Source organism: Pleurodeles waltl, chromosome 1_1 (assembly GCF_031143425.1).
Source record: "Pleurodeles waltl isolate 20211129_DDA chromosome 1_1, aPleWal1.hap1.20221129, whole genome shotgun sequence".
Lineage (NCBI taxonomy): Eukaryota > Metazoa > Chordata > Amphibia > Caudata > Salamandridae > Pleurodeles > Pleurodeles waltl.
In genome coordinates, this window is record NC_090436.1 from 499,273,286 (window position 1) to 499,345,374 (window position 72,089).

The following is a 72,089-nucleotide window of genomic DNA, read 5'->3' on the forward strand; positions in this document are numbered from 1 at the left end:
CATGAGAGGACCTACACTGCAAGTGCTGCTGTCACCTCAGTCTGGAAGAGACAATGGCTCGTGCGTCTGGGGAAAGGGCCCCTGCCTTCACCACCGAGGAGTTGGAGAAACTCGTGGATGGGGTCCTTCCCCAGTACACGCTACTCTACGGTCCTCCAGACAAAAAGGTAAGTACACTGGGAGCATGCTGTATGGGCTATGCCTGTGTGGAGTGTGGTGGATGAAAGAAAGGGGGGAATGAGGCGTGCATGAAACAACGGTGAGTGCATGTGTCACATGTCAAGGGTAGGGATGCAGGCCATGACTGTGACGGTGCAGTTGGTAATAACTTCTCTTTTTCCCCTGTACAATTCCTGTAGGTCAGCGCCAACCAGAAGGATATTTGGCGTGCCATCGCCAAGGATGTCCGGACCCTGGGGGTCTATCACAAACGGAGCACCCACTGCCGTAAAATATGGGAGGACATTCGCCGCTGGAGCAAGAAGACGGTGGAGGCCCAGCTGGGGATGGCCTCCAAACGTGGGAGGTGTGCCTGTCGCACCATGTCCCCCCCTGATGTTCAGGATCCTGACGGTGGCATACCCGGAGTTGGATGGGCGCTTGAGGGCATCACAGCAGCAACAAGGGGGTGAGTACACTCTCATTCTGCTGATTCAGCATGCAGTGGAGACGTCTGGGTGGGGGAGGTGGGCTGTGGGTTTCCCTAAGCCAGGGCGAGTGTGCTAGTTAAGTCCCCTTTTTCAGGCAAACCCTGTGGCACCTTCCCAACCTGGGTACAGTGCCAACTATACCTAGTCCGGCTCCTGTGACATCCATGTGTGCAGATATCGGCCATAGCCTTGTAGGCCATTTACCAGGCATTGAATAGTTGACCCCAAGTGCGCAGCGTAAGGCAGGGGGCTTCTGTGTCTGTCCGCCAACGGTAGAGGTAATGCATGCACTCAACTTGTCTTTCTTCTGTTCCCCCCCTTTTTGTGGTCTCCCTGTACATGTGTGCATTAGCATCATCAGGCGGAGGAGCAGTGGCACCGGAGCAGGAGGGAGCTGCATCCCACATGGCCCTGGAGGGCGACACTACGGACTCTGATTTCACCAGTGGGACGGAGGGTGAGGGGAAATTCACGCCGGTCACCGGATCAGCAACCAGCGACACAGACTCGTCCTCCGATGGGAGCTCCCTTGTGGTGATGGCAAAATCTGTGCCCCCCGCATCTACAGGTACAGCCGCCACCCCCCCTCCAGCACCGCCCTCCCAGTAGCCCCTCAGCCTCTGCCCCGCTCACCGAAGAGGGTGGGCATCTGATTCGCCCCAGGCACCTCAGGCCCTGCCCCAGTCACCCCTGCTGCCCTCAGTGCGGAGGCCATTGACCTCCTCAGGTCCCTCACTGTTGGGCAGTCTACCATTTTGAGTGCCATCCAGGGTGTAGAGAGACAGTTGCAACAAACCAATGCATTCCTGGAGGGCATTCATTCTGGTCAGGCAGCCCTTCAGCGAGATTTTCAGACTCTGGCCTCAGGACTGATGGCAGCCATTGTCCCTGTCTCCAGCCTCCCCCTCCAACTTCCTCCACCCAGACCCAATCCCCTGTACCTCAGCCTACCCCAAGCACACCATCAGACCAGCATGCACACACCTCAACACACAAGGGAAGCTCTGGCAAACATAAGCACCACACATCCCACAGGCACTCACGCAAGCATCACACACCTGCAGACATACCAACATCCACTGCCTCTACTGTGTCCCCCTCCTCCTCGTCTCCCTCCTCCCTCCCAGTCTCGTCTCCACTCACACATGCATGCACTACATCTACAGTCACTACGTCCATCACCAGCACACCCACCACCACACCCCGCTCACGTGCAGTCACCACCCCCTCCACCTTTCACACATCCCCAGTGTCCTCTCCCAGTGTGTCTGTGACGCCACCTCCCAAGGTACACAAACGCAGCCACACACCCACCCAACAGCCATCCACCACACGACAGCCTCCAGCGCATGCACCTTCCCCCAAAGTCACCAAACATACACCTCCTACAACCACAATCTCTTCCTCCACTCCCAAACCCCCTCCAGCTACCCATCCCAGTGTTCCTAAGAAACTTTTCCTGGCCACCCTTGACTTCTTTCCCTCAACTCCCTCACCCCGTCAGTCTCCTAGGGCCTGACTCTCCAGGTCCCAAACTAGCACCTCAGCCACAACATCTCCGGGACCAGTGGTGCCAGTAGTCACCGGATTCTGGAGTGCACCAGGCAGCAGGGCAGTCCCCCACCTGTCAAGCATCAGTGCCCGGCGGGAGAGGGGGAAGACAACAGCCAGCAAAGCCGCTCCCAGGGGCACAGGTGGGAGTGTGGAGTCATCAGTGACACCTTCCAAGGTGGGGAAGGGGCACAAGAAACCCGGCAAGTCTGGGAGGATCACCACGGCGGAGAAGACCGCCAGCAGCCCCACTGGTCCAGAGAGGACCGTCAGCAGCAGCCCACTGGTCCAGACAGAACCGCCAGCAGCCTCGCTGGCCCAGAGAGGACCGCCAGCAGCAGCCCTGCTGGCCCAAAGAGGACCGCCAGCAACAGCCCCGCAGGTCCAGACAGAACCGCCAGCAGCCCCGCTGGCCCAGAGAGGACCGCCAGCAGCAGCCCCGCTGGCCCAGACAGAACCGCCAGCAGCTCAGCTGGCCCAGAGAGGACCGCCAGCAGCAGCCCCGCTGGCCCAGACAGAACCGCCAGCAGCCCCGCTGGCCCAGAGAGGACCACCAGCAGCAGCCCCGCTGGCCCAGAGAGGACCACCAGCAGCAGCCCCGCTGGCCCAGAGAGGACCGCCAGCAGCAGCCCTGCTGGTCCAGACAGAACTGCCAGCAGCCCCACTGGCCCAGAGAGGACCGCCAGCAGCAGACCCGCTGGCCCAGAGAGGACCACCAGCAGCAGCACCGCTGGTCCAGACAGAACCTCCAGCAGCCCCGCTGGCCCAGAGAGGACCGCCAGCAGCTGAACCGCTGGTCCAGACAGAACCGCCACAAGCACAGCTGCCCAAGACAGGACCGCCACAAGCACCGCTGCCCAAGACAGGATCACCACAAGCACCGCTGCCCAAGACAGGACCGCCACAAGCACCGCTGCCAAAGACAGGACTGCCACAAGCACCGCTGCCCAAGACAGGACCGCCACAAGCACCGCTGCCCTAGACAGGAACGCCACAAGCACCGCTCCCCAAAACAGGACCGGCACAAGCACCGCTGCAGAAGACAGGACCGCTACAAGCACCGCAGGCCCATGAGCGCCAAATGCACTGATGCTACTGAGGCCGCCACAGGCAGTATTGAGCACTCTGGGCACCAAGCCCCCTCCAGAACCAGTGGAGTATCACATCCACTACCTCAGTACTTGGCAGGATGAAGCACTCTGGGCACCAAGCCCCTCCAGAACCAGTGGAGAGTCACATGCACTACCTCAGTCCTTGGCAGGATGAAGCACCCTGGGCACCAAGCCCCCTCCAGAAACAGTGGAGAGTCACACCCACAACCTCAGTCCTTGGCAGGATGAAGCACTCTGGGCACTAAGCCCCCTCCAAAACCAGTGGAGAGTCGCCTCCACTACCTCAGTCCTTGGCAGGATGAAGCACTCTGGGCACCAAGCCCCCTCCAGAACCAGCGGAGACTGTTATCCACTTGAGAGACTGTGGCTTTGCACTCCCCAGGATTGAACAGTGGGCAACCCACCCACTGTAGAGACTTGAGAGACTGTGGCTTTGCACTCCCCAGGATTGAACAGTGGGCAAACCATCCACTGTAGAGACTTGAGAGACTGTGGCTTTGTACTCCCCAGGATATAGCAGTGGGTAATCCACCAACTGTAGACTTGAGAGACTGTGGCTTTGCACTTCTGTTCAGGATTGAACAGTGGGCAAACCACCCACTGTAGAGACTTGAGAGACTGTGCCTTTGCACTCCCCAGGATATAGCAGTGGGTAATCCACCCACTGTAGAGACTTGAGAGACTGTGGCCTTGCACTCCCCAGGATTGAACAGTGGGCAAACCACCCACTGTAGAGACTTGAGAGACTGTGGCTTTACACTCCCCAGGATATAGCAGTGGGCAATCCACCCACTGTAGAGACTTGCGAGACTGTGGCTTTGCACTCCCCAGGATTGAACAATGGGCAAACCACCCACTGTAGAGACTTGAGAGACTGTGGCTTTGCACTCCACAGGATATAGCAGTGGGCAATCCACCCACTGTAGAGACTTGAGAGACTGTGGCTTTGCACTCCCCAGGGTTGAACATTGGGCAAACCACCCAAAGTAGAGACTTAAGAGACTGTGGCTTTGCACTCCCCAGGACTGAACAGTGGGCATGGGGCCCCCTTGTGGATTTGGCGTTGTGCACTCAACCGGCTGAGGTGCCCCCCCTTTCCCTTCCCCCTGAGGTGCCTGTTTTATTTCTATCTGATGCCTCTGCAGTGTTCTCTCTGTCACGTTCGGATATCTTGTGTGGGCCATGCCCATGCAGTGTGGGCCCAGTGGGCCACGGACTTTAAGGGTGGAATACCCTGGACTAATATTCTTGGTGTATATATTTGTAAATAGTGTATGGATATTATTTGACTACTGAATTTTAATATATTGCAATCGTTCAGCTCATTTCCTTTTGTCTTTGCATTCTTCCGGGGGGGGGGGTGGTTTAGGGGGTGTAACTGTAATGTATCATGCTGTATTGGTGTGTGTGTTGTCGTGGGTGAGGGTCGGGGTGGGGGTGTTGCGTGTTGCATGTGTGTGTCACTGTTTTTTCCCTCCCCTGTGTCGTAGGTGCAGTACTCACTGTGGTCTTTGCCGCCGGCGTTCGTGCTCCTGGTAGAGGAGCAAGAAGATGAAGGCTGGTAAAATGTGGAGCTCTGGTTCCATGGCGTCCTGGTTCCTCGTGGGGTATGCAGAAGTGAGCGTTTTCCCTTCTCAGTCCTGTTTCCGCCGTGCTTTTGTTCGCGGTTAATCTGCCCCAGAAAAGGTAGCGGATTGGTAGGTTGTGATATTGTGGGCGGTACATTGTCTCCCGCCTGTCTGTTGGCGGTGACCGCCATGCTGTTTGTTTGTACCGCTGTGGCGGTCAGAGTGTTAAAGTGGCTGTCTTTGTTGGCAGTTTCCGCCAAGGTCGTAATTCAATTTTTTTTTCCACCGGCCTGTTGGCTGTCTTACCGCCGCTTTAACACCGACCGCCAGGGTTGTAATGACCACCTATGTTCCCAGGATGTGCCATGTTGCTGTCAACAGAATAATAGCCTGGAGAAAGTGACGTAGAAATATTAATGTCACACTGGAAACAGATCCGCAATGCACACTTCACCAAATTAAATTTTTCCCAATGGAGTCATGGAGGTAGTGCTAATATTCCTCAGTTATGTCACACATTTGGCTTGGCAATGTACACTGTAGACAAAATATGGAAAACGTCAGGGAGATATGTCTCTAAACTCCACAATACAATGAATCTGCAGGTCCTAAGGAAATCACCACTAATGTCTGGCTCCCCTTGCAATGAAATACTCTGAACGCATCAGTAGACACCATTAGCCTTTTGGATTTTGGGACTTGTGGAAGGCCTTCAACATGCTGTCCAATTGAAAGCTACATAATTGTCTCAATTTTGGTCATGCAAACCCAGATGTCTGTGGATGAGTGTTTGTACCCAAACATGTGACTCCAACATAAAATTGCTACGTGATTCTACATCAATGTCATGGAAAAGCACATTGTGGGTAAGAACTCTAAGCCTACCTGTCATGTCCTTCATTGCTACTACAATCGTACATGACAAATGACATGCTGTGATGGGTAAGGGTATGTGTCAGCCAATAATCAATGGTGGCACACTCATGTCTGTGGAACACCATGAAATGTATCCACATTGTTAATGTCTTATTCCACATACATGTTGGCATGCACATATATGTAGGGAATACAGAAATTATCCCCTCAGCAGATGTAACCATGCACGAAACAGCAACTTACAAATGTTTTCACAAAGAGAAAGAGAAACATGCTGACATGCAGGCACAAGCAATGTTGGCAACAGGGATGGCACATAAATCATGTCAATGGACATTCCCCACTTACCAAGGGAAAGTATTGATCTATAGCCGCACCCCCAAAAAAATGCATGCACTGTCTCATGTATGATGGCCAGCTTCACGTTACAGACAGAAAGAAAACAAGTAGCCTGTGGGTGGCAGAGACCAACATACTCCTTTCACCAGACACATGGTTGATGACAGTGATCCAACACTATCTTTTCTTTGGCCTGTAACAATGAGGAGTAGTGGTCCATTTCATGGACATTACACCTACTACAACAACAAACAGGACTTGATTGATTCCCGTACACAACCCTATATTGTCCATGGTGAGCTAATTCATTGTGAATTGTACACAATTGTGTCCTAGGACCCTGAGCCAATAGGCAAGGCACCTCAATGTGCAACACTTGACATGTCCATAGAAACAATCACTCATCTGCTGTGTTACAAATGGCTTATCCATAATCATCAGGGGAAGCTGTCAGAAACTGACATATTCACTTGGCAATGTGATAGGCAGGAATATGCCATGTACTCGCACCCTTGTGGCTGCTGTGCTCCCCTCAAATGCCCATCATGGCCTGGGTACCCCCCCCACAGAATGCAAGTCATTTAGGTGTCATGGTCAAACGAGCACCCAGCTCACATTGGGAGGTCATCCCCAGCTGGACCTTAGCCATCTTCTAGGGACAGCTTCTCAGGTCCTCCCACCTCTTCTGACAGTGGGCTCTCTGCTGGCTGTGGCCCCAGGGTCTGCACCTTCTGGGCGATGGCTCTCCATAGCTCCTTCCTATGATGAGCATTGACCTGCATGGATGCAAAAGACAAACCAACACATTACAATCACACGTTTTGGCACAAATGTTTGAGTCACATAGATGTCAGAAATACCACGCTAGAACTTTTCAATTAGTTAACACTCCACAAGTGTGAAACTCACAAGCCCAGAAGTACAGGAGCATGGCTATAGACATATGTACTACCCTGCTCATGGACTACAATTACTAAGCAAGCTTGCTGACATCAGGTAAGCCCTGTTCCTGCAACCTCTACTGTGATGTGAGCCACAATGAAATACAACACACCTATGTGGCTTCAGAAGGGTAGACTCATTAGACCTGAATTGACCAACACATTTACATTCGTGAGATTGATTCACTGCATATGGTCCCTACTGCCATAGTAGAAACTTCACCATTACACTTGAGTAACAATCAAGGGGCTGGCATGATGGGTACAAAAAATGTCTTCCTTGTCCATGTGTGGACATGTGGTCTAAAAAATGCAGACTCATGCCACTACAGGGGTGGGTTCTGTGGTATGTACCTGTATCACTAAACAGTCCCTTTGGACATATGTGTCTATCCTACAGAGAGGGCATCCAACATACAAAGGCATGAATTATACAGTTTCTGCTATGTGACCAAGCTACTATGTGACCAAGCTACAGAGTCACATATCATGGCCACCCAGGAATAAGCACACTGTCTGCTCTGTGGGACTGCCATTAGTGCAATAAGCCTGTGCAGGACAAATATGATCTTTGTGAAGGTAATAACAGAGCTGTGGGACAAAGGGACCTGTTATGAGTCAAAGATACACATTGACAATCATGAAAAATACACATATGGACTAGTTTAATGATCTACCTCTGCACCCATTCCTAATCCAGTCAAAGGACTGAGGCATTCAGGGCAGGTTTTCCCACTAGAGTATCATATTGGCCACATACCAGAATCTACTGGGGTACAGGGAGTGACCACAAATGCATAACCATAGTGACCTTCCCACAGCCTGGACTAGTTCCCATACTGGAAGATACATCTGACAGGCCTGGTCTCTACAGGCTGAGCAAACAGAACCTACATGACACTCCATTCCCATCACTTCCATGCATGACAGTACATCATGAGGCTATCAGCAATTTGCATGTGGTGTATGTGACAATCTGAAGGGCAGAGGGAGTCATGATCTGTATCCCACACAACAGTTTTGCAAGGCCAGATGTGGTTTGAAAGATCTGTGACACTATAGACATTGCTCATATGAATTTCAAATGACTTATACAAGATGCATACACAGATCATGCTGTCATGCACATACATGTTGTCCAACATTTACAACAATCATGGAAAAAGAGATGTCACTGGATCGCATAAAGTTTCCTTACCTAGTTATGTGCATCCAACATAAGGATGATCTAGTACCTCAAAAACATCACAAAAACACAATGTGACTAAACTTAACATATAGTAAAGGCCACCAATACCTGCACATTTCACATCCCATTGATTCCACACAGCCTATAAAAACAGGCACACAAGAAGTCTAACTGGTACCCAGGGGTACACTGTAGCCTGTGAGGAGGAACAGGATGGTGAAGTACATATAAAATGGTGCACATGAGGTACTACCCTGCTCCTCTGGTGTGCCATACAGCTGTTCATACAGGGGTAGGACCTCAGTAACAAGCCTCTCCAGATCCTTTGGAGAGAAGGCAGGGGCCCTATCAACTGCTGGACACGACACAATTTCTCCCAGAGGCAGTACACAGCAGCTCAGGTCATGGAGGTTATGTTGGCAGCAGTTTCAGGAGTCAAGTGAGTGAATATGGAGAAGATGGCGGTCACATCTGCCATGTATGCAGTCGTCACCTCTGATGGACACAGCCATTGGTCCGCATCTGCCACTGGCAATAACGTTAGCCTATGTCTGTGTTCGCCCGGTTGCACCCCTCTACCACCCTGATGACTCCATTTTGGTGGCCTGAAATGCTCTATTGGGCTTTAAAAAACTGTATCACACCTACAAAACATGTTTTTTACCTTACAAACATCTTTATCCCGTCTTGTCACATAGGTTCTTCTACTCAACCACCATCGTAGTATGTAGCAAGGCATAGATGGCATTTAACAGTGAGGCACAGTCCACTATCACCAATGGTCATTTTGGCAGTCAGAATATACAGCCACATTTCGAGGGGCAGTTGTGTTGCACTTCTTTGAGGTGGGCTAAATCCATGTTGTGGACACATGTGTTGAAAACCATGGGGGTCACATGCAAGGCTTGTGTAGTTGCCAGCTGTGATGCACTGGGTTCCATCAGTCTGAATGATTTGTCACATGATGTCATTGACATACATGCTGTGTGTTGCTGTGGACACACTGACTAATGTTAGAAATTGTGTCTTGTCACACAGAGGTACGCTGGGAGAGGGGGGATGTGACAACCTCCTGTCTACCATTCACTGCCAGACCTACAGACCATGGAGTAATAGCACATTATCAAGTACTACCGCCTGGATAGGCAAACAATAGTGGACTTATGTTGTCAGTTGGAGCCAGATCTGATGCCTGCTTTTAGTTATGAAACCAGCATGCCGCCCATTGTACAAGTCCTGTCAGAATTGCACTTACCAGCCACAGGTTCCTTCCAACATACAGTGGCCCTATCTGCTGGTATGTCCCAACCAATGTTCAGTCTGGCATTGAAGGATGTTCTAACAGCAATGTTGAAATACCTTGACATCTGCATCCGGTTTTCCTGATGTGAGGATTTAGCCCATGTGAAGGCTGACTTTTATGGTTTTGCCCATCTCCCACATCTGGTGGGGGCCATTGATGGCATACATGTTGGCTTAGTCCCACCATAGGCCAATGAACAAATGTATTGTTTCAGAAAAAACTTCCATTCCATCAATGTGCAAATTGTCTGTTTGACGGATCTCTACATTTCACATGTCTATGCCCATTACCAGGGTTCAGCCAATGATTCCTTCATAATGCAGAACAGCACCATACTCCAGCTGATGTCACAACTGTACTCGGAGAGGGCCTGGCTGTTGGTAATTCACATTTGTCCTGATTGTGTGTGTGTGTGTGTGCAATGTCAGGTACTACAATCTTGAACTGAGTGACTCATTGTTGCATATATGTCCCATTCCTTAACAGGATATTCTGCATATCCAAACAGCCCTTGGTTGTTGACGCCACTGTACAATCCACCTATGCCAGGGGAAATCTGCTTCAATTAGGCACATGGAAGAGCACGGCAAGTAGTGGAATGGGCTTTGGGGCTCCTGAAGGCCAGATTTTTGTGTCTGGACAGGACTAGTGCAGTCCTCCTCTAGCCAACCACAAAAGTGTGTTAAATCCAAGTGGCATGCCGCCTGCTCCACAACATCGCCCTGCGGAGGAATATCCCATACATCCCAGAAGAGGAGGACCCTACAGCTTCACTCGGTTAGACTCCTGAAATGCTAAGTATTATGACAGTAGTGAAGAGGAAGCAGATGACTTGCTGGAACATCTCATCAACAGCTGCTTTTCATGAGCGTATGTCATGTGACGTAATGACTGTGACTTACAATGAACTGTAGCTGTGAGAATGTGTGTTTTAGAAACATCTAGGGAGCTGATACTCTGCAATATTCATGCAGATATACTTGATGAGATAGCTTTTGACATAACTCCACCTTGATGATTTTGCTTTGTTTGTGTCATTTTCCTTGCTATCTAATTTCATTTCTGGAGGCTTGCTATTTGATTTGTGTTTAGGAATGTTTTCAAGCCTATACTCCTTGTGTTCTCTTTGTACAGGAATCTTCACAATCACATCCTCTTGTGGGCATGTCAGACTTGTCACATTGGCAGGTATCTGATGCTGTTGTAACATACTCAGTGGACATGGATTGGGCCAGGTAATGTGGGTCACTGATTTTTGGTGCATGAAACCTGTGCCAAGACAGCTTGCACACTATTTTGGTGGAAGGCCAGAAATGCACAATGGACTTGTTTTGTGTGCTGTGGTGGGCCGAGTGCATCGTGTGTGTCATCATGTGGGCATGAAACATATAGTCATAGATTGGCCTTAACACTGGCTAAACACCCTTCCTGTAGCTGTAGATGTGTTTCATCTTTGTAGGCCATGGTGCCTGTGCCACAACACTGACATACCACCAGATTCATTGGAAATTGGAATTTAATGGGCCTGTGATCATGGATTGTTGTACTAGCATCTGTCTGTATATTGAATAATGTGATGTTGAATTACTTTGTTGCGGTATGTGATAAAGCTCAAACTGATGACGTCGTCTTGCCTATTCTACATGACAATTTCTGACAAATCCCTTCCTTCTGTGGTCTGGGGAACTGTACCTTGGACTGTGCACTTTCACTGAGTATTAATCACACATAGAGCTCTTTGAACCAACATTTTGTTAAGTCCCTGATTCTCACAGTGTTAGAAGGAGCACACTTTGCACGCCCAGGGCTCCAAACCTCCTAAACAGCACTTGGGGTTCAATACTCACTCCAGCAGAAGCCACTTGCTGGGTCCAGGGCCAGTCCAGTTGGCAAAGGTCAGGTGGGCAGTTGAAGAAAAAGCCTCTTGTTGCTTGGTATGTTCCTGTAGCTTGAAAAGGAGGTCTGCCTTATGCCATTTGTAGTCCATGACTTTGCTCTGTGTACATAAGGGAGAGCAGGTTTAGTCCTTTGGGGATCTTCTCAGGATTCAAAAAGCAGGTTAAATCTTCCTCAGGTATGGTAGTGTTCTGAGGAGGGTACTGGGGATGTCATATTTATGCCTGGCACCAGACTGTGGGTAGGGGTGACTCATGGCTCTTCCCTAACCAATGGGGTAAAAGTTCCCAAGAGTTACTCTCTCACTTTTGCAGCATTTTCTGAGTGCCCTACTGCAAACAATCCTACTGTGCTCCTCTTTGTCTAAATCCAAATTTAGGAAACCCTAATGTAAATTAACGTCCAGTGCCTTTAAGCAGGGAAAGGGTAGCTTTCTTAAAGTACCTTTTCCTCAATATTTATTAAAATCTGGATTCATAAATTGCATGGGCTTTAAATAATTATTACATTTCAGAGTCTAGGAATTACATTTGAAGGTGTTTCCTAGCTGGAGACAACATTATTAATTTCAAAACCATTGCTCTATCTCTCAGCCTCCTAGTTTGGAGATCATTGAGGGCCTTTCCTTCACAATTTCCCTCAAATCTCCTTTTTCAGCATCAGGGCGTCTAGTCTACAGACCCCCTAATAGTATGTCTGGTGTTCTCCATCAGTTGGTGGATCTTATTGGTCAGCTATCTATTCTACACTCAAATTTCCTGTTATTGTGAGATTTCAATCTCTATATTGAGGATCCTAGCTGTGGTATGGCAAAAACATTCCTGGCTACTCTTGAAGGTTTTAATCTTGTCCAACATGTGCTGGGTCTGACACATTCTGCTGGCCACACTCTGGACGTGTTCTTTTCTCACTAATTGAATATCAAGCTGATGCCTACCATTGAAGTTATGTGGTGAGACACCTTTCTAGTTCCTTTCAGGCTTGCTGGGGCATGTTGCAAGAATTTGAAACCCCCAATGCAGAAAAGTGTTAGAACTTGGAAGCCTCTGTCAGATTCTCAGTTACTAGAGTTACTGTGCAAAGCATGTCATTGGAGCTCATGGGGGCTGTATGCACTGACTTGCCTAGGGACTGTATTGCCCCTATGAGAGTAGTGTCCCACCAGAGAGCCACGCCTTCTGCCCCTTGGTACTCCACTGAATTGAAAAAGGACAGAGCTAACTGTAAAAACCTTGAATGCAGATGGAGGAATTCCTATGATGCGGAGGCACAAGCCGTGTACAAAAGCGGTCTTAATAACCTGTTCAGCGCATTGAATAATGCACAGAAAGAGTTTATAGCAGCTTCTATCACCACAGCTTCCAATAAACCTTGTGAACTTTTCAGGGTGGTAAATTCATTTGTGGCACCTAGAGCCCTACAAAATGTTATGACTCCCTCTGTGTGACAAACATTTGGCGTTCTTCTTTAACAAAAGTCATTTAATTTTTGATAAATTTCCTGCCCATGAGGTGTCCGCTCAGATGACTGACAGAGTTCTGGACGCATATTGTATAGATTTGCTCCTCCTATGCTCTCTGATGTGTCCACTCCTTTGGCTAGATGGAAAGTAATATTCTACTCCATGATGGCCAGTCAGACTTCTGGGCAGGCATTAGCATGGAATCTATTCTTTTGGAGGTAGCTAACACCATTTGGGTCAACCTGGACCAAGGGCCAGTGGGCCATGGTTGTCCTTCTTGATCTGTTAGCAGCCTTTGATACGGTCTCCCACTCCATCCTCCTACAGTGAATCAAGGAAGTGGGTATTTAAGGTTTTGCTTGGGCATGGCTCATGTCCTTTTTGGAGGACCGCTGTCGAAGGGTCTTTCTTCCTCCCTGTACTTCCTCAGCCAAACCTCTCAGTTGTGGGGTTCCTACCTTTTCAATATATATCTTGTTCCCTTGGCCTAATTAGCGGAGGCATGGGGCTTAAGCATTATCTCCTATGCTGATGATACACAGCTGATGTTTGCTTTACAGGAAAAGGAGTTTGGCACTTGACTGTGTTTAAACATTGCCTGAGGACAGTCAGTGATTGGATGAGTGTGAACTACCTCAGATTGAATTCAGATAACACTGAGGGGATTTTCTTTGGGACCACAGATTATCCAGATGCTGGTAACTGGTGGCCATTCAAATTGGGGACTCCTCCTTCCCCATCTTTGGTGGTAAGAACCCTATGGGTTAAATTTGATTCTTTCTTTCATTTGTGCCCCAGATTAAGGCAGTGTCTGTCAGCTGCGTCCTTATGCTGAAAACGATTAGGAAAGTGATGCAGCTGATCCCCGTGGACTGCCAAAAATCTGTAATTCAAACATTGGTGATATCAAAATTAGATTATGCTGACAACCTCTATTTGGATTTACTGCAATATCTCCTCCTTTGATTACAGATTATGCAGAATGCACCGGCCCAGTTAATCCTGAAACTTCCCGCCCGTGTTGCAGCAGTGCCCTCTTCATAGAGCCTTCCCTGGCTATCAATTAGCAGCCATGTTAAATTTAAAGTCCTCATGCCCTGGCTATTTAAGGAAACAGTTGCAACCATATTGTCAGGCTAGATCACTCCAGTCCAACAGACAAAAACTTCTCTTGGTGCCCAGGATCTGTAGGGCTAGATGAGGCAGTCGGTCCTTCTCCTATTAGTCTGCTAAACGTTGAAACTCCTTGCCTTCCTATCTCCATTTTGCTCCTTGTGAACAGGCCTTCCATAGACTCTTGAAGACGACCTATCTATTTGACAACTAGCAGTCTGGGTGGCGCCTTAGCCTGATTACACCAGGCCCTTCCTACGAGGCAGCTGTGTGCATTATACATTTATTGTATTGTATCATATATATAGCCAGACATAAATGTAGAACTGTAAGGTATCCACTTCACAATACTTTTTTGGATCAGAAGCAGACTACACTTTCTGGATCTGCTGTCTGTAACATGATACTTGCTCTGAAGGAGTGGACCTGCTCGTTCTTGTACCAGAGCAAAGATGTGAACTCCTAGGATCAGTTGGCACCACAAAGCTGCAAGAGGTCTTTGTTTGGATCTGGATGGGATCCAGGTGTTGGCTTCTGAATGACACCCTGTGAGTCTGTACGTCCCTCCCCTGAGGTCCTGGGTCACTTTAGAAGTGTCCTCCTGTGGTGGATTGGGTCTTACAGGATTGAGCAAGAAGGTGAAATCTTTGACAAGGACAAACCTGATTGGTGTATTTGACCTGTGCTCCATCGCAGTCAGCCTCAAATTGTGGCTAGGTAGCAGCCTACTTCGACCATAGACTATGATTAGCGCTTCGGTTCTTTTGGCATGATGTTCCCTCCAATCTTTAAAAACGTATATCTCTTGTTCACCTTATTGAATTTTTGACATTTCTATGTCATTTTGTGTACTAAATGTTATTCTATTATTCTAAATCAGTTTGGAAATTCATGTTGTTTTGTATTTTGAGTTTATTACTGGTTTGCTCCTGCAAACATATTTTATAAATCCGCTAACTTAAGGGTGTCTGTTCTTTGTCATAGCTACCAGGGAGTTGAGCTCAGATTAATTTAATGACTTTTAGGGTTCGCCCTGACAAGGGCTGTGATTAATGTTCAAAGTGAGCAGTCTACTACTTCAAATACTAGTCCAATTTTGTACAACATGCCAATACTCAAAAGCTTTTCACAAACAAATTAACCCATACCTTACTTGCTTAATTCAGCCATAAATGCTCAAGTTGAGCTATTTAATTAGATGAATTGTTTCCACCTATTTATAATGCAAATTGATCAACACAAAAAGAGAATCAAAATAACAACGTGATGTGTGTTTTTAGGGTCGAGTGCGTGCAAGCACTCTGGCCCCTGTTGTTATCTCTCTGTGGGCTTTAAACCATGCCCATCAGTTAGGTTGGTTTGTGGGCCTGCCTTTTAAAATTCACTTGATTTCATTAGTGAAAGGCATGCATACGTCTTGCATTTTCTGGTGTTTATCCCTCCTCCACAGCACCAGTAAACTACTAAAAACATGCTAAGCTCTGTGTTTTCCGAATGTCTTCTGCACTATTTCTTTTTACTTCCTAGGCAGAGCTATCTTGCTGGGCAGTAGTCGAGCTCTTTGCATTGCATCGTCCCTGTTACATGGATAATTCTACTTTTGGCTGATTACATGGATAATTCTACTTTTGAGGTTACATGGATAATTGCACTTTTGCCAATATGTTTCACTGCAAGCGAACTTCTGTTTGCTTTTCTGTGTCTCCTTCACGCTCATGGTGACCGTCGGCTCGCATATGTGAAACTGTTTTACTTTTCATTAGCAGGTTATGTGGCAAGAAAAGTCCGGTTAGGAGTTTACAATGCTAATAGCTCTAACTCGACCCATTGCATTGCAAATGCTTGTTTAGATTAATGCTGTATGCAATCAACACTCCTTGGGAAATGCTAATGCATAGCTGTGTACATAGCCCCAAGATAAGAGAGGTGCTTGCCAGGGTGAGTTGTGAAATGAAATATGAAGATAAGACTTTCAAAATCCTGTTTTATGATGCATAATCTAATGAAGTATTGTATTTTTGAGGGAAACGTAATGCACGTTACGGAGGTTCAAACAGTAGTGCGCAAATACGATAAAAACATTCTATATTATGAGGTGAACACAAAAAAGTGTGAAACCATGCACCTCCAATGCTATATATGTATTGTGTACATTTGTAGACATTATCTGTTTTTTACATAAACATATTTTGCACCAGCAATTAAGGCATGCAGAAAAAATACATTGGTCACAAAGTTAAAATGGAACGTCTAGCTTTGTTTTTCTAGATGTTCACGACAACATTTATATCTAAAGATATACAATGCACAAACGATAACAACATCAGATGGGTTGTGTGACTAACGGTTTTAAAGGTGGCAGGAAACTGCTAGCAGATGTCAGAAACATCTTACGAGATGTCAGGAAAAGAAAATCAAGCAACTGATAATGTTTACAGGATAAAGGTGTTAAATAAACGTGTGATGAAGAGACTTCAGGATCTGGAAACTGCTGGCTAAGCTGGATGTCAGGAGTTGTGTTACTCAATGGCACGTGCATCAAATAACTGAGTCGTCAGGAAGACAACAAGGCCAAGAGGTAACCAAACAAGCCTTTTGAAGGGCTTCTGGAAGATTTCCAACATGCTACTTGTCGTAATTTATTTTTCACGTATACTTTTTCAGCAATGCGCAAACGGGCTCACATCCAGAAATGTAGACTATCATAATCTGTACCTCTTAAGAATTTGGGGGGAGGAGGGCGAGGGGAATTAAATTTTACCATTTGAATTACAGTATATATTGCATTTACACCCCTGCCTTATTAAAATTATTAACCTAACTAGAGATAGCATATTCTGTTTTTAAGAAGAGAGGGAATAGGGTATATCCCGTTGGGACCCCACAACGCAGTTTGCATGGGTATGAGATACAAGCTCCCAGTTTAAGCTGTTGAAACCTGCCTTCTAAAGACCAGACTTCGACTGTTCCAGCAGCCCCAGTCTAGTCTCAGGTCGATCCACAAGTAGATAATGATCTGCCATGGATGTTTGGTTGTGTAAGACTTTCTCCGTGAAGAACCCTTGGCATCTGGTTCAATTTTAGCTGTCCCCAAATATCAGCAAGAACAAACCTATTATCCTTTGTGTGACACAAAATATTGACTTAATTGCCTGATGAGAGGTGTGCAAGATCAATATGGTTCAAATTACAGGATGGCACAAGCACTCCATTGTCCTGGCAAGTGTTGGGAGATTTAAATTGGCCTCAAATAAGGTTGAAGCATACAAGGAAAAAATGATGAATGGAAGGCTTGAATTAATCTCAGGAACTGGTAATTACTCTGGGTGCATCCCTGTCCTTCGTTATTTTGGCACCATGGTGCCTCAGTTTGAACCCTGCTATACACAAATGCCTCTTGACTTTGCTCCAATCGAAAAAGTATAGCCAACATGACAGGCCTGATAATGTAAGTATTTCAAATATTATCCTGTAATGTACCGTATTTCATACACCTACGTTTAGACTTGTCAGCCTTAGGGTGGTCTTCCCTCAAACCTTTTGTCTTCTTAGTTAAAGGTTTTGCTAAAATCCATTTGGTTGGCTTTAGAGCTCTGTGAACTTCACCATTACTAACCAGTTCTAAAGTGCTTGTGCTCAGTTCCCGAAACATGGTTTGATTGGCATATACTTGATTGGCATATATGTCACTTGCACAGTGGTATACCATATACCCAGGGCCTGTAAATTAAAGTCTACCAGTGGCCTGTAGCACTTATTGTGTAACTCACTTAAATAGCACCTTAAAACATACCCCAGGCCTGCCATTGCAGTCTGAATGCAGTTCTAAACTGCCATGCCATCTTGGCAATAAAACCCCCTTTGCCAAGCCTGAAACTCCCCTTTTATTACATATACATTACCACTAAGGTAGGCCCTAGGTAGCCCATAGGGCAGTGGGCTGTGTAAATAAAATATTGGACATGCACATTTAACTATTACATGTCCTGATAGTGAAAAACTCCCAAATTCATTTTCACTACTGTGAGGCCTCCTCCTCCCATAGGATAACTCTGGGGATTCCGTATTAAAGTTAACAAGCTGTAATTTCCAGTTGGAGGAGCACATAAATAGTTGTAATGATAAACCCTCTTAAATGATAAAGTCATATTTTTCATTAACATTTTATTTAGAACTTTGGCATTTTCTTGCCCTTGGTCCTTTGTGCCTGCAGCCTGTCTTGAGTCACACGACTGGGTGTAGTTGAAAGTTAGACTTTGTGAATTCCTCACAGTCACCAAATAAAGAGATTGGATGTGCCTCTGCTGGTAGAATGGGGAAGCGAAGTTATGCACAGCCCCACTTATACTAGAATAGCCTGTTCCCTGCCTTCCCACAAATTGCCTACCAACCCTGCATTTTCACTACAGACAGCTTGGAGTGAGGGCAGGGGAGTCAGAACATTCCACGCACTTCAAAGAACCTTTTCAGAAACGTCACCCACCTTCCAGAAGAAGAGCAGCAGGATATAAAAATATGACCTTCAGAACCACTCTTCAGTTTACTACTGGACCAGTGGAAGGACTTTGTGAAGACTGCCTGCAACTGTGTACTGCTGCGCACTGTGCCAGACTGCTGCTTTACCTGGAAGGACTGATTTGTTGCTGCATGGAGTCTGCCTTGAACCCTCAGAGGTCAGTCCTGCTGATGATCCCTACATCTAAATTTGTACTCAGGGCTACCAGAAGTAACTCTAAGGGCTAGTTTGCTGGCCTCCTGTTTAGAGACACAGGGACATAAAATGCTCCCATCATCTTGAATCCACCCTGGACCCAGCCTGAGTAAGTCTTGAACCCCCAAGACGTGTCTCATCTGTCCTAGACCCTTGTTTGCAGTGCTTCAGGTGCCCAGATGGCACCCCAAAACTGAGGACTTTGAAAAATGTTGGCTGAAAACTGCGCTGACAACCAAGAGTAGACTGGGACCAATTTGCTTGCCTATCCACTTGAGGTGCATTGCCAGTTGGATTTACTTTTTGGTTTCCCCTGCTACGTTCTTCTCCACAGCATCAAATCCATTGCAGTGATCCTTCACCAAAGGGGTATCTGACCTTATGGAACTGTCTTTGGGGGTCATTACGACCCTGGCAGTCAGAGACCGCCAGGGCTAAAGTGGCGTCTGTACCGCCAACAGGCTGGCGGTACGGAGACCCATATTATGACTGCGGCGGTAGCACGCGGTCGCACCGCTGGGGCCGGCGGTTTCCCGCCATTTTAGCCCGGCGGTGATAATCCGCCAGGGCAGCGCTGCAAGCAGCGCTGCCCTGGGGATTATGACTCCCCTACCGCCAGCCTGTTTCTGGCGGTTTGCACCGCCAAGAAGAGGCTGGCGGTAAGGGGAGTCCTGGGGCCCCTGGGGGCCCCTGCACTGCCCATGCCACTGGCATGGGCAGTGCAGGGGCCCCCTAACAGGGCCCCCTGCAGCTTTTCACTGTCTGCATAGCAGACAGTGAAAAGCGCTATGGGTGCTACTGCACCCGTCGCACGTCCGCAACACCGCCGGCTCCATTAGGAGCCGGCTCCTATGTTGCGTCCGCATCCCCGCTGGGCCGGCGGGCGTAAACTAGGTTTGCGCCAGCCGGCCCAGCAGGGATGTTGTAATGGGGACCTCGGGAGTCGCCCGCCAAGCAAGTAATGACCCCCTTTGTCTCCAGCCCTCTGCCTAGTCACGCTGGAGTGTTCGACGTACATTTTGACGACTAAGTAATACATGGAAATCTTCAATTCGGCTTTGACCCAAGGCCATTTGACTGCGAGGCACCCTCCTTGGAGACCTCTTGCAGCACTGCCTGCTGAGCTTTGCCTTCTCACATACTGTTTCACAGAATTTCTCCTAATTCCAAAGTTAGCACTGACTGGGACCAATTCAATTATTTACTCCAGTTATACTGATTGGATGTTTGTTGTTTTGGTGTCAAATAATTTATTAAACTATACTACTATGTTTCTAAAATGGTTTGAGTTTTTTTTGTGTGTTGTGCTTTTACTTTAATACAGTTTGTTTGCTGCATGAATACTTCACGCATTTCCTCTAATTTATACCTGATCACTTTTTGTGCCTAGCTAACCTGGGTTAAACGAAGGTTAATTTGGTGACTTTTGTGGTTTGCCTCGCAGAGATTATGGTTGTTGCTCTCACTCCATCCAACCAACAACCCAATCTCTCATAATTACATTTTCAAAAGTAAAACCTGGAACATCACGTTGTCAGTAATTCTTGTCTGAAAATAATTCTAAAGTACACTATGTTCTGGTGTGAGTGGGCCCATTGACAGCAGTGGCATGGGTTTCAGGGAAAGCAGTAAGATGAGGGATCAGAGCTGTTAAAGGCTATGGGAGACATTTTCAAAGGCATTTATGGCTATAAATTTACTTCTGCAGTCAAAAATGCCTGCATTTATGCCTGTCAGGAATACACAAAAGTAATATTGCCATGCATTAAATGGCTTCATACAGTAAATTTACCCATCAGGACTGTGGAGCAATAAGCAGTAGTTCTTCCCATGGAATGGGTGGGAGGAATAAGGCATTGTTTGCTGTGTATGTCTGTGAACTCCTGTAAACGTGTATGCTTGTGGACATTCACAAACTCTGTTCCAACCCTTACCCACCCTGCAGTTTTCAATGCTACAAAAAGCTATGCAGGAAGAACCTGTTTTTCTTTGCTGCCTAGGGTAGCGATCTCCCTAAGAAAACATTAAGGAGGTTGGCAAACTCCTTATTAGCTTCTTTAACTTTCTTATAATGCCATAGTACATGGTGCAGAAATACCCTTCTGGCATGGAAATGAAATGTCGCCTGTGGATTGCAACACTAACTGTGCCATCCACTAGGGTGACAAAGCAAAAATGACTTCAGGCCTACCACTGTATCCTGACGGCTGCATTTTACACCTTCAGCACACAGTGTCAAAATAACCATTTGACAGGTAAAACATTTTTTTTCAATGTTAATAATTCATCTGTATGCACATCTATTTGCCCATTAGCCAACAAGATAGCATGCATGGTATTTAAAAGTGTGATGTGTATAAATTTAAAGTTAGCATATCTAATGGGCCCATAGACAAACTCTAATGGGCCCATAGACAAACACTGGGAAGTGATTTTAAAGTTTAATTCTGCTATCTTGGGTTTGGGAGAAGCTAGAGAAATAGTTGAACCATTATTTTTAAAATTTATTAAAAGCCAAATTGCGAAGATGGATTTTTAATAACTATTTAGGAAAGGTAACTTTCCCCATGTGGAAGCTAATTTGAATTAGCTAACAGTGTCTCACCAGGACTTGACGTTAATGAGGATTTTTACTGAATTCTAAATTTCAATTTTTATTTAGATTTTCACGTTTACAAGAAATATCTGGCATTCTAGTCACACACAATAGTGTAACACATCACTAGAGTGGGAAATATACAAATATAAGGATAGTTTGTTATGCAGAATGACTATAGCCCAACTCATTCGCTGACATTGTTTTGCCGGTGGTAATTGTGACCCCAGTTTATAGCGCTCAATGGAGACTGGTTGTGCTTCAACCTAATTCCTCTTAATATTGCACCAGAGGAGTACCTAATTTAAAGAGGGTAATGGACCCACTATATGTCCCAGTTAGGCATTCCAGGAGGTGTTTTCGTTCTTGCATCAGGACCAGTTAATTGGGACCCAGTAACTACACTAACCTGTAAAAGGGCGTGTCCTTTCACAAGTAAATGTAAGATGAGACTGGAGAAGTAAAATCTTTTTTCTCATTAGCCAGGCTCACTCCAAATTCAGAGGCAGGGAGCGACCCCCAAAACAAGTTTTGAGTGACCACAAAGGAGGGGAGTGCTCATTTTTCCTGCCACACCTCTGGGTGGGCACACAGGCTCTGCATAAAGGAGAAAACATTCTCCAATTTGGGGTTTTGGTATTAAGGTACACTATGGGATTACGTACAGTAGGACAAGCAATAACTGCTGCAAAGGGGATAGGATTGTCCCTGCAAATGTTTATTCCAGAGGTTAGGGAGGACCCAGGAGTCACCATTTTCCACTAGCTACTGCCAACCATAAATGTGGCCCCCGAAGCACCTACCTCAGAATACTTTCTGGAACTGTGGGAAGACCAAAGATGGACTGCATCTGAAGGTTGAGACCTGTGAGGAGATTTGAAGGGCTGGACCTGCTCCCACTCATAACTAGACAAAGAACTGGACTCCAAGGGTCGGTTGACCGATTTCCTGTGTGGAAAACGGAACACATCAAGCTGCAAGAGGCCTTTTTATGATGTGCGCAGTAGCAACTGGACCTGGAAGGGACTCTGCAGGTGGCCTGGGCTGGAGTTAGTTTTGACTCCTAGGTGCTGTTCTCTAAATTCTTGAGATCCTCGGCTCTGTTTCACTTGATTTCTTCTGCAATCTCTGAAAAGCTGCCGGACTTAGAAAAAGTCTGACTTACAGCCCCTAGAGGACTGGGACCACATTTCTGAGCTGCTCCAGCAAAATTGATATAATGAGCTCCTAAAGAAACAGGGTTTTCTACTCAGCAGCAGCAAATCTGTTTTAGCAGGCACTCAGCAAGAAGGTATCTTGCCTCATAGAAGTCATTGTCAGATAAAGCCTGCAACCTTTTCCAGCTGGATGCTTCTGTGCTCTGAAAAAGGAACGGAGTCCCAACGTAGAAATCTTGATCATGCCATGGTGCAAAAAGTATCCACTCAAAAAGAAGCGAGAGAGGGCCCCTCACACTACTTATCTGCCAAGGGGCCAGGGCACCAAATCACAATGACAAGAAGAAAACCCCCCTTGGAGGGAAATATTACACTCTCACTCCACACAGTCTACTTACAAACTACCAATCCTGTGGGCCGTCACAATAAAGGAAGATGTAAAAGAAAAAAATTAATGATCAATAATAACCCCATACAAATACTCTATTCACAACAATTTACAGTACATAATTGTATTCAGAAATAAAACACCCCCATATAAATAACTGCCCACCATAAAAAGAGCTCAATAGACAATTATTAAAAAACAAAAATCTAAAACAGTTAAAGTATCATGCTAACAACATATACCATAACCACATCACTGTGTACTCAGTACATATAACAATAAAAAATAGGGAGACAACACCCAAGACACTCTCCTTTGTCTATCACAAATAGCTGTCCCACTCAGGTATCCAACAGCCAATAGCTTGAGTCTTTGTCATCTGATTCTGGCTGAATCCAGTCAGTCTAGCTAATCCGCTAGCACTGATGCGTTGCGGTGGTCTTAGCAATAATGTGGTGGTGGAGGAAAATTATTGCTAAGACCACTGAAACACATTTTATTTCAGAATAAAATTATGTACTCAAAATAGTTATGAATAGAGTATTTGTATGGGGTTGTTATTGATCATTACTTTTCTCTTTTACATATTCCTTTACTGTGACGGCTCACTGGATTTGGCAGTTTGTTTGTAAGTAGACTGTGTGGAGTGAGAGTATAATATTTCCCCCCAAGGGGGTTTTCTTCTTGTCACTGTGAAAAGTATCCAGTCAATGAGAGGACATCCCTTGGCACAAAATTGGAACTTTATCCTCTGTGAGCTTTTCCCACCAAAACCAGTGGCTTCATTGGGACCTTGTCCGATGGTTACCCACTTCCAAGAGGACTTCCTCGGATACCCTCTGCAACGTTGTTGAAGGACTTTGACTTTCATCTCAGAGACTAAGGGCCTGATTTAGAGTTTAGACAGATCTTTGACTGGGGCAAATCTGCTTGACGTGAATCTATGCTCCATCTCAATAGGCCTGAAATTGCACTTACATTCTGGTCACCAGGGAACAGGTATTACTGATTGGCACTTTTCTTTTCCTTGGTGTTTTTTTCCTTAAACATTAAAATAATTATATCACTGGTTTTCCTTGCTGAACTTTTGTCATTTTGGTGTTATTTTCTTTATTAAATGTTATACTTCTTATAAATTGGAGTGTGGTTTTAATTTTGTTATGTTTTTGATTCTTTATATGTTTTTGTTCAGATAAAGCCTGTCTGCTTTGTACCATAGTTACCAGGTGGTGAGCCCAGGTTAAAATTACTGAAACATTTGCCTGAACCTAATTCTTTAGTGACTATTTGCTTCAATTAATAATGCACTTTCTTACAGTGATGCACTCATTTACCTAAAGATATGCGCTGCACAGAATTCTTGGATATGTACTGAAAAATGGACTAAACATGTTGTGGTGTAAATTTTGGATTGGACCTGAATCACATAATGTACTTTAATGAACTTATTTAAAAAATATTGTTCAGGTACGTTTTAGGAAAACCATTGAAATGGTTAGTTATGTTACCGTATCTGGAGGAGCTAAATGGGGGCAGGGGGCTCTATCCTCAGACGTATTTAATTGATATGCTTATGAACAGAATAAAAGGTTGATATCCCCATTGTATCAACCATAGTTCTTCCAACATTTGCCTGTGACGATGATACAACTTTGCTAAACAAGACAGAGAATGCCCTATGAGTAGAGTTGTGACCTTCAATGTGTGTGGTATTAAAACACATTGGACATTATATGGTTGCAAGGGACCCTTTACCTTAGAAAACATTGAGACAAGGACTGTTGATAAAGACATATTTAAAAAGTAGCCAAGTTGTTTAAACGTGGCAACCGGGTATCCATGTTAATCAAACCTTCGGGAATGAGCACTGGTTTTGGTGCTTTCACATCATTAAAACTTAGAACTTCCAAGATAAATACAGATTTTTTCTGTACTTACTGGCTGCACTTTTCCATTTATTGTTAGATAAAGATTGTACCTGTCTTATACCTTGAAATGTAATCAGTTGGTACAAGCTTTATCTAAGCATTGAATATAAGCCATTTTTGTTGTTTATTACCTGTTGTTTCTAAGGGCATGGCTCCTTTTTGAATTGATGGGTTCATGATATAGCCTTATTCTGCAAAATATTAAGGGCATGATTTACAAACGTAACTTTCACTTTTGAATAATTAACTACTTTTTGTCTATTCACAAACTCCGAGTGCAATTTACACATCTCCATCAAATTGAAGCCCCTGGGCAAGTAAGGTCACACACTTTTGGAGTAAAGTTACACTTGGATTTGTGAATTACTAAAAAGTACCAAACATTTTCAAAAGTGTATAGCCCAAATTTAATTTAATATGTGTATTAAGAAGTAAACCTACTTAAAATTAGAAATCACTCATAAGTGCACAGCCGGGATTTAATGTAATATAAGCAGAATATTTACATTTTAAATTTACATTAAGTAAATATTGCTGTAACATTTTCATTTTAAAACAGATATAAAACATGTATACTAATATTCAACATAAAAATATATTTACTAATATTTATCAAGTTCAATAAACTATGTTACTTTTTCCTCTACTTTACCATAGGAAGATCTCCGCAACTGAGGCGATTACGATTGTGTCTATGTGGTGTCCTTGGGTGTATGGTTGAATTTATATTTATTCAAAAATTCAAACCTTCCAGTATTATATTTATGTATCCCTCCCCAAACACCAAAACCACCATAATCCAATAATCAATCATTTAAGTGAAGAAATAATGCATGTTCTCCAGGAATTTTTTTGCTTGGTTTGTAGAATTACGAGTTAACACCATCACTACTGAGGTGTTGAAACCTAACATCACCGGACTTTCAATGGTCCTGGTTACTCCCAATCATTTCTCGTGTCATGGTGAAAAGGAAAAGTATTAGAAATGCCCTGGGATTACTACAGGTGGGTTCATCGGTGAGTCAGAGACACAGCTCAAAGAACCTTTTTTTTAGTTGAAGCCAGCCGATGCATTTCTTTTTCCTGAGCTATGTTGGTGATATGTGGGATTCTATTTGTTGCCAATAAATGATAATGAGGCTGCTCTTCAAAGCAATTTGTCCTTCTAAGATTGTGCCTGTTCACATCTCGATCCATAGTCTGGGTCTAAATATTTCTTATAGAGTATGCTGATGACAGTCAACCTTGTGGCATACAATGGTCTCTCTGAATGCTTTGGGGGAGGAGGGGTCCTGCATTTAATGGTATTGTTCTAGTTCTATCTGGGCTAATCCCAGTGCTTACTGTTGTAGTCCCCTCCAATCACCAACACTTTGGGCCTCAAAAGACCGCGGCGGCCATTCATACATTTCCGCTGGGCCGGCGGGCGCTCTCCAAAAGAGCGCCCGCCGGCCCAGCGGAAATGCCCCTGCAACGAGGATGCCGGCTCCGAATGGAGCCGGCGGAGTTGCAGGGGTGCGACGGGTGCAGTGGCACCCGTCGCGTATTTCAGTGTCTGCATAGCAGACACTGAAATACTTTGTGGGGCCCTCTTACGGGGGCCCCTGCAGTGCCCATGCCATTGGCATGGGCACTGCAGGGGCCCCCAGGGGCCCCGCGGCACCCCCTACCGCCATCCTGTTCCTGGCGGGAGACCCAGTTGTGTGTGTCTGAGTGTGTGAGGGCATGTGTGAGTGCTTGTGTGAATGCGTCTGTGTGTGTTGTGTTGTATGCGTGTTGTATGCGTGTGGGTGAATGCGTGTCATAATGGTGAAGTGTCTGCATGTCAGTGTGTCTGTGTGTAAGAATGTGTGTGAGTATATCTGGACAAATGTGTATGTAAATGCGTGTATACCAGTGAATGAGAGAATGCGTGTATGCATGGTGCGTGTGGGTGTGTACATTTATTGAGGAAGGGGGTGTATGCATGTATAGGAGGGGAGGTGTTTGAAAGGGGAGTTTAAATAGAGAGGGGTGGGGGTGTCAGGTGAGTGTTGGGGGGTGGGGAAGCTGCCTACCGGTTACAGGGAAGGAATTCCCTGTCACCGGTACGACCTACTGCCAAGGTTTTCATGACATTGCTAACACCATGGAAACCATGACGGTAGGCCGACTCATAATGTCGCCGGTGGTACTCTGTGGGCCGCTGGGTCAGAGATTGACATCTCTGGCGTGGCGGCTCATACCGATATGGCAGTATGAGTGGAGAAGTGGTGGGTTGGCTGCAGCCATAATGTGGCGGTATGTACCGCCAGCCTGTTGGCGTTCACACGCCACATTAACCTTGGCAGTCAGAAGACTCCAAGGGTCATAATGATGACCATAATGATTTAACAGCATGCAGGTGGTAATATATAATCCTAATCTACCAGATTTGTGCTGCCTCTGGATTAAAATATAGCTTATTTCCTACCTTACGAAAGAACATGTGAAATGTGCAGTAGCAATTGCACACTGTATGAGATTTCAGTACTTAAGAGCAACATTGAATGAAAGTTTCAAGAAGGAAACACATAGAACCTTATTATGACATTGGCAATTAGTTGACGCCACTCTGGTGATGGCGGTAGTACCTTCGGCAGATTGGCGGCGAAGACCACCAAATTATGACCATGGCGGTGATCCCTCCCATAGAAAGCGAAGTACCACTTGACCCTCCAGCGCGGTTCAGCCACAGACCATAGTGGTTGTCATCTACAGGCTGGCGGAATACCACTCTCCACCCACCATATTATGACATAGCAGACCGCCAGGGTTTCCAGGGCCGGACCACCACCACAAATATCCTGGTGTAAACGAATCATATAAAGGAGACAGTCAGCTCCAGGGACACACAGGAGCCCGCGGACACCATGGAACCCGATCTTGAAGTCCTGTCGATGCAGTACCACACAATGGCAGTCTAGGAGCAGTCACGACGATGGTGAGTAAAGCCACCTAGCACACAAGGGAGGGAGGGGAGAGTGACACACCCACATGCACAACACACCATAGACACATACCACACACTGAGAACAATCTGCAGAGAAATTAATCAACAACATAAGCCATAGGTAAAGAAAGCCAGGACACATACCTTTGGTCCAACAACTCTATTCTGGTGGGAAGAGCGAGCACATTAAAATAATTATATACACAAAGGGCCATCGGCCAGTCCAATGTTCTGTTCAAACCAAAGGTCAATGTACAAAGGCCCAACTTGACTCTTGATAGCCCAAGTCACTCCACTGGGCAGGGACATCATGATGAAAGACAGGTATCTCATGGGGTGAGTGGGTGGGTGGGGTCCTTGGACTTGGGTTTGGGAGGGGCGGGTCCTTGCTCTTTTGTTTAGGAGCCAGAGGAGTGGTGTTGGAGTGGGGGCTTGGAGTGACAGTCTGGTGCCCCTTAGTGGTAGGTTTTGTTGAAGGTGGAGGGATATGAGAAGACTGGAAGCTGGAGGTACTGGGCTGGAGAAGGAGAACCTTCCTTTTCCAGCAGGACAGGGGGAGGAGGAGATGAGAGTTCAAGGCAGGCAAGAAAAAGTTTCTTTGGCCCATTGGGGCAGGTTGTGGGAGCAGGTTTGGGAGTGGAGTTAGAGAGAGTGGTTGAAGGAGGAGTAGCTGTGGTGGAATGGGTTGCAGGTGCATGTACAGTGTGTGTGTGAGAGAGGTAAATGGCTCTTGAGTGTCTGAGTGGGAGAGTTACTGTTTTTTTGGAAGGGGTGGGAAGGCAGGGTCGGACAAACAGGTCATATGAATGTATGGGGGGTGATAAGTGCAAGTGAGGTGGGCAAGGCTGCACAGGTGGCAGGATCTGGGACTGAAGATGCAGTGCTTGCAGGTGTGAGTGTTGATGTGACTGTGAGGGAGGAGGAGGAGGGGGAGACAGTGGAGGCAGTGGCTGTTGTGTGTGCTTCTGTGCATTGACTGTGTGAATGCATGTGGTGTGATCTGTGGTGCCTGTGCCTGTCTGTTTGAGTCCTGTCTGTTCTCTTGGGTGCATGCTGGTCTGATTGTGTGCTTGGGATGGGTAGGGTGAGAGGGCTTTGGGATTGGGAACAGGTAGTTGGGGGGGTGGAAGAATCAGTGACACTGGCTGCCGTCAAAGAGGAGGCCAGAGCCTGAAACAATTGCTGTAGGGTAGTCAAGCCACCGTGAATTCCCTCCAGGGAGGCATTGCATTGCTGCATCTGGCATGCTAGCCCCTGGATGGCATTCACTATGGTTGACTGCCCTACAGAGATGGATCTCAGGAGGTCAATAGCCTCCTCAGTGAGGGCAGCAGGGCTGACTGGGGCAGGGCCTGAGGTGCCTGGGGCAAAGGAGACACCCATCCTCCTGGGCGAGCGGGCACGGGCAACTGGGTGGAGGGCTACTGGGAGGGCAGTGGGGGTACGTAGGTGGTGGAATATGATGTAGCTGGGGTGGTCCCAGAGGGGTCCGCCACAACCAAGGAGCTTCAATTGGAGGAGAAATAAGAGTCTGTTGTCATTGTTCCTGTCTCCCTTGTGGTGCTCCCCTCCCCCTCTAACCCACTGGTCCCATCGACATCAGTGGACTCTGCCTCCTGGGTCCAGTGGGCTGCAGATCCCCCACTCGCCAGTGCCCCTGCTCCCTCACCAGATGATGCTGATACACACAAGGACAGGATGAGAAAAGGAGAGAAGGTGGGGAGAAAGAAAGGGAGCACAGGGTCAATTACAGCAACAGCAACACATATGAAATACACATCACAATGACTCACTGGGACTAACACTGTGCAGTATGAACCACAATACAAAGCGTTGCCTGGGAACAACAGCAGAAATGAACTGAAACACTATCATCTGCATACCTACTGAGACTCACTAAGCGATGTCTGCCATGGTATTCCAGCTACTTGCCAATACCAAATGTACATACCACTCTTCATTGCTAAGCAGGACTCTACAGGATTAGCAAAATGGGTATATTGGGCCATCCACTGACTAGAGGCTTGTACCCATACACCATTACAGGCATCAAGAAATAATTCCACAGTGTGTACTCACCCCCTTGTGGCTGCTGTGCTGCCCTCAATCACCCATTCAACTCCGGATTGCCCACCGCCCGTATGCGGGCCATTAGTGGGGTCAGGGTCTGATGGGCACCCCTCCCTCGTTGGGAGGACATCCCCAGCTGGCCCTCTGCAGTCTTCCAGGCCCTGCATCACAGGTCCTCCCACCTCATTTTGCAGTGGGTGCTCAGCCGGATATGTACCCTTAGGGTCCGCACATCCTTGGCGATGGAACGCCACAACCCTTTCTCCTGATGGGCGCTGACCTGCATAGAGAACACAGATGATTGAACACTATGAACTCAACACTCCAATCTGGTACAGCAATAGCTTACATACTGCATAGATCCCACATTAACCCCACACATGACTCGTACCTCTGCGTACACATTGCATGCAGCAAAGATACACTCCGCAAATGACACACTGCCAGCACACACATACACCCCAGACAGCTATGTCACATCCAAAGTACCCAAAAGGGGCTCTGGAGGCCCATACAACTGTCCATACAAGGGTAGAACCCCATCCACAAGCTTTTCCAATGTCTCCGATGTGAAGGCTGGGCCATGTCCCCTGTAGCACAGGCCATCGCGAGTTCCAGACACAGGACTCAGCAGCACACGCAGTGGAGGTGTTGCTGTGTTGAGAGGCTAGAATCAAGTGAAGTGGAATAGATAAAATTGCGGTCACGTGCACGGCGGTGTACACCATCACTGCCGGCTCTGATCATCAATGGTGCCTGTGCCCCTTAGACTTCCATGTTAACCAATGAGGAGTTGCACAGCGGTGCAGATCGCCTTCTGCCATGACGCAAAACATCAGCAGAGTGAGGTCACTTCCACCTGCTCCCTGCATACAGGACAGACGGTTGCCAATTCCTGTTGCTGGTACTCATGGCGGTCAATCTAACGTGCGTCATAGGTACCGATGGTAGGTACCAAGGCAGTTCCAGTCCGCTGCATACTATGGTTTGCTTGTAGACTCTGGCACTCAAATTAGATCTCATACCAGTGCACTGCTTGTAAATTAGAAGTTGACAGGACATTTGAAATCAGATTCTACTAATCACGACACATGACTCCTACTAAATCTGTGAGATACAATGGCTAATTAAAAGTATTGGTATTTTTGAGGAAGTCTGTTTGCATGTAGAGGACACCAGTGCAATTTACAATCTTTATTGGACTAAATCAGGTATGACTGCTCTGTGTACTGATATTGTGAGTCCAAACTTCCTGTAGTCACACACTTCTCATGTTTGGTTTACTTAGATACCAACCATTGCAGAGGAGGAGGAGGAGAAGGACGAGGAGGTAAAAGCACCTGTGTACAGACCCCTAATCGACTTGGCCACATTGGAGGAATGCCACATCATAATGACCTATTGTCTGGACAGGGCCACAATTACTGAACTGTTTCTACAATGGGAGCCAGATCTGGTTCATGGTATCCATAGCACTACAGCAATACCCCCTGCAGCACAGGTACTGTCAGTGCTCCACTTCCTGGCAAGTGTTTTTTTCCAGGTGACTGTGGGTTTGGCTGCAGGAATGTCACAGCCATTGTTTTCGAATGTGCTGAAAAGAGTTTTGGCTGCCTTGCTGAAACGCATGGGCAGCTATATCTCATTCCCCAGAGGGAAGATTTGCCCACTGTGAAGGCTGCATTCTACACCATGGGATACATACCACATGTGATTGTGGCCATTGACGGGACCCATATTGCCTTTGTCCCTCCCAGGACAAATAATCAGGTCTGCTGGAATAGGAAGAGTTACCACTCAATAAATGTCTAGATAGTGGGCCTTGCAGCTCAATACATTTCCTACGTTACTGCCAAGTTTCCTGGATCTGTGTATGATGCGTATGTGTTGATGAAAAACAGCGTCCCACAGGTGATGGCACAACTATAGTGGCAGAGAGTGTGGCTCATAGGTGAGCTTGAGTTTTCACCCAATCTATGTCCCTGTATGCCACCTGAAGTTTACTCTGTGCCATTGTACATGAGTAATGTGTGTCTCTCACTACTTCCAGGTAACTCTGGCTACCCAAACCTATCCTGGCTGTTGACACCAGTGAGGAATTCGAGGACAGGGGCAGAAAATCAGTACAATGAAGCGCATGGGTGTACCAGGAGGATAATTTAACATACTTTTGGGCTATTGAAAGTCAGGTTCCGGTTCTACTATGTAACTGGTAGATCCTTACTCTACGCCCCTGGGAGGGTCTGCCAGATAGTGGTGGCTTTCTGTATTCTGCACAATTGTGCCCCCAGGTGCCATGTGCCATTTCTGTAGGAGGAGGGGGGGAGACAATGTACCTGTGGCAACAGAGGACACTGAAGACAGTGATGAGGAAGAGGAGGATGTGGACAACAGGACACATCTGATACAGCAGTACTTCCAAAAGACACTCTGGTAGGATTGAACTTCTGTTCATACCTCCATTACAGTTAAGTGCTGTGTGGCTGCTGTGTTGTGCCAAGCACAAATGTGTGCATTAGGTGACCTGTAACTGTTCCATCTGTAGTCAGTTCTGCCAGTGTTATGGTGATAGTGAACAAGCTTATTCTGCTGAAGCAATGTGTCAGTAGTTTAGCTTTCTCAGATACATGCCAACTGCAAACTGTGTCCTCATCCCATACAGTACTTAGCATACATTACTAGGAATGTCATGTGACTTACAATGTGCTTACACAACCGCTCTGTGCCTTCAATTTCCCTGACAGTACAGCCCAGACTAGGTGGTCCAAAGGAGGGATTGGCATGCTGACAACATGGCATAACTAATAGTGTGGTACCTTGTGTGAGGGCCTGAAATGGGTTGGTTCTCATCACTTACGATGCTTGGAGTCAATTGCCTTGCGAATTACTGAGTAGAAGTGTCCAGCTGAATGTAGGCTGTTATGTTACAGGTGCTCATGTTGCTCTACTACCTTTACTTTTCAATTGACTGGCACTAATGCTTTCCCACTTTGCAAATGTTGGTGTGCTGACAACTGTGAACTAATGTGATGACTACAGACTGCTTTCACACATTTGGTGGCTGGATTCACACTTTACAGGACATTTGCACAGGATAATGCAGGTCAAGATATTGCATAGTTTTGTAAATAAAGCACAAAAAGTTCAGTTGTGTTCAAGGGTGTTTATTGAAGTGACAAAAAGGAAGGGATAGTGCAATCGAGTGGGGTGATGGTGGATGAAATCTTCGGTGTAGTGCCCCAGTTGGTTTGTAGCACAGGTCCAGTATCCATGGGGTCGTAGGAAAAAGAGCAGTGGCAGTCCAAAGAGAGCAAGGTGTCTCAGTGGCACACAAGGGAGACATTCAGGAGGGGCTCATTTCCTGGCAATGGACTGGGTCTTGGCTACAGTCTGTGATGTCTGTCTGGGTCGCAGGGAACACTTGCGGGGTGGTTCTCCTGCTGCAGAGAGAGGGGTTCTGGTCTCCTGTGAGTCTTGTGGCAGATCCTCCTCTCAACTAGCTGCAGCAGATGTTGAAGGCTGGTGAGTACATTTGCTAGTGGAAGGGGCCCACTGGTGTGTTGTGTACTCACGCATTATGTTGGTCATGTCACCCAGCACCCCTGCAATGGAGGCCATGTTGGCACTGAAGGCCTGCAACTGCTGCATGACCTTCTGGTGGTGTTCCCCCTGTAGCCACTGGTTCTCATGCAAGGTGGTAATCACCTGGCCCATCCTGTCCTGGGATTTTGGGTAGGCTCCCAGGACATGTGTGAGTACCTCCTGGGCAGTCTGATCCCTGGGTTGGGGCTCCTCTTGGTGCACAGCTAACCTCCCCTTTGCCCCCTGTGCCTGTGTCCCCTGAACTGTGGGCCCACTCCCACTAAGACCAGGACCTTCATCCTCCTGCCAGTGTGGTGCTGACTTGGGTACCTCTGCAGGTGGGCACACTGTTGATCGACGTTTCCTGGGGACAGAGGTTTGGTGATGCTGGGTAACTGATGTGGTTTTGGAGTCGGATGGGGTGCACAGTGGTGGACTGGGTGTTGGCTGTGGTACCCAATTGACCAGTGGTCCCAGATGGGCCAGGGAGATCATCCTGATCAAGACTTCCAGAATTGGTGTCATCACTGAGGGCTTCTTCTGGTGGAAGACTGGGTTGCCATGGCACATGGTCTATGCTGACATTGGCCGGGGTACCGGTAGACATATAACCAATTTGTTGCAGTCATTGTCAGTTACATATTCAGCATTTCTGTCTTTCCCTAAGGGATGGGAGTTGTCCTTCCACCTTTGGTTAGTGTATGGTGATGGATTGTGGGATTGGTAGTGATACATGCTGCCAATGCATTACTGTTGTGTGTGCATGCAGAGCTGGGAGGGGTGTGCTTGCAGTGGGTAGGGCATGAAGGGGTATACAGTTGAGGATGGTAGTGGGGGGGTTCTCTTTATGGGATGGAGTGGGGTGAAAGGAGTCAGGGTGAGGGGTGGCATGCCACGCAGGTATCGGTGGTGGTGGGGTAGTAATAGTTACTTACCAGTATCCATCCCTTCATTGATTCCAGTGAGACTCTCTGGATGCAGGATTGCCAAGACATTCTCCTCCCATGCTGTCAACTGTGGGGTAGGAGGTGGGGGTCCACCGCCAGTCTTCATGATGGCAATGTGGTGCCTGGAGATCACTGCACGCACCTTCCCCCATTGGTCGTTCCACTCATTGTGAATGTCCTCCCTTGTGTGTGGATAGGTTCCTACAGAGTTCACCTTGTTCACGATCCTCCACCATAGCTCCATATTCCTGGCAATGGATATCTGCTGGACCTGTGCACTAAACAGCTGTGTCTCCACCCTGATGATTTTTTCCACCATCACCCACAACTCCTCATCAGTTAAACAGGGATTCTTTTTGTGGGGACATGCCTATTGTGTAGTGTGTGTAGTGTGCAGAGGGTGTTTGGATTTGCAGTATGGTGTGTGGTGAGTGACGGGTGTATAGGTGGCTGTGATTTGTGTGTGCAGTTGTAGAGATGTTTGGGCTGGCATGGTGTAGCTAGATTTCGAGTTTGCAAGGAATTGTGGGTTGTGTGGGTGGATGTTTTACAGTGCTATTGGTGGGTGTGTACGGTGTATGTATATGTGTCAGGTGTGAGTTTTTCAATATGGCCAATACTGGCTTCTTTTGGTGTGGAGTGGCCAATTCTACTGTGGCGGTCTGCGCCGCCAGCGGCTGACCGCCATTGAGTATCCACTGTGGTGATTTGTGGTCCATAAATTGGAGGGCGGTGTGTTGCAGGTGTAGCAGGGAGGGTGGTGGGTCCGAGAGTTCTTCTCCTCCATTGGGTCTGGAGGAACTGTTGTTGTGGCTGGTTTCTGTCAGTTTTGTGTTTGTGTGTCATAATCTGGCGGGTGGATTGCCGCCTCCGTGGAGGTCTGTTGGGGGACGTCACCACAGCGGTCTTCGTAAAAGACTGCAAATCTCATAATGAGTGGCATAGTTCCTAAGTAACTAATCATGAATGAGGATGTTTTAAAATAGGAAGAGAGAAAGGAATTTAAACATATACTACATGCTAGCCCAAAGTTAGCAAGGCTGCAAATTTGTCAGAAAGCACTAATCTTGTACTTGAACTCCAGCAGGGCTGATGCAGCTTTCTGTCTCCAACTACCTCTGCCATTGACTATGCTCACAAGAATATGAGGGCCAGCAGTAAAAATGGGAAAGGGAAAATAGGAGGAAAAAAACACATATGATTCCATCACTCTGAATCATCACGTCTGCTTGGCACTGAGGTCTATAGGGCATAGTGTGTTGTCTAAGGGCAAAGAGAGCTATGTTTAGTAACGGACCATAACTGTCCTGTATTTAACTGCAAGAGAAAACAGACATAACTCAGTGATATCAATATGTCACCAACTCTCTGTAATTTAATCTGGAAATTAATACAGAAACTAAACATAAAAGAGAGGGGTATATTATATATATGTACGGTAACCCTTCCTTCTATGAGTTAGATAATTACCTCAATCTTCATCACTATACACTATCCAGATGGGGATGAGTTATAGTTTCTACTTGATCTGCGTGCCACGGCAAGGTAATTACCATATGATTCTTAACTGAGTGATACATATTAGTAAAATACAGATTACCTTATGTGTTTACATAAATACTAGGTCTGGGTGGATTTTTTAATTCCGCCAGGGGAACTAGAGAAATTTGGTTATTCTGTGTTACTCTTGTAACAAAGAATTACTGACAAATCCTGCTGCTGCACCATCAGAAATAATCGGCAGTGGTTGGCTTCTAAATAGGGCTGGAAGACGGAGGAGTCCTTAATGTTTAAAACCACAGTAGATTTAAGTTTATTCTGCAAAGATTTTAAGCATAGAGGGACTACTCCCTCTTCCCACCCTGCTTAGAAACCACTGCCCACACAGTACTGCATACCACACGGCCTCCTTATATACTATGCAGTAATACTCTAGACTATGTAAGGGCACTTAGGTGTATGGGCTGCAGTGCATTTGATATTTGGCTGTACTATTCCTTAGCATAAAATGCATACTCAGATTCATTTTTGAATGTTAGGGAGCATTTTGCACTAAGTAAATAGCACCAAATGCCCACTCCATCCAGCTGCGGAATTCTGCTGAATCTGATGGAATTTTAAAGTAATTCCACAGATAATCCCTGCCCCCTGATATACCTCCTTAAAAAAATTGCTGTCAAAAGATTTTCAGTTTTGATTTCTATTTTTGGATCATTAAAGAAGTAATTTAGCTTGGGTATACATTGCTGACCCTACCCAAATTTTTCTGGACAACATTTTAAAAAATGGCAGATGTGTTGTAGTGATGATGTAATATTTCAGGAACCATGAGACCTATATACTTCATTTTGGTGTGAAAACATAGGCTTTGGGGTTCAAGTAGTCTTATCAAGACAGAAAATAACTATTCGGAGCAACCTTTTCCCTATTTTCCAAAATGGCAGCTAGAATAGAGAAAGAAGAGACATATATCGAAATGAAACAAATAATAATAGTTTTTAATCCTTTTATACATACACCAAACAATGTTTATGATCTGAATATGAAAAAATAATGTTTATCACAACCGTTTTTGACACATTTTCATAGTTCACATATTTATTTGTTTCAGCAAGAGGTTATGGTACGTTTGCAGAATTTTGAACATTTGAGAAGAACATATCGACAGGGACATCTTTTTGTTGCACAAGTTTTGCAAGTACATGTACGTGTAAGTTCTGTGGGTAGAGGCTTTACAAATTTTGTAGGTTTTTGCATCCCATCAATATATCAATAGCTTCCCAACCAAATTCACATGGATCTTTCCCTACATGTGCATGATCCAACATATTTACACATCTTCTGATCAAGTAGAACACCCTTTTAATGTGCCCACTCACAGAATATTACATTGGATGGAAGGTCACTTAGTGGGACTGATCTCCTGAACTCACTGTACTGAAGATCATCAAATGTGTGACAGTCAGAACTTGTTTTCCACACACGCACAAGATATTTTTCTATGTCTCTAAAGTCACATTTTTCTTCTGCCTCAGCAAATCCTTTCAGAAACTTTACAGGTTCTGCAGTTAAAGCTCCAAGCTTTGTTCCAATTTTGCTCATTGTGTTATCACCTGTAAGAATACGTGCCTCGATAAAAACACTGGGCATCTCGGGGTCATGTTTCTTGTACAGAATATGAAGCAGGATTAAGTTTATTTTCTCACCTGTTCCATAATGTATCCATGACTCTGACTCTTTACTTAAGACATTGCAACGAATCTAAGTAGCACAATAATAACATCTGTGTCACTTCACAGTAAAATGACTTGATTGGGGCCATTTTGAACACCCCACTCGACACGTGGCACACCACAAAGGTCAGCTTCCTCTAATTTGCCGTTAAGTTCGAGAACAATAACCCTTTGAATATATATCTGCAGGCACCAACTCCTGATTTATCATTCCACTTGCAATACTTGTAAATACAGTGTTCACTGAAGTATCAGCAATGTTTTGGCGAGTTAACATCTCCAAATTCATCTTGTTTGATGATCAGAATTTATGAAGTTGCACAGGTATAGGTGTGAAATGACTGGTGCAGGCATTGTCACTTGTAGACATATGGCTGATTCTCCCACTTTCTTTGACAGATAGTTCAAGATAACTGTCAAAGACAGTGTGCAGCTCTTGCAATGTGCACAATGGCTTTGATTTATTTAGAACAGCCTGAATGACTTCCCTGACGTTTTGCATGGATTAAATCTTGACCATTCACAATTGTGACATATCGCCCACAACAACAGCAGTTTTCAATGAGGACACATTTTCAAATTGAAATTCTTCAGGTGAAAGCTTTGTTTCGAGCTATTGTACGAGTTTGTGCTTCACTGGTTTGGTTGCATCATCTCCATCAAATAATGTGTTTGTTGGAAGAAGATAATGCAACAGAATGTCCTTGATAAATTGACTCATTTCTTGTGCTACATCCACCTCTCTATGTGTTTGCAAAGGTTGTTTTTTATAACCTGTTTCGTAGTGGCTGGTAGGACCAAACTGAACTATGGCAATTAATGTGTGGAAGTTTAGTTTTAGTGATTATGTAAACAGGTTTTACTTTTTAAATAAAAAAACTCTTCTGCTTCAGTTCTGTGTATACTTTTGATCCATGTTCCAGGACATCTAGTAGATATGTCTTTATATCGTTATCCATATATTGTCTGGTCACAAAATTGTATGGTTGCACAGGCTCAGTGATTTCAAGTGGGGTTTCCTTGCTGCTGCATGAAATGAAGAAGGCTACCAACATGTTTATTAAAATGTTTCCTTCTCTTTCCCACAAGTTCATGGTGAGGAACAATTTCACATTGGTCCATTAATTTTGAATTTGTCATCTCTCTGAAAACATTGCAAATAGAAAGGATTTCATGGTAAACTAGCTGCCATTAGGCAACATATTCACTTTTACGGGTCTAACCAGCAATTCCATTGGAGCTTTTCTGTAATCTCTGGATAATCTGTTCTAATTTCATATATGAAGCCACAGCATTGAACATTCCCTCTCTAACATTCAACACAAAATGTCTTTGGATTAATTTTCTCTAGAGATGTGATTTTTCCACCTCTAGCTTCGTCACTCTTTCTAAATACCAGGACCCCTATCTCAGCTAGTTTATGTAATTAAATTCATGAAACACAGTAATAGGTGACTCCACATTCTTTACGTGCTGCTCCCAATCACCTTCCCGATAAGCATGTACCAAGTTTTTAACTAGAGCTATCATGTGTAAAACATTTCCCCAGTACTTGGACAGTTCTGGTTTTTATTCACATTCTTTGACAAACTCTACAAACTTGGTTTTCAGGTTTTCTGATTTTGAACTGAGTTTATTGAACATTGCATGGCTTTGCAATATGTCTTTTGAATGAAGTGCACCCTGTGCCTAGTTCACTTCTAGGTAAAATATGAAAACCCTAATTTGTCATTCTTGTTCCAGAAAGCATTCCAGCGCAATGTTTCTATAGCCTCAGATATAATGAGCCTACCTTATAAAAGATTAACATAATGAGTTCCGCTCATCAATGACTGGATAATTTTGCTTCCAATGATTTCAGCCTCAATAAGCGCATTGTCTACGCAACATCCACTGAGATAACTTCCTGCACACAGCAATGCAACTTTTGCCATGTGGAAAATGGCCATAATTGGATAAAGTTAATCAAATTCTTCTGGATTGCTCATACAAATGTCAGCTACAATACGGAAAACACCTCATCTCAGAATATTTGCAGGATGGGCGGGTCTTCAAGCTGAGTACACACAAATTGGAAAGTTTTCAGAGCTGTGTATATTGTTGCATAATTTGTGATTGGAGATGCTATTACTGTTAAAAACCCAACCTTCTTCAGTGGGACAGTATTCTCGGAAATCAGAGCATGAATTCCAACCCATGGAGGAACTGGATTTTCTTCATCCTTCAATCCACACCGAATAAGAAATATGTAAAAATTCAGTTAAATAAGCTTTTTGGACCACAGCATCAGGTAGAAGAAGATCCATGCCCTCAGCCACTTTGAAACTTCCCTGTAGACTGGGATATGTTAATGGCTTGTAGCGATTTTGCACACATTTTTAAGGCAGTTTGGTTATAAGTTTACCGCTTCACTTGTTTATGTCTAGAGCTGACACTGCTTGTTTTTCAGCATCTACTTCATTAGTACAGTCTTGTAAAAGCACCAAGGCAGTATCATGGGTGCTGGATGTTCCAGACAAAGAAAACCTGTCTCCAAAATCAAAATGATCAAGTTCTGCAATTGTAAATCCTTTCCAGGTAAAGTGATTTGGAAGTGGTGTGGTGTCGGACTGGCATAATTTTACAGCATGAGTTGCTAACAAGTTCCTGTTCCATACCATGTCATTATAACTTGTTGATACACCCATCCTATTAATTGAAGTGATTAGCTCTCTACTTTTGCACTTGCCTTAAATTGCATGGGTAGTAATCATCTAAGGGGGAGTTTCATTTTGCTGTGATGTAATTCATAAAACATGATTTTGGAAAAAACAGTACATTTGCACAGCATAAGACTGTTGGTTCTTGGAATTGTCTTCCACTTCTTCACTTATATCTTCAAAGCCATTATCAATGTTGTCGGCTTCTGCTCCGAACTCAAGAACTTTAGTTATTTTGCTTACATTGAACAATGATGTAAAAAATGACCACACCAGCTTTTTTGTTGACTCCCATGATTTGCGGAGCTCTGGGCATCACAAAATTTGTCATTAAGTCTGAAATCTAAATCTTTCAGGACATTTCTTAAAATGGTTCCTGCTGATTTTACTGCATCCTGTGATCTTATTTTGGAAGCAAGAACATCAGGAGTCGGATCAGCTGAGAATACCATAAGTGGTTCATTCTTTTTGTTAGACAGACAAAAACAAGTTCTGTCTTTGCACATTCTCACCAGAAAAATCTTGTTTCATTTTTATGGATAAATACACTTTCATCAGTGTTGACCATTATTTATCTGATCTCACTGACTGTGAACCCGTACCCAGCACTCAAGAGTGGCTCTAAAACTTCATTCACTTTTTCAAAGAGTGCACACTTAACTGAAGGCAGGCGGTTACGCTACTGTTGAGAGCTCATTGCACATTTAAGTTAGACTTTTTATCCTTGGCGTGGTCTCCTTAACTTGTTGCCTCTGATTCCCAGGTTGTTGATGTGTGCTGGACTCTGATTTTGCTGTTTTTGTTACTCTGGGCACTTTACCACTGCTAACCAGTGCTAAAGTGCAAGTGCTCCTTTACAAAATGTGTATGTAATTCGCTTATCCATGATTGGCATATTTGATTTATTAGTAAGTTCCTAGTACAGTGCACTAGAGGGGCCCAGGGCTTGTAAATCAAATCCTACTAGTGGGCCTGCAGCACTGGTTGTGCCACTCACATACGTAGCTCTGTAATCATGTCTCAGACCTGCCATTGAGATATCTGTGTGTGCAGTTTTTACTGTAAATTCGACTTGGCAAGTGTACCCACTTTCCAGGCCTAAACCTTCCCTTTTCTTACATGTCAGACACCCCTAAGGTAGGTCATAGGTAGCCCCAAGGGCAGGGTGCAGTGTATGGTTAAGGTAGGACATATAGTAATGTTTTTATATGTCCTGACAGTGAAATATTGCTAAATTTGTTTTTCACTGTTGCAAGGCCTGTCCTCCTCATAAGTTGACATGGGGGATACCTTTAAATCTGAATAAAAGGTAGATTCAATTTGGGAGGAGATGGACATGTGGAATTTGGGGTCTCTGAGCTCACAATTTAAAAATACATCTTTTAGTAAAATTGATTTTAAAATTGTGTGTTTGAAAATGCCACTTTAAGAAAGTGAGCATTTTCTTGCTTATACCATTTTTGTGACTCTGCCCGTTTGAGGATTCCCTGTCTGGGTCAGTTTGACAGTTGGGCTGGGTGCACCTCACACTAGACAGTCACACATTTGGAGCTGGGGTGTAATCTGCATATCCTGATGAGCCATCTGTGCTAGGAGGGAGGGGAGGAGTGGTCACTCACACCTGAAAGGGCTGTGCCTGCCCTCACACAATGCAGTCTCCAACCCCCTGGTGAGTGTTTGGGGCCTGGCCTGGGCAAGGCAGGATTTCACATTCAAGAGAGGCCTACTTCAAAGGAGAAATTGGTTATAGGAAGGACACCCAAAACCACAGACTTTAGAACACTTCTGGAAACCAAGAGGAACCTCTGCCTGGAGAAGAGATGAAGAGCTGAGGAAGAAGAGCTGCCCTGCCTGTGACTGTGCTTTGTGGAGCAGTGCTGAAGTTGCTGCTTGTGCCAGAATAAGAGGGCAAAGACTGGACTTTGTGTGCCTTTCGTCTTGTGAAGATCTCCAAGGGCTTAATTTAGAGCTTGCCTCCTGTTGTTTGAAGTCTTAGGGACAGCAAAGTCTCCTCTCTGCTCGCACCTTGGGTCTCTGAAGAGACTCCTGCTCTGCCCTGTGGTGCCCATCCAATTCCTGGGATCCTGAAAGGAAAAGCTGGCAGCCTAAGAAAAAGAAATCCGCGCACAGCTCGCCGTGCGGGGAAAAGATCGACGCAACTCCGATCTGCGGCTGAAAAATCGATACGCCGCCAGCTTCATGGTTGAAAATCAATGCTCGCCTGCAACGCAACGAAAGAATCGACCCACGGAGCTGGAGAAACAACGCGCAGCATCGCTGTCGGAGGCTGGGAGATCGCAACCCATGCTGTGTGATTTTCGGATCATCGGGCACCTGGATTTCCGACGCAAGCACCGCTGGACATGTGAAACAATACAAGGCCTGCCCGGACCCGAGAGTGCTGACCGGATTGACGCATCCGGTCAGAAGAAATTAAGCGCCCTGACCTGAGGAAAGGAGAAACGACGCAAGGTCTTGCTCATGAGTGAAATCGATGCATCGCAAGCCCTTTTTTTCTCACGTGCAGGGTTATTTTTGACGCACCCAAGGTACATTTTCACGCTAACAGTGTTAGTGCATGTTTAAAATTACATGAAGACTCTTTTTGCATTTTTACTGATAACTTGACTTGTGTATTGTGGATTTTTTTCGGTTTGGTCTTGTTTTGTTTAAATAAATATTCTCTATTTTCTTAAACCTGTGTTGTGTCATTTTGTAGTGTTTTCATTAAGTTACTCTGTGTGTTGGTACAAATACTTTGCACCTAGCGCTCTGAAGTTAAGCCTACTGCCAAGCGGGTAGGCAGGGGTTAGCTGAGGGTGATTCTCTTTTACCCTGACTAGAGTGAGGGTCCCTGCTTGTAACCTGACTGCCAACCAAAAACTCAATTTCAAACAATTTATATTTCTAAATGTATGCATGCATGCATTTCGGGTTCGGCATACAAATCTGCTTCAAACACTCTGCTGAAAACTTAATCTTGTAAGAAACTAGCTGCAGATAAAAATATGTTTGCTCTTTGAGACTCACATACTCTGTAAAGCCATGGTATGGTACCATACCTCTTGACAAACCTCCTGTAGTATCCTGTGAGACCTAGAAATGCTCTCACTTCAGTCTGGGTCTTGGGAGGCTCCCAAGCCAGAATTGTGTCAATCTTAGGCTGTAGGGGGTGCCACCTGGCCACTCCCCACCTGATGTCCTAAGTATGTGACAAAACCCTGCCCTATTTGGCACTTGCTTGCCCTAATAGTGAGGCCTGCCTTCTGCAGGGCCTCTGACACTCTCCAGAGGTGTAGCAGGTGCTCCTCCCATGTGGAACTAAACACAGCAATGTCATTCAGGTAGGCGGTACTAAACTCATCCAGCCCAGCCAACACCTGGTTGACCAACCTCTGGTGACAGGAGCATTCTTCATCCCAAATGGCATTACTTTAAATTGAAAGTGTTCATCTGGGGTAGAGAATGCTAACCTCTCCTTGGCCCCCTCAGTTAAGAAAATCTGCCAGTACCCAGATGTTAAGTCAAATGTACTGAGGTACTTGGCAGCTCCTGACTGATCAATGAGCTCAGCAGCTCGGGGGATGGGGTGTGCGTCAGTCTTGCTGCCTGCATTGAGTCCCCGGTAGTCCACACAGAACCTGAGTTCTGGAGTGGCACCAGGTGCAGCAGCCTTTGGGATTAATGCCACTGGGCTGGCCAAGGACTGCTGGAGTGCTCAATAACACCTAGGGTAAGCATTTTGGATACTTCATTCTTAATGCATGCCCTGACCCTGTCAGTCAATCTGTAAGCTTTTTTTTTAATAGGTGTACTGTCCCCAGTGTCCACATCATGTGTGCACAAGTGTGTGACTCCTGGGATCAGGGAAACAGTGAGGCAAACTGTCCCAGCATGTGGCGACAGTCACCTTGTTGCTCCTTGGTCAGAGAGGGGGACAGGATCACTCGCTCCTCTGACCCATCTCTTTCTGCAGACAGGAGGTCAGGAAGAGGCTCACTCTCCTCCTCCACCTCGTCATCTGTCGCAAGGAGCATGGACAGTTCAGTTCACTCAAAGTGAGGTTTGTTGCGGTTGACATGCAGGACCCTTAAAGGGTTCCTTGGAGACTGCAAGTCCACCAGGTAGGTGACTTCACTCTTGCGCTCCACCACCTCAAATGGCCCAGTCCACTTGTCTTGGAGTGCCCCAGGCTCCACTGGTGCCATCACCCACACTATTTGTCCATGTTGAAACTCGACCAGAGTGGCATTCTGGTCATACCAGCGTTTCATATCTTCCTGGCTTTCTTCCAGGTTTCCCTGAGTGAGACTGCTAAAGCGGGCAGTCTGGTTTCTCAAACCCAGCATGTAGCTAAGTAAATCCTGGGGTGGGGTTTACTAGGAGCTTTCTCCAAAACTTCCTTCACCAGACTCAAAGGTCTCCTCACAGGGTGGCCATAGATGAGCTTAAAGGGACTAAACCCAAGTCCCTTTTGAGGCACCTCCCTGTAGGCGAACAGAAGGCATGGCAAGAGGACATCCCACTTCCGCCTCAAGTGCTCTGACAGGCCCATGATCATGCCTTTCAAGGTGTGGTTGAATCTCTCAATCAGACCATTACTTTGGGGGTGGTAAGGTGTGGTGAACTTGTAGGTCACCCTATACACTTTCCACAGAGACTTCATATATGTGGATATGAAGTTGGTACCCCTATCAGATACCACTTCCTTTGGGAACCCCAAGAGGGTAAAAACCCCCATCAGTGCACACCCACCACAGGGAAAGGGACTCACCTCAAAGGAATGGCTTCTGGGTACCAGTTGGCATTTTCCACCAAGACCAGGATGAACCTGTTGCCCAAGGCTATCTTGGGGTCCAGAGGCCCCACAATGTCAATACCTACGTTCTCGAAGGGAGTACTAACCACAGGTAAAGGTTGGACGGGAGCCTTACATTTCCACCCACTCTTGCCACTTGACTGGCAAGAGCTACAGTGTGCCGCAGAATGCTTGCTCATCTGGGGCCAATAGAAGTGGGAGAAAAGCCTCTTATAGGTCTTGTCCTGCCCCAGATATCCTGCCAAAGGTACATCATGAGCCAACCCCAGTATGAAGGCCCTGAAGGACTGGGGTACCACCAGTAAACGAGCTGACCCGGCTCAGGAACCTTAGATTCACTATACAGGAGGGCATACTCCCAGTAGATCAGGTGAGTGCTGGGATCCTCACCAGCTGCCTGGGCTGCAGCCTGCTGCTGCAGTCCCTCAAGAGTAGGGCAATTTTTTTGTGGTTCACAGAATGCCTCCCTGGTGGGTTCTCCTTCCTGCTGCCACTGCAACAGCTCAGGGACCTCCCTCAGTTCAGCCACCAGCTCACCTGTAGGCTCCGGGGCGTCACCCTCAGGCTCTGCCTCCTCCCAGACTGTGGGAACCTCTGGGGCGGATTCCTCTGCCGCCTGCCCTTCCTCTTCTTGACGGTCCCCTCGGCCACTGTTTCAGGCTCCAGGTGCTCTTGACCACCCTGACGGGCTGCTATTGACCGGGTGGATACGCATACCCAACCAGGCAGACACAACATCTCCAAGTGAGACCTGTGTTACACCTCCTTCCAAGGGGAATCCTTCTGGTCACTGCCTAGCAAACAATCAACAGGCATGGTTGGACTCACAGCTACCTTCAAGGAACCTGAGACCCACCCATTCGAAGGGAACCTGTGCCACTCTGCACAGGCGCTCTGAGTTGTCCACTGCAACTACATGGTGAAGTACCCGGGGATCTATATGGTCTTCAGAAACCAAGTGACTCCTCACTGTAGTCACACTGGCTCCTGTATCTCTCAGAGCCTCCACGCTCTGTCCATTGATGGTCCCCCACTGCCTGTATTTCTTAGTGATCTCAGGCACGATGGTTCTGTGGACCATCTCACTGTCCCCTAGTGAGATAAGGGTCATCTCAGCTGGCTCCCACCCACCTGAAACCAACTCCTCCCCAAGTGCTACATTGGCCAAACCCTGGGACAGCGCACCAGTGGGTGCTGGTGTACTTTTGGGGCATTTGGGGTCCGCCTCACATGACCCACCAGGTCACATGCATAGCATTTGCGTGGGGGACCACCTGCCACTGGCTTCCCTTTGGAGAACCATGGCTTCTTCTCACTGGGGGGTTAGGAATCCTTACCCTGGGAATCAGTTTGGGATCCTTTAGAGAATTTCCCATGTTTACCCTTAACCCCCCCTCTTCTGAGAGGGACTCTGCCCATCCTTGGCGTGGTCTACCCCATGCCTCTTGTGGACCCTGGTGCTCTCCCAGCGGTCCGCTTCCAGCGCGAGCTTCCTGGGGTCAGTCAGCTTGTTGTCAATCAGGTTCTGGTGCAGCTCTGGGAAACATAAACTGTACAAGTGCTCCCAAGCAATCAGATTGTAAAGCCCCTCATACGTAGTTACCTTACTGCCCTTCACCCAACCATCCAGTGACCTGCAATAAGAATCAACACATCCCAGCCATGTTTGGGATTCCATCTTCTTGTAGGATCGTAGGATCTAAACTTATCCTTGTACTGCTCAGGGGTGAGACCATACCTTGTGAGTAGGGCATCCTTCATGCTAGAGTAGGTGAGATTCTGAGCATCCCCTAGGGCTGTCAGTGTACCCCTCTCCTCTATCTCAAAGTGCTTCCACAGACCAGCCTCCAAATGTGCTTCAGGGACCAGATTCATATTGAGAGCGGACTCATACCCCTTAAACCACAAGTATATGTCATCCTCCCTTTTATAATCCTTCACAAGATCTTTAGGGTTGTGCACCCTCCTTTGAGGCTGCACTGTGATGTGGCTGCCACCATTCCAACTAGACTGGCTTCTCTGATCCAGCTCCCTCAAGCTGAGATCATGAGCCGACAACAACTTTTTCTCTTCAATGGCCATCCTCATTTTCTCCCACTCCCTCTGGGGCTCCCTCTCTGCCTGTCTGTCCTGCTTTTCTTCAGGGGTCAGTCCCTTAGATGAGACACTACTACCTGTCCTGGAGATCCTCTCCCTGGGTATAACAGACCCACTCACAATACCATTGTGTATGGACTGCCCTTCATTTTCATCATCCTCCTCATCCTCTGTGTGCCCGTTAGTGCTCTTGGCTGTCACCCAGGCCCTCAGCGCCTTTTGCACCTCCTCCTTCTTGGATGAGCTCTTAATGGGACAGTCAAAACGTTTACAGAACTGCTTTAACTGAACCTTGGTATAGGTAACCAATTTCTCTAGGTCAAAAGCAGCTTCAACTGATGCATCTCTAGATTGGGACATGATGAAAAGTCAACAAAAGTGCAAAGTTCCAAAACCAGAATACAAGTTCCCAAATGAAGTTCAGAAGTCAATCAAAGATTACCACAAAAATGGATGTCGGGAAAAATCCAAGCAAAAGAGAAAAATCAAAGATCACAAGACAAGCAGTATGTGGTCACATAGTGGTCTGCACACAAAACAGTAGTGTACACTTAATTACTGTATGTTAAGTACAAAATCAAGTCCAATCCCAACCGCTGATCACCAATGTTACAAATGGTTTCTTTTTTTGGCAGTCAGGTTACCCCTTGTCCAAGCAACGACCCTCACTCTAGTCAGGGTAAAAGAGAATCACCCTCAGCTAACCGCTGCTTACCCTCTTGTTAGCTTGGCACGAGCAGTAGGCTTAACTTCAGAGTGCTAGGTGTGAAGTATTTGTACCAACACACACAGTAACTTAATGAGAGCACTACAAAATGACACAACACAGGTTTGGAAAGATAGGAAATATTTATCTAAACAAAACAAGACCAAAACAACAAAAATCCCCAATGCTCAAGTGAAGTTATCAATTAAAAAGCAAAAAGAGCCTTCATGTAGTTTTAAACACACACTAACACTGTTAGCATGAAAATGTACCTTGTGTGCGTCAAAAATAACCCCGCAGAGGCGAGTGTGCGTCAAAAAGGGCTTGCGATACGTCAGTTTCGCTCACAAGTGATACCTTGCATCATTTTTCCTTTCGTCGGGTCGGGCGCGTCGTTTCTTCTCTCCGCAGGACAGCGATGCGTCGATCTGGTCAGCACTCTTGGGTCTGGGCAGGCCTTGCATTGTTTTTACATGCCCAGCGGTGTGTGCGTCAGAAATCCAGTCGCACGATGATCCGAAAACCACGCACTACAGGTTATGATCTCCCAGCTTTCGTTAGCAATGTTGCACATCGTTTCTCCAGCTTCGTGCATCGATTCTTCGGTCGCGTTGCAGGCGAGCATCGATTTTCAGCTGCGTAGCCAGCGGCGCATCGATTTTTCAGCCACAGATTGGAGTCACAACGATCATTTCCCCGCACGGCATTCTGTGCATGGATTTCTTCCTCTTAAGCTGCCAGGTTCTCCTTTCAGGGTCCCAGTAACTGTATTGCCACCACAGGGCAGAGTTGGAGTCTCTCCAGAGACTCCAGGTGCTGGCAGAGAGAAGTCTTTGCTGTCCCTGAGACTTCAAACAACAGGAGGCAAGCTCTAAATCAAGCCCTTGGAGATCTTCACAAGATAGAAAGCACACAAAGTCCAGTCTTTGCCCTCTTACTCTGGCAGAAGCAGCAACTGCTGGATAGCTCCACAAAGCACAGTCACATGCAGGGCAGCTGTTCTTCCTCAGCTCTACTCCACACACTAGTTCCTCTTGGTTTCCAGAAGTGAACTAAAGTCTGTGGTCTTGGGTGCCCTTCTTATAACCAATTTCTCATTTGAAGAAGGCCTACTTCAAAGCAAAGTCTCTCTTGAATGTGAAAGCCTGCCTTGTCCAGTCCATGCCCAAGACACTCACCAGGGCGTTGGAGACTGCATTGTGTTAGGGCAGGCACAGCCCTTTCAGGTGTGAGTGACTACTCCTCCTCTCCCTCCTAGCACAGATGGCTCATCAGGAAATGCAGACTACACCCCAGCTCCCATTGTGTCATTGTCTAGTGTGAGGTGCAACCAGCCCAACTGTCAAACTGACCCAGACAGGGAATCCACAAACAGGCAGAGTCACAGAAATGGTATAAGCAAGAAAATGCTCACTTTCTAAAAGTGGCATTTTCAAACACACAATCTTTAAATCAACTTTACTAAAAGATGTATTTTTAAATTGTGAGCTCGGAGACCCCAAACTCCACATGTCCCTCCACTCCCAAAGATAATCTACACTTTATTCAGATTTAAAGGTATCCCCAATGTTAACCTATGAGAGGGACAGGCCTTGCAACAGTGAAAAACGAATTTAGCAATATGTCACTGTCAGGACATATAAAACACATTACTATATGTCCTGCCTTAAACATACACTGCAACCTGCCCTTGGGGCTACCTAGGGCCTACATTAGGGGTGTCTGACATATAGGAAAAGGGAAGGTTTCGGCCTGGCAAGTGGGTACACTTGCCATGTCAAATTTACAATTAAACTTCACACACAGATACTGTAATGGCAGGTCTGATACATGATTACAGAGCTACTTATGTGGGTGGCACAACTAGTGCTGCAGGCCCACTATTCACATTTGATTTACAGGCCCTAGGCACCTCTAGTGCTCTGTACTAGGGACTTACTAATAAACAAAATATGGCAATCATTGATAAACCAATTACATACACATTTTGTAAAGGAGCACTTGCACTTAAGCACTGATTTGCAGTGGTAAAGCGCCCAGAGTAACAAAAACAGCAAAATCAGAGTCCAGCACACATCAACAACCTGGGAAACAGAGGCAAAAAGTTAAGGGAGACCACGCCAAGGATGACAATTCTAACACACTATATTGCCGTTTATTCTTTACAAATTAATATCTTGAGTCCTACATTTTGATTTTTTATTGTTTTGGTCTTGTTTTACTCAGATAAATATTCTGTATATTTATTTTTTTCTAAACTGGTGTGGAGACTTTTTGTGGTGTTTTTCACTGTGTTACTGTATCTTAAGAGTTGCACAAATACTTTACTCATTGCCTTTTAATTTAAACCTGGCTGCTCTGGGCCAACCTACCAGAGGGTGAGCACAGGTTAATTTAGGGTATGCATTTGACTGACACTGAATAGGATTGTGGTCGCTAGTTGGATAAGGTGCATACCTCCCACAACTAGAAACCCAATTTTTAACATTTATCATTACAGAAACAAAAGGGTTTTAAAATACTTGGCTCGATTTGCCAAACAATTTGCCAAGCATTTTTCGTAAGAACTTGGGTTATAATCCAGACTTAGGTATGACCTACTTTTAAATTTCCGGGACTCAAGTGCTCGTTAATTTACTTATGGAAAATACATTTGTGAATCATAAAATGGCTGATTCACGAAGCTATTTTTAAGAGTAATTGTGTCTTATTTCTCTGTTGAGTGAGTTCACTCCTAAGCACACTAGACTGAAACATTTTTGGTGAGTAGTTTCTAGATATCGTGGTGTGACTCACTATGTAAGCATCCACAGATAATAGTACAGAACAAGTACAAAGCAGCTCATTCTGACTGCTTTAGACAACTAATAACATATCCCTCTAAAAACGGAAATATCTATTTCTGAATGGAGAAAAAAGCACATAGAAATGAATGGAAAGGGTGTCATTGATATTTTGGTGTGCTGTGTTGACATTAGTATGGGTCTGTATAATGGCATACCTTGGTTCTAGCTGGGTTTGGACTAATACAGCCAAGTGACGATAAGAACCGGACTTTCTAGTAGAGGCTTGTTGAACTGTGCAGTCGACAGAAGCAGGATTATATTTGGTTGGCAAAATCATCAGCATCACGAGGATATATGGAACTCTGTTCGTAATAAAAGTTTATTGACAGGCTTCTACTAACTGAGCATTACCGGGAATAAAGTGTTTCCAGGAACTAGTCCAATGTATTAATCACCTTCTTAAGATTTGACCTTTAAAAGGAGAACACAGTAGAAAAGCAGACTTGAAGAAAAGTAAACGCAGGAGTTCATAATATTGGGTAACGGGGATATGCAGTAAAGCTTTTGAGCGCATTAATCAATCAATCAATCAATCACAACATTTATAGAGCGCACTATGTACCCGTTAGGGTTTCAAGGCGCTGGGGGGGGGGGCTGCTGCTACTGGTCGAAGAGCCAGGTCTTGAGGAATCTCCTGAAGGTGAGAAGGTCCTGGGTCTGTCGCAGGGCGATCGGGAGGGCGTTCCAGGTCTTGGCGGCGAGATAGGAGAAGGATCTGCCGCCGGAGGTCTTGCGTTGGAAGCGGGGAACGATGGCGAGGGCGAGGTTGGCGGAGCGGAGTTGGCGGAAGGGGAAGTAGAAGTTGAGTCTGTAGTTCAGGTAGGCTGTTCCGGCGTTGTGGAGGCCACATTATAGATGTGTCAGCAAGGTATGCTTAACATCCACATGTGGAGCCACACCTGTCAGGAGGTTGCGGCTGGACTACATCTCCCCTCACCCCCTGACACGCTCAGTTAGTGCTGACCTGACGCAAGGCGCAGCCGACTAGATGAACAAACCATGGAGAGAAGCACATCGGTGGCATCATAGGTTACAGCACGGGAACTATGCTTTGACGAAGTAGGCAGTGGGGGAAGAGAGGGTTGGCCATTCAGCAGCTGGTGGTGGGACTGGGCCCTTTTGTATGAGTAGTTTATGGCAACTGAAACTTGGCACAGCTTAGAATGAGTAATTCATAGACGTCTTTTGTAACTGTAAGGGGGCAGGGATAAGAATGCCCCTACCCTGCATTAGATCTGTGCTGTGAAATTTAATTGTATGGAGTACTTATGTCAGATAAGGCGAGTGAGAGTGAGAGTGAATGGACCCGTACTTGGAATCCATTAGATTTTTATAAATTGAGCATCTATTACATATTCACATATTCACATCATGGATCGGTACCAGGAGCAAAGGTACATGAGAAGAGTGATGTTCTGGTCCTACATTACAACCTTTTTGTGAACCATAAGAGAATGGACCGATCTTTTCAGGTACTGACTATATGTGCCCCATATAGTCCATAAAGTGTGTGTACATTGTGTCCGTGTTTAAGTGTTCACTTTGCAGACCATCATGAGTACTGTTTTGAGGACAACCCACTAATGAAATTCTGCTATTATTTGTGTGTAAAATTGCAAGGAACATGGACCTGTGATTGCTGGTTTATACTTGACTTTAAAAAGCACTCGTAAGTGTGTCATTTGATATGAGCAGTTTTGAGAATGAAAACAGGGGTTGGTCACCTCAGAGGTAGAATGAGGCTAAGGGGAGCATGATCTGTGACGGACCAGTAAGTCGACCTACACTTTAAACTGACCATTATGTAGGGCGATACTGCTCCTTGAAATATGATGACAGTAACAACCAATTTTTTTTGACCACTCTAGCCTTGACTTGATTTCTAAAGTTTGTTTGCGGTTTAACGAAGTGAGTTGTAATCTTTGCTGTTATATGTATTCCTTCCATGTTTGAGGCTTCCAAACAAGAGAGCATTTTTTTTTTAAAACAGACTGAGCCCAGCACCTCTGTTTTCTCACGTTTTGTCCTTTTAAATTTTACCATTAGTGTGTGACCATAGGAGTGGTGAAAGAAAAATCTTCTCTCCTCTTCCTTTCATGTGCTAAAGTGCAGAACCTTGTTAGAAAAATATTCCACTGTCCCACATTGCACTTTATTTCTTCGCTTACATAAGTGTAGTTAAAAAATAACGATAGTGTCAAGTACTACAAAGAACAGCACATATTTCTATATGTTCCTAATTTCTTTGAAGTGTGCTTTGCAAGTCCAGTTTGACTTGTAATAATAATCAAACATTTCTTTAAAAAAAGACAGACATACTTGCAGTATTAGCCAAACAATAAATATTAAAGGATGGACTCTAAAATGCACCACATCTTACAATAGCATACTAAAATCAATTAATAAATCATGTGACATGCAAAATACATAATGAGTTATATGTACAATATGGCCCCATATTGACATCTCGGAGGGCAGGTGATAGGAGAGAGACAGTGAGAGAGAATGAGATAGATTATGCAATATGTAACTGAGTATTAGGATACAATATTACCATTGAGGGCTTCTGGTGACATTATAATAACTGTAAAAATGGAGCACTAAGCTTAAAAAAACAGTTTTCCTCAAAGTGCAGCTAGCAGTTGACACTGATTAGAATTAAAATATTTTTGTTTGACTAGATTGTTAATAAGTCAATGGGAAATGGTGAGGGTCAGTGGATTTAGAGGATTGTGTGGTTGCAGCATTACCACATCATTGTGGATTTCACAGAATTGTCTGCATAAGTTTACCTATAATTTGCAATATTTGCAGATATCACCCAAAAAGATTTTTCTTAAATTAATAAAAATAATGTTAACAGAGAATGTGCCATATAAAATGCATTTTTGCGGCATATCTTAGATAACTTTGCTCTATAATTTGGTCCTCAATGTTGCATAATCTAGAGGCCCTTATAATGTTTCATCTACCAAAGGTGGTTTGAGAGCTGTCATTCTGATGGTGAAATCCGTATTTTACAGTCAATTGTGAACTATTTCCCATGTTTCATGGTACCCTGTGAAATATGTTTTTTCCATTGCATTTTGTGCAATGAAAAGCATCAAAACATATGATAGATAGATAGATAGATAGATAGATAGATAGATAGATAGATAGATAGATAGATAGATAGATAGACAGGTAGATATATAACGGTTACAGCAATTTGCAATTTAAAGCCATTTTTTTATAACTTTAGCACCATTAAAGGAATCTGAATAAAACTGTCCAACAAAATGTTCACCTGAATTGAGTTTGACATGGCAAGTTTGATTGAGTTTCTAGGAAGGTAGAAGTCTCTGGAACATGCCTTCTGGTCTGCTCTGTTGAATATGTGTTACCATACACCTGGCTTTCAGATGTTCTGCACAGCCAAAAATGGATTTTGGGGTCATTTCTAACTTGTTATTATAAAAGCACCAAGTGCCCACATTTCATAAAAGATGTGTATGTTTTGATTTTGCTTTCATTTTAGTCGTATTAATATGTTAAGCTGTATTTGTATTTCATTCTGGTGTCATATTTTTTACCTTTAAATATAGTTCACTTAGGGGAATCGGAGAAATACATTTTTAAAGAATTAGTGATTTTAGCGCATAGAAACGAATAGTGCCAATCTGATCATCTGGTCGCACCTCGACCTGGGCAAAGTCAAAGTTTAAGGCCGACCGCGAAGGAGACCTGCTCGGTTACATCAAGAGGGAGGCCTTGGTCAAAAGTTTACCTTCCGACTTAGTTGTTTTCTCGAAGATTTTCTTCAGCGGGACAAAGTCACCTGTCCGATCCAACCTCCCTGGAGGCCTTCCGCGATTACGCATCGCGGGAGACCTCAGTGAAGGTTTCTAAGTTCGGACTTAGTCACGTTTTCTGAGATTTTCTTCAGCGGAATGAACCTGCAAGTCAGGCTGGGCCGTGGTTGAGGCAAGCCAGCTAGAGTCACGATGGCGAGTCATTCCCTGTGTGGAGCTTTTTCCAAAAAGTTATCCAATCTTCCCCAAACTTCTGGATCTGCTGGTCTTTTAGGAGTCCACAGCTCACCCCAAGGTTCCAGAAACTCTAAGTGGCTCCTTGAGAGTGCGGACTACAACTCCCAGAATGCACCTGGCTCAAAATCCAAAACAGCCATGGGCACAGTGGTCAGCTGGTTGATTTCTTCAGGAGTTGGTGCAGGGGACTCTGGTTAGCAATTTATCACCTGTAGCAAACAGGGAGTTCCTCATTGAACCAGTTAAAGCCAGGCAAAGTCCTTCTTGTGGTGAGGCCCAAGTGTGCAGATGGTGCAGTCCTTCAGAGTGCAGTGTCCAGGTGGAAGTCAGGGGTCCAGCAGGGTAGTCCTTCTTCTTCTGATATACTTCCTTGTAGGGATCTAGTAGGCATCTGAGATGTGGGTGCAGCTTTGCCATATTTTTCCTTGCTCCTGGGTGAAAAACAGAGGCAGGGTTCTTTCCCCTGTGATGACCACTTCCTGGGAAGTGTGGCAAAAATCAATCCCGGGGAGGAACATTCTTTAAAAATCCAACATGGCTGAAAATTAGTTTTGGACGTTAGATCTGTCTAAACCCACCTACTGGTGTGGCTAAAAATCCTAAACACACCCCTCTCTTGCCCCCTCTTAATCTAATCAAGAGGGAACCTAATTATCTGGGGTTGCAGAATGTGAGGGATGTGCTGGGTTGCTCCAAATGTCCTTCCCTGCCTTTGAAGACCAGTTTGGCAGCCCTCCCCCCTTCCTGCCTCCCCATCTGCTGAGGCAGATTTTCTCCCCCAGGTACATCCTTTGTGTTCAACCCAGGACACTTCACATTTCATCAAGGCAGCCTGGCCAATCAGAGAAGGGCACTACAAAGCTGAAGTTGGCAACTTTTCAGGTAGAGTTTACATTTTTTTACCTGAACTAGTTATATTAAATCCAACAATTGTAAATTGTGGGAAGTATTAATTTGATACCAAACTCGAGTTATCTGACATTTAAGGGGACGTTGTTAATTATAATAAAGTCTCCCCATTTTAGCCTATGGAAGCCATTCACTCCAGTGAGGGAAAAAAAAAGAAATGTGGCTATTTTACCTCTCCAGGGCTTATAAAACTATTTTTATAAGCCCCTTCTTATAGTCACATGGCACCCAACCCTAGTGGCACAAAGGGCACACCTTAGGAGTGATGTATATGTAAAAATGCGGTAGTTTAAGACTTTGGAAGTACTTTTAATTCAAATGTCGAATTTGCATCTAACAAGTTTAAAAGCAGCCAGCAAGGCAGGCCTGCCTTTAAAATGACACTGTACACCTGCGGCTGCACTACCTATGCTGGGGTCCATAAATCTGCATGCCATACTGTACACTAGGTACCTATAGGTAGGTTGACCTAGCCAATTATAATTAGCCTAATTTGCATACTTATTTTATACAGAGCAAGGGCCCTGGGACTTGTTAGTAGTACCCAGGGCACCATCAGAGTCAGGAAAACTCCAGCTAAATTGAAAAATAGGTGCAGAAAGTTAGGGGGACTCTTCAATCAGCCCTGTTTTCTCACATTGTTCTTGATTTCATCAATTCAGCTTGACAAACATCCACTTAAGAACATTCATAAACACAAACTTCTGGCCAAATTGTTAGGCATGTATCTGGGAAGTTGCAAGCGCATTGAGGATTGTTCTTGTGATATATTGTTAGACCTGGCATGTTTGGTGTGGTTTCCCCTGTATTTTTGTCTCTGCTTCCTTTATTTTTGACAGTGTGCTGGACTTTGTTTTTGCTGTTTTTTGGTACTCTGGGCCATTTACCACTGCTGACCAGTGCTAAAGTGCAAGTGTTCCCTGTATATATTGTGATTCTCATTGATTGTCACTGATTGGCATATCTGATTTACTAGTAAATCCCCAGTAAAGTGTGTTAGAGGTGCCCAGGGCCTGTAAATCAAATGCTACTAGTGGGCCTGCAGCACTGATTGTGCCATCCACATGAGTAGCCCTGTAAACATGTCTCAGACCTGCCACTGCAGTGTCTGTGTGTACAGTGTTCCACTGCCAATTTGACCTGGCAAGTGTACCTGCTTGCCAGGCCCAAACCTTTGATTATACTACATGTAAATCACCCCTAAGGTAGGCCCTAAGAGGCCCCATGGGCAGGGTGCAGTGCATTTAAGAGGAACAACATGTAGTGGTGTGTTTTACATGTCCTGATAGTAAAAAACTGCCAAATTTGTTTTTCACCATTGCAAGGCCTATCTCTCCCATAGGTTAACATGGGGACTGCCGTTAAAGGTCTTTTTGATGCAGTTTTCTATTGGAAGCAGCTATAGATATGGAGTTTGGGGTCTCTGAACTCACGATTGAAACATACATGTTTTGGTAGTGTTGGTTTTTAGATTGTCTGTTTGAAAATGCCACTCTTAGAAAGTAAACATTTTCTTTCTTAACCATTCTATGCCTCTGTCTGCCTGTAGCATCCATGTCTGGGTCAGACTGACAGTTGGGCTGTTTGTGAATTCCTTCTAGACAGTAACACAAAGGGAGCTGAGGTGTGTCCTGCATATCCTGATCAATCAATCAATCAATCAAAGAGACTTATAGAGTGCGCTACTCACCCGTTAGGGTCTCAAGGCACTGGGGGGGGGAAGGGGGCAGTGGAGGGGAGATCACTGTTCGAAAAGCCAGGTTTTAAGGTTTTTCCTGAAGAGTAGGAGGTCCTAAGTCTTCCTGGGCTACAGTGGGGAAGGAGGAGCTGATACCTGCACCTGCACCTGAAAGGGCTGTGCCTGTCCTCACACAATGCAGTCTCCAACCCCCTGGAGTGTGTCGGGGCCAGGCCTGGGCAAGGCAGGATCTTGTGAACAACAGAGACTTTCCTTTGAAGTTTGCCTACTTCAAAAGCAGAAATGAGTATAAGTAGTGGACCCACAACCCTAGATTTTTAGAACACTTCTGGATCAAGAGGAACCTCTGCCAAGGAGACGAGCTGAAGTGCTGGAGGAGGAGTACTGCACATTTGCTATGTGTGCTTTGCTGGGTTAGTCTGCAGTTGCTGCTTCTGCCTTAAGGAGGACAAAGGCTGGACTTTGTTCTGTATCCGGCTTGTGAAGTTTCTCCAAGGGCTTGGACTGAGCTTCCCTCCTGGTAAGAAGTTTCAGGGACTTCAAAGACTTCATGTGACAGCACCTGGGCACTCTTTCTGAGGCCCCCTGACTTGCCAAGTGGTGCAACATCCAGTCCCTGGGCCCTTGAAAGGAGAAGCTGGCAGAACCGGAGAGAAAATCCACACCGGAGTCAAGCGACAGAAAAATCGACGAGCTCCCGCACCAAAGCTGAAAAATCAATGCAGCACCAGTAAAATCAACTCATCTGCAGCTCAGCACAGATTCATCGCTGCTGTGTGTCCTGATTTTCCATGCATCGTCACTGTGTGTCAAAATCTTCAACATCACCATATGGACCCAAGGCTGCTGGTCCAGAAACCGGTGTATCGCTTATCCAGTGGGGAAAGAATCACTGCACACTCTCTCTTGCGAGGAAGAAATCAATGCATTGCTTGCATTTGCAATGGACGCACCTCCGTATGGCTTCATTTGTCACGCATACCAGGTACTTTGTAGTAAAACAAAGCACTAAATGGATTAAGACTCTTTTTACTTATCTTTGCTTGTGTATGTTGGATTTTTGTAATTTTGGTCTTGTTTGATTTGGGTAAATGTTGGCTATTATTATGAAATAGTGTGGAGTTCTTTTGTGGTGTTTTTACTGTGTTACTGTGTGTGTTGGTTCAAATACTTTACACATTGCCTCTGGGGCAAGCTAGACTGGTTGTGCCAAGCTACCCAGGGGGTGAGTAGGGGTTATATGAGCTGTGAGTTGTGTATCTCCCTTACCTTGACTAGAGTGAGGGTCATACTTGGACAGGGTGTAAACTGACTGCCAACTGGATACCCAATTTCTAACATACAAGATCGATTATTAGCCACTTAACATAAAAAATGTCAGCTTCACTTGAGCAAAAGTAGGCAGTGATTTTTTTCATTTTTTATAAAGGAATTTAGTGCCACAGTTCAGCTTATCCATGGCCTGATTACCAGTGAAATAGTAATGGCCTTCGAAAATAAAATGTGAAATCTACTTTGAACATTATAAAACTAGGTGTTTTTTTCCAACTAAGAGAAGTGAGCATCAGCACTTTGGCATTTCAGCACTTTACCACTGACATTTCTAACACTGCAAACTAGAAACCTGTCACCGCCCCTTCCTGAGCTAAAAATCCAGGGTTTCTTTCACTCCAGACATCTACATAAAAACCCTCAGGCTGATGACATCAACTGTCAATCAATACATCTGCTGTGAGCAGTGGAGCGGTACAGTAAGGTTACCAAATAATGCAGCTCACTAATGAATTCAGGAACCTATTTAGAAAAATAATAAGGTGAAACCGTCTGTAGACTCTGCTTAAACTATACCTACAGCCAGTAATAAAAAAGGGCCTTTGCCCCAGGCTAAATTGAAAACGTAATAGCAAAAGGAAGTTTCCAAGTGTAATGTTCATGGTCCATAGTCAATAAAGAGATTATCCCTGTTACAGTAAATTCTTCAGCCAGATGTAAGGTCTTCCTTTTAGATTCACTTTCCTATTTCGGGTCCCATGTCGCCAAATTAAAATATCCTGCTACCAGCTTTCTTCACTGGTATCCAGTCATTCCACCAAACTGTTTTGAAACAAACTTTTCTTTTGTTTGGTTGTAAATCCTTGCCGGTTTCCTGAATAGATACTTGGGGGCATATTTATACTCCGCCTGCGCCAAATGTGCATAAAAAATGTTGACGCACATTCAGCGCAAACGTTGCCCCGTATTTAAACTTTGACGCCCGATCCCACAGATGACAAAATTCCGCTGTGTGCGTCATTTTTGGGATGCGGCAACCCACCTTGCGTTAATCATATGCAATGTAGGCGTTCCCATCCCAAAAATGATTTTGGGCAAAAATGACGCACGGCCGGGAGACGGAGCCAGAAAATGACGCACAGCCCGATTTGAGTCAAAATTTAACGCCTGTGTCAGGGCAGGCGTTAAAATGGGGCAAACACACCTGTATTTAATCAGAACACACAGAAGCAACAGCAGAGCAGCAGAGCAGCAACAGGGAGACATGGAGGTGATTCTAATCCAGCGTGCACGCAGACGCAAAGCCCAGCAGCAACAACAGCAGCTACAACAACACCAGCAGGGACCCCAAAGGCAGCGCAGAAGGCAGGAGAGGATATTCCACCCCAGAACAACCCTTTATGGCCTCAGGGAACACAATATCATCCAGAGGTACAGGTTGAACTGGCAGGCCGTTCAGCAGCTGCTGCGCAACATTGAACCGCAGTTGGTACCCACTTTGCTGACACCCCGCACCATCCCAACAGAAACCAAGCTGCTTGCCGTAATTCACATGCTGGCAAGTGGCTCTTTTCAAACAACTGGTACCCTGGTTGCCGGAATATCACAACCATCATTCTCCGCCTTTTTGCCCAAAGTACTGGATGCCATCATTGGACTTACACCCCGCCACATCTGCTTCCCTAACACACTGCAGAAGCAGCAGGAAACAAAACAGGGATTCTAGCTCATTAGTGGCTTCCCACACGTCCTTGGTGCAATCGACTGCACACATGTATGCCTTGTGCCACCTGCTGCAACTGAACACCTCTACCGCAACAGGAAGCACACACATTCCATCAACGTGCAGGCCATTGTCAATCATCAGGGATTGATCACCAACATTGTGGCTAAATATCCTGGGAGTGTCCATGACTCATTCATCTTCTGTCACTGCACCATCATTGAACACTTCCAGGATGGACGGTATGGCAATGGACTACTTGTTGGTAAGTACAAAAACCTACTTATATACACACCGCACAGCAACCCTCTAGGACACCCAACACATACACCACAACATCAACATGTGAACAGGAACACACTGAGGTCGTGACATCGCTAGCCATGTTTCATAGGTCAGCATTGAACCTGTCACACATCTGAATTTACTGTACAGCCTAATGTTAAGATGTCAAAGATCACAACGTGTGGAGTGGGTTGCCTAAATGTCACCTTGCAAATTGTAAGTGTCCCAATGACGTTTACATTAATCCATTGCATAAGTCTAAAGTTATGGGATGTCCAGGGTACATTGTTTTGAACGTGTTAACAACACTGTCAATTTTAACCTGTGTATGGAACTATCATCTCACCCCCAGTGAAGACACACGGACACCTGTATCACAAGTCACAATGCTAGGGAGGGCACACTGTACTGCAAATCCCAAAACATACTGCTGACAAACGGTCAGCAGCCAAACACTCGTTCAGCCAAGGAAACAACACAATGCAGATGGTACATCCTGCTACATTATAACACAAAAGAGTCACAGACAACACAAGACAACTACTGCCATGCAAGGTCATTTCAATAGGGCCAGCTACATCAACATGATCTCAATCATTTTCTCTTGCAGCTGATCAGGGGTATGGCATCCAGCCATGGATAATGACACCTATTGGCAACCCGAGTACTGCTGCAGAGTGTGCCTACAATGACGCACATAGGAGGACGCGCAGCATAGTCGAGAAGACCTTCGGCATCCTCAAGTCAAGGTTCCGGTGCCTCGACATCATTGGTGGTAGCCTCCTATGTTCCCCGGAGATGTTCTGTAAGATCATCCTAACATGTTCAATATTGCACAACATTTGCATCAAAAGGAACATTCCCCTCCTGGAACCAGAGCCACACATGCCTGAAGAGGAGGAAGAGGAGGATGCTGGCCTGCAACATGAGGTGGAATTACAGAACACGGCCGCTGGTATACGCAGGCGGCAACATATCGTCAACAATTTCTTTTAAATACAATCACCTTCAACACTTTAGTTAACCAATTTATATAAACACCTATAATAATCACCATATCATGGTCTGGCTATTCATTTTGTCACACCTTCATCTCTACTTATCAGAACAAGAGTGTTGCCTCATGGAGCATAGCTGAGATACAGATTAGGACACTGAAAATCCCAGAGCTAGTGTGATGCGTAACATACAATGGTCACATACACACACACTGTAAATTACATATATCATGTACATTTCTCCTTTGAAGGCCAGTAGCACCTATTTCACACATACATGTTGAAATCAAGGTCCAATGCATCATATGGCACACAACTAAGACACCATCACTCAATAAGGGGAAAACAAGCCTCATACATGAGGCAGTCGATGTGCTTTAGCATCAGTAACAGGAATGTCTGACCAGACCCTTGACAGCAGTAAGTCCAACTGCATCCAATATTTGCAAGGACTATCTGTGACCAGAGTTCCATAGAATCAGAACATAGACAGCGCTAGTGCCACACATATGAGCAGCATTGCACACATGACATTCCATGTACATGTCAGCCCATTTCCTAACTCCTGACACACCCATGCACCTGGTCACAACCCACCTGTCTGAAGAGGTCCCTGGAATACTAAGATGTGTACCCTGATATTACCTCCTCTACACACACAGACTAACAATAGCAATCCAGTGTGCTACACCCTTTCCTATGGTATGCCATTGTCATAGAACATCTGACTGCATGGACGTCAGGTTAATTTATACACTGTCTTCTATTTTCAAAGCCCTGTTAGCACCTGTAGATTGCTTCCCGTGTGAAAATGTCTGTTGGCCCTTAGAATGCAAATCTCACCTACAGGACTGGTGAGAAACAGATGCAGCCCACACCTGTGATCACCTCCATGCACGCATTTCAAAAAGCACCTCCCCTGCTGATGCCTGGAACAGCATAGGAGTTGCCATTTTGTCAAATACACCGTTAAGCATTGATACTAATTAAGCTGTTTAACACAGCCCTTGGGTTCATTTGTCACCTTCAAAAACACAGGACATACACAGTTTGACATGTCAAACGCTCCAGGACGCTCCAACACCTGCTTCCAAGCTCACCCCAAACGCACCCATGGACCCTTCGCCTGCAACTCCTGCAAACGCATCTTCCACCACGCAACAACTACGACCACAAGCCCACGTGCCATCAACCACCTCAAGTGCATCCTAGTCAACGCTCGCTCCGTTCACAAACACGCCGTTGAACTCTGGGACCTCCTAGACTCCACAGCACCGGACGTCGCCTTCATCACGGAGACCTGGATGAACGCCTCCTCTGCTCCAGACATCGCCACCGCCATCCCCGAAGGCTACAAGATCTCCAGGAAAGACCGCACCAACCAAGTAGGAGGAGGCATCGCCATCGTCTTCAAAGACTCCATCAGCGTCACCACCTCCTCTGAAGACTCCCCTCTTGCCGCTGAACACCTGCATTTTCAGATTCGCACCGACCCGAGGACCACCCTCAGAGGATCCCTCGTCTACCGTCCTCCCGGACCTCGCGCCCCTTTCAGCGACACCATCGCCGACTTCATCTCCCCGCACGCCCTCGCCTCACCGGACTACATCCTCCTAGGCGACCTCAACTTCCATCTGGAACAAAACAACGACCCCAACACCACCACCCTGCTCGACAACCTCGCCAACCTCGGCCTCAAACAACTGGTGAACACTGCCACCCACATCGCCGGACACACACTCGACCCTATCTTCTCCGCCAGCAAACACGTCTTCTTCAGCCACGCCTCCGCGCTTCATTGGACCGACCACAGCTGCGTCCACTTCACATTCCGACGCGAGACCCGCCACCTCCGCACTCAACCCATCCCTCACCGACAGTGGAACAAGATCCCTGAAGAGCAACTCTTCGCCGCACTCGCCGCCAAACAACCCACCCTCACCACCGACCCCAACATCGCAGCCCTCAACCTCACAAACTGGATCTCCAACTGCGCAGACAACCTTGCTCCCCTCAAACGCTCGCAGTGACAGAACAACACCAAGAAACCCCTCTGGTTCTCTGACACCCTCAAAGAATCAAAGAAAACTTGTCGCGCACTTGAGAAAGCCTGGCGCAAGGACCGCACCGCTGACAACATGACCGCCCTCAAGAACGCTACCCGCAAACACCACCACCTGATCCGCACTGCCAAAAGGAATTTTTTCACCGACAGACTGGACAAAAACAGCCACAACAGCAGAGAACTCTTCAGCATCGTCAAGGAGTTCTCCAACCCCAGCGCCAACGCCAACGCCGTCACGCCCTCACAGGATCTATGCGAATCCCTCGCCACTTTCTTCCATCGCAAGATCAGCGACCTCCACGACAGCTTCGGACACCAGACCCAACCTAACACCACCAAACCCACATCCCCGACCATCACCCTCAACAACTGGACCCACATCAGCACGGAAGAAACCAAATCCATCATGAACTCTATCCACTCCGGCGCCCCTTCGGACCCCTGCCCGCACTTCATCTTTAACAAAGCCGACAACATCATCGCCCCACACCTCCAGACCGTCATCAACTCTTCTTTTTCTTCTGCTATCTTCCCCGAATGCTGGAAACACGCCGAAGTCAACGCCCTACTAAAGAAACCTACGGCTGACCCGAGCGACCTGAAAAACTTCCGCCCCATCTCCCTTCTGCCTTTCCCAGCCAAAGTAATAGAGAAGACCGTCAACAAACAGCTGACCACCTTCCTGGAAGACAACAACCTGCTCGACCCCTCACAGACCTGATTCCGAACCAACCACAGCACTGAAACCGCCCTCATCTCAGTCACAGACGACATCAGAACCCTGATGGACAACGGTGAAACAGTCGCCCTCATTCTTCTCGACCTCTCGGCTGCCTTTGACACCGTCTGTCACCGCACCCTAATCACCCGCCTCCGCTCCACCGGGATCCAAGACCAGGCCCTGGACTGGATCGCCTCCTTCCTCGTAAACCGCTCCCAAAGAGTCTACCTCCCTCCGTTTCGCTCAGAACCCACTGAGATCATCTGCGGCGTACCTCAAGGCTCATCACTCAGCCCGACACTCTTCAATGTCTACATGAGCCCCCTCGCTAACATCGTACACAAGCACGACATCATCATCACCTCCTACGCCGACGACACCCAACTTATACTCTCCCTCACCAAGGACCCCGCCAGCGCCAAGACCAACCTACAAGAGGGTATGAAGGACGTCACAGATTGGATGAGGCTCAGCCGCCTAAAGCTGAACTCTGAAAAAACTGAAGTCCTCATCCTCGGCAACACCCTGTCCGCCTGGGACGACTCCTGGTGGCCCACGGCCCTCGGCACCGCACCGACCCCCGCAGACCACGCCCGCAACCTCGGCTTCATCTTGGACCCCCTTCTCACCATGACCAAGCAAATCAACGCCGTGTCCTCCGCCTGCTTCCTCACCCTCCGCATGCTCCGCAAGATCTTCCACTGGATCCCCGCCGACACCAGAAAAACCGTGACCCACGCCCTCGTCACGAGCCGCCTGGACTACGGCAACACCCTCTACGCTGGGACCACCGCCAAACTCCAAAATCGCCTGCAACGCATTCAAAACGCCTCAGCCCGCCTCATCCTCGACGTACCCCGCAACAGCCACATCTCCGCACACCTGAGACACCTGCATTGGCTCCCAGTCAGCAAAAGGATCACCTTCCGACTTCTCACCCACGCACACAAAGCCCTCCACGACAAGGGACCGGAATACCTCAACAGACGGCTCAACTTCTACGTCCCCACCCGCCCCCTCCGCTCCTCTGGCCTCGCACTCGCCGCCGGCCCTCGCATCCGACGCTCCACAGCGGGTGGGAGATCTTTCTCCTTCCTGGCGGCCAAGACCTGGAACTCCCTCCGCACCAGCCTCAGGACCACCCAGGACCACTCCGCTTTCCGGAGACTCCTAAAGACCTGGCTGTTCGAGCAGCGATAACCACCCCCTTTGTCCCTAGCGCCTTGAGACCCGCACGGGTGAGTAGCGCGCTTTATAAATGCTAATGAACTGTCTAGTTCGTCCTCCAAACAGTCTGAGTCAGACCACTGATTATGTAACTTGTCAAATTGCTGGATCCTGATTCACCCTGCATTCTGTCAGTGTGACTGGCATCTGTCTGTGCGTCACACTAAAGTATCCCTGTGTCTACATATGTACCACACTTGCGTTAGCAAACCTCTCATTCATCAGGGGGTATTGGGAATGGGCTTCTTCAATGCATACCCAAATACATTGTATAGCATCATCTGCCTTTTAACTGTACCATATGAGTTAAATCCTCTGTGAAAAGCAAAATTCATGGCCCATCCCTTGTCTGGGTCTCATTTATGCATGAATGACAAAATGTGACAGTGTCCCAGGGCCATAGGAAGGGATTGGGTACGGGGCCTTCAGCAGAACCAGCAACCTCTGATAATGTCCATGGAAAATACACACATGTAAGGACCATGACAGTTCACACACAGATTCACAGTGCTCACAACATATTGATGGGCCATGTGTGGTTAATAGCTGCGAGAATAATCAGCACAGAGGCTATGATGTTCCCAGATGCAGTGGGAATTGCAGAGGTTAACCTGTGTACAAATGTTGTAATGACAACTGCCGGAACATGACACCTGAGATATTATCTCACTTAGCACACCAAGGTTGCCCTGTTGACTGTCTCATTACACGTCTTTAGTGACAGGGTGGGACCATCCCCATGTAGGTTCACATGTCCTCATCCACTTTACTCACATTGATCAACCAAAGATACTCAGTAGATTCAGGAATAGCTGCCACTGACTCATGATGAGTCCTGGACCGAACTGTGACAAATTACACATCAAACTATATACAGGATCAAAATTGGACCACACACATGAACAAGACACCTATGTGCAATTGATCACTGGAAATATGTGGACACATGCTGTCTTGTATGCTGGTCCACCACAGCCACTTGAGAGTTGTGGCTCACTTCTATGGCCTCAACTGTGGTGTCATCATAGATTTGAGATTCACCTTTGTCTGTCTTGGCAAACAACATGGTACCCACTTCCTCAATGCATGTGTATGACTCACTGTGGGATTCACCAACTAGTGCCTAGGAAGCTGTTACCAAAACTCTAGGACATAGGATGTTGAAAATGTGGACCATTGACATGAACAAGCGTCTGTCATCTATCTGGTGCATGCTTTGTCACATGTGGTGTCTACGTTACCCTAAATCTTTGAAGTCCACATTACGGATGTTGCTACATGCATGATTAACACATGCCCTCTCTCACTTCCACAATGACTTGCATCTAAGGATTGGACACATGGACGTCACATTCATACAAGCATATGTGCAATAATGCTTCATGTGATACACACACTTGGTCAACAAATACATTAGTTGCCAAAGCACACACTTTGAGACAAAGGCATTTAGGTATTGTACATATGTGCATCACATTGCTATCCTCTCCTTATGCCAAACATGCCCAATTTGTGCAACACATATATGAAGGCCACACTTATGACCGTCTATTGCGTCATCCAACCGTAAAAATACTGTGAAGGGAGTAGCGGATCATGGTCCGCTGCAGTATGGTGTCACACATGTGAACATACACCATCAACACCATAGTGTGTTCAATCAGCCCATCTCTGATGTGTCCCAAATGTAACATAACAAAAAAACAGGAAAATTGCCCAAAACCAGTTAAAGCACTGACATTTTGACGTTCCTAGCGTTATGCGTCATTTTTTGCCCACCAATACTGTATTTGCCTCATTTTTTTTGCCGCACAGGAGTGAAAATTAGCCCGCATCCAGATATTTGTACAGGCCATATACTATTATTTGGATGCAGGCTAATTTTCACTCCTGTGCGTCAAAAAAATGACACAAATACAGTTTTGGTGGGGTAAAAATGACGCATAAACCGAAAAAGGGTGGACATTTCATACAGGAAGTGATGTAATAGGATATTCTGTTTACAGATCATGTACAGTGGGTGTACTTTCACTTTCACTTTGCAGTCTATGATTCTTCTAGACTGTGTGGCTGTGTAGAGAGTAATGTCCTGAGATTTTGTGCTTTTTTGTCCTGGGTGCTATCTGTATTGTCAATTTGTGAAATAAATAGTGTTGGTATACTGTATACTGTACTACTGTGTTTTGTCTACATTTGTCCATTTTTCGAGTGTTTTTGTTGTTTGTGGGAGTCTTTTGTGGGTAGTGTTAGTTTGGGGATAGTTGGGCTCTTTTAGTGGTTAAGTTTACTTTTCATCTGTATTTGTACCCCTACTTTCCCCCTTTTCCCCTTTCTATTTCTTTTACCCCTATTCCCTTTCACATTTCCACTATGTCTGGTAGGCCACGTCTTGGCAGGATGGGTGAAGAGGAGTTGGGGGGGTTCATATGGCTTGTGTGCCATTTCTTGCCACTCATGATCGAGGCAGAGTGATACAGGGGTATCCAACAGAGGCGCGCAGAATCCAGTGGGGAAAGGTGCTGCATCACCTGCAGCGTGTGTATGCCAGCCAGAGGAGTGACCACCAGCTGAAGCACCGGTGGGCTAACCTCATCACCAGGGAGCAGGATCTCTTGGACCACCTGGGAATCGTGATTGGTGGCACTGTTGGTGAGTAGTAATCATGTAAATGTGCATGATTGATTAAATGCTCTGTAGTGACATAAGATGATTTGTACTATGTCTGCCAGCTAACTTGCTATCTGTGTGTAATGCTGGGGAAACATACAGGGATAATTGATGCACTATGGTAAGGATCACAATTGCTAGCTGTCAGGTAGCACGTGCTCAGCAAACTTACAGGATACTTTTCCATGAAGTAAATTGGTGCGGACTTTGTGTCAGACAACCAAACAAAATAGGAGCCAATCATGTCTATATAGGGTACAATTCACAGAGAAGTAAAGATGTACCAACATATTGGCTAACTTTGTTGACGCAATAGCTAGACTGACTTTAGAATCACTACATGATGCAGACAATTACTGCTGGCTTCACGTCAATTGATTATAGCAAAGTGGCTCAGACATATGTCTCATGTGAGTCTGGTGAGTGTGGAAGGAAAGCGTTCACGGAAGTACTATGAATGTTTGGGATCATTGTGTTCCTTGATCTTTTTGGATACATGTCAGATCTGGATTTGAAAACATCGTGAAAAGGTGTAAGGTGCCCTCAGCTAACATCTTAGAATGTTTGTTGGAGTAAATATGGATGGCAGTCCAAAGGTATGCACATGGCTTCACATCTCCATGGTTGGTGCAAATCACCATAGCTGGGCCACATCAATTGAATCAAATGTAACAACAGGAGGGCTCACAAAAGTCCATGCCCCTCCCTCTGTACATTGTACCTATGTGTAATAAATGTGTCATGGTCACAAGGCATGTTTGACTGGTAATGCAGTCCTCAAGTAACCAGGCTTTGGATGTCTCTCTTGGATGCACATTATGAGACGATTACACTCCACATTTTTTTTCAGGTCACCAATTACGGGGCATGTTTGCAACCACATGATAGTTAGGGCCAATGTATGTGTGCAGATTTGTGTGTAACTGTCACAGGAGACCCATGCTATGTACAAGTTGGCCGTGATATATCAGATGCAGTATCATCATGTCTGAATGGCTACCATTTCCTTATTCAGCCTACACATTGTATATGTTTAAAAAATTGTTGCTCTGTGCAAAGATTTTCAGCACATTTCTTCCTTCCATACCTTACAGGTGTACCGGCACCCTACATTGTGGGAGAGGTGGCGACATTTGAGGACCCCGACCACTCCAGTAAGTGTTGATATGTCTGTTATTTGTTGTGTTTGCCGGTTATGGACTCGTGTGTGTTGAACGCATAGCAAGGTGTGATGCGTTGGGCACTCATTTCTCTTGTTCCATGAGAGGGATTTCAGTTTCTCAAATGTTTTGCGTTGGCCAATGCGTATCCAATGGCATTATCTAGGGATTGTAGGCCATTCCTGTAGGCCCCACTGTGAGTACTGGTGTTAGTCATGTGGATGACACTTGTATCAACAAGAGTCACACTGGAAGTCAGCTCAGATTTAGTCAGCCTGTCAGACCCACATTCTCCAAGATTGGTACAGCAAATTGCTTTCCAATAGACTTCTGCTTCCCTATTTACCAACATACTTATGAAACTGTAGGTAGAACCTCCTAGCAGCATGTACTTCCACATGTAGTGCTACAAGTATGTGGAACTTGAGTGCAATGGCCTAGGTGTGCATGCTAATCATGATCATGGGTGGTCTTGCAACTTTGTGTCTGATGTAAGTCAGGCCTTACTGGAAGTATATGTTGTGTACCAGGTTCTGCATTTCCTGACATGTGTGGCCCTATGATTGGTCTAGGGTTTGCTTACTCCTAATTGTTGATAGACCTTACCTGTGGTGTGTGTGTAGAGCCAAACACGTGTGGAGTTTTCTATACACTCCTCGGTGTACATGTTGTTGGAAATTGATAGTTGTTATCCACCCCCCCACCCTAAAACACGGGCATGGGTTTGTGAATGGGGTACCTAGTACTGATGCCACCAGTATGTTACACATACATGTGAATAAATGACTGTTTGGTAGGAACCTAGTATTCACACTCAGGTATGGCACTTGGTACTATACTGGCAAGTCCAGTTACAAATTGCAGACCATGTGGCTTTAGTTTTGCATTCCGTACACTGACATTTGTAGCCCAGGTCTTGGCGGAGGATATGCAGCATGATTGTTAGCTGATAACAGGCAGAACACAGATGGCAAGTCAAAGCCAGTTGTTACCCATCTTGTAAGTTATGGATGTGCTATGTGGGATGTGACCTTTGTAGGCTGGCCTGCCATGTACTTCCTCAGGGACATTCAATGCTCTGTATTGTGATATGAGCTGTTACAAGTACTGTAGATGTATAGTCTGAATAACTTCTTGTGCCATTTCACACAATACAGTTACTAATGTAGAATATTTGCATTTGTCTTCACAGCTGCAAACATGACTCCAGACCAGGTCCGTGAATTCCAGCGCCGGGCCATGAGATACCAGCACATCCTGCTGGTGGAGTCGGGGTTCAGGAGGATGGCCCGGCGATATCGCCATGAACGGGCCTCCGGGGCATGGAGAGCCTTCCCACAGGGTGGGCCTACTTTGCCCACCACAGCCACCACCAGCACAACCACCACTTCGAGCCAGGTGGCCCCACCCACAGCTGGGACTGTTGTGCCTACATCTGCTGGACTTCCAGGCCCCAGCATTGCTACAGGTGCAGGACAGCCCACTGGGCCTGGCACCACACACACACAGACCTCCTCCACCAGTACCCAGACTACCACAGCTCCATCTGTTGACCCTGCAGCCTTCCACAACATGGAACGGAAGATGGACCGTGTGCTGCCCAAGTTGAGCCACCTGAGCCGGGATGTGCGCCACATTAACCGGCGTGTTAACTCAATCAAGAGGACCCTCCGCAGGGCCATTCTCTAGACTGTATTTGACATGGAAATTATTCCCTCTCCTCCCTCCTCTTTCCTTGTTCTTATAGTTAGTGGGCTTAGGGGGCTTAGTGTTAGGTTAGTATAGGCTGTTAGTTTAGTTAGTGTTAGTGGGTGGGGGGTTCTGATTCTTTCTATTTTTACTTATTAAGTGTGTGGGTGGGTGGGAGGCTATGTTGGTGTTCTTGTGTGTTTGAAAAAAAAAATACAAAAAAATATATATTTGTTTAGGATAGTATAGTATAGTATGTTTAGTATGTTTAGTTTAGTATGTGTTGTCCTCCATGTGTCCCGTCTCATAAGGGGGGTGGGGGGTAGATGTTTAGAATGTTTCGTTACATGTGATAAGTAAATGTAGCTTAGGTTAGTTAGAGACAGTTGTGGGTAATGAGTAGTCAGGGTAGATTAGGGTAGGTAAGATTCTTCCCTCAGATTCCTCTTCTGTGATTAGCATTTAATAAATATTTGGTTAACCCTTAACAGTATGTGTTAAATGCTACTTGATCCTGGGTTTGGATTCAGTGTACATAAATTTTGTACTATTACATTTGTGTCCTATGCTTCAAACAAATCCCAACTGAGCTGTACGATTGGCAGCTAGCCCAGAGCTACCTTGCAAAGTGTCCACCCTTCGTTGCAACCACCAATCACAGTTAATATGGATGACAATGTGTTTCTGTTGATAAGTGTGTTTTCAAAGTCACAAACAGTGCTTCCAGACTTGGTATTGGGGGAACAGTTTTAGGTCTGACTGCAGTGTGATGATCAAGGACACCCTTATAAGATGAGTTCTCATTGGCACTCTTGTATTCTTGTCTTCATGACTCTCATACGTCATTTGTGACACAGTTCAGTATGATTACCTATTTGTATGTAAACTCAGACACC